Source organism: Zingiber officinale, chromosome 11A, assembly GCF_018446385.1.
Source record: "Zingiber officinale cultivar Zhangliang chromosome 11A, Zo_v1.1, whole genome shotgun sequence".
Classification (NCBI taxonomy): Eukaryota; Viridiplantae; Streptophyta; class Magnoliopsida; order Zingiberales; family Zingiberaceae; genus Zingiber; species Zingiber officinale.
Genome location: NC_056006.1, coordinates 86,706,208 through 86,761,485, shown reverse-complemented (window position 1 = coordinate 86,761,485; position 55,278 = coordinate 86,706,208). Strand labels below are relative to the sequence as shown.

Sequence of the window (55,278 nt, the reverse complement as noted above, 5' to 3'; positions counted from 1 at the left end):
CAAAGCTCAGCAGGAAGAAGAAACAGAAGCTTCAGGCAGGAGAGAACTTCCAGAAGGAAGAAGAAGAAGCTGCAGAAGCAGCCCTCGACCCCTTTATACCTGCGAAGAAGACAGCGAAGAAACTAGCCGTTGCGTCGCAACGGCTAGAACCCTGATCGGTCTGTGGACCGATCAGGCAACATCCTGATCGGTCTGCAGACCGATCAGGAAAGAAGCCTCGCTTCTGTTCCGTCCCTGATCGGTCCATGGACCGATCAAAAAACCTCCTGATCGGTCCACAGACCGATCAGGAAACCTTCTGATCGGTCCGTAGACCGATCAGGCTTCTTGCTAGTTGCCACCGATCTTCTTCTGATCGGTCTCCAGACCGATCAGATAACCATCAGTAGCATACTGATCGGTCACTGATCGGTCACCATCATTGGATCGGTCTGCAGCCCGATCCAAACTTCTCAGCCCTAAACCTAAGGCTTCCACACCAACATCCGGTCAACCTTGACCTGTTGGTACATCATCCCTAGCATCTGGTCACTCCCTTGACCTGCTAGCACTCCCCGCTAAGTGTCCGGTCAATCCTTTTGACCCACTTAGACTTTTCCCACCAGATGTCCGATCACCCTTGATCCATCTGGATTTTTGCCTTGCCCGGCTTCACTCACCAGGACTTTCCACACTGCCTAACATCCCAGTTAGGACTTTCCCACTGCCTGGCTTCACTCACCAGGACTTTCCAACTGCCTAACATCCCAGTTAGGACTTTCCCCTGCCTGGCTTTACTCACCAGGACTTTCCAACTGCCTAACATCCCAGTTAGGACTTTCCCTCGTGCCAAGCTCCCTGCTTGGACTTCTCTAGTGCCAAGTCTCCATACTTGGATTTTTCCAGTGCCAAGTCTCCATATTTGGACTTTTTCCCGAATCAGGTCAACCAAGTCAACCTTGACTTACGGTTGCACCAATAATCTCCCAAACATCTATTCTTGTCCCATATCAAGAATAGAACTCTCTCACGAGTGTCAAACATCAACATGCAACTCAACTAGGTCAACCTTGACCTGAGGTTGCACCGACAATCTTCCCAAGTCAAACATCAAAATACAACTCGAGTCAAGTCACCTCGAGTCGGGTCAACCAGGTCAACCTTGACCTAAGGTTGCACCAACAAGAGGGAGGTTATTGCCTGAAACGAAGGCCCTGCGCCGCTCGGCCGGTGGTAAATGGGTCAAGCCAAGCGCTCGATGAACGAAGGCCCCGCGCCGCTCGGCCGGTGGTAAATGGGTCGAGCCAAGCGCTCGATGAACGAAGGCCCCGTACCGTCCGGTCGGAGGTAAATTAGCCGAGCCAAAATGCCCGAAGCAGACCCTGAGCTGTTCGGCCCGAAGAAGTAGAAAGATGAAAGCACATTGAGTATTTTCTGCTGGAAGGAAGGCCAAGGTCGCTCGACCTGGTAAGGAGTTAGCCTTAAAGGCCGTCTAGCCCAGACGTTAAACCGTAGAGCCGCGCCGACCGGCTATAAATATCCGCGCCGACGAGCACCGTCGTTAAAGATCGAGAGCCGCGCCGACCGGCTATAAATATCCGCGCCGACGAGCACCGTCGTTAAAGATCGAGAGCCGCGCCGACCGGCTATAAATATCCGCGCCGACGAGCTCCGTCGTTAAAGATCGAGAGCCGCGCCGACCGGCTATAAATATCCGCACCGACGAGCTCCGTCGTTAAAGATCAAGAGACGAGCCGGCGTCTATAAACCCTCCGAGCGGAAGACCGACGAGCACCGTCGTTAAAGATCGAGAGCCGCGCCGACCGGCTATAAATATCCGCGCCGACGAGCTCCGTCGTTAAAGATCGAGAGCCGCGCCGACCGGCTATAAATATCCGCGCCGACGAGCTCCGTCGTTAAAGATCGAGAGCCGCGCCGACCGGCTATAAATATCCGCGCCGACGAGCTCCGTCGTTAAAGATCAAGAGACGAGCCGGCGTCTATAAACCCTCCGAGCGGAAGACCGACGAGCACCGTCGTTAAAGATCGAGAGCCGCGCCGACCGGCTATAAATATCCGCGCCGACGAGCACCGTCGTTAAAGATCGAGAGCCGCGCCGACCGGCTATAAATATCCGCACCGACGAGCTCCGTCGTTAAAGATCGAGAGCCGCGCCGACCGGCTATAAATATCCGCGCCGACGAGCTCCGTCGTTAAAGATCGAGAGCCGCGCCGACCGGCTATAAATATCCGCGCCGACGAGCTCCGTCGTTAAAGATCAAGAGACGAGCCGGCGTCTATAAACCCTCCGAGCGGAAGACCGACGAGCACCGTCGTTAAAGATCGAGAGCCGCGCCGACCGGCTATAAATATCCGCGCCGACGAGCACCGTCGTTAAAGATCGAGAGCCGCGCCGACCGGTTATAAATATCCGCGCCGACGAGCACCGTCGTTAAAAATCGAGAACCGCGCCGATCGGCTATAAACATCCCGAGCGGAATAACGAATGCCAGAGTAAGAAATCGTGGAAACTACAAATATTAAAACGTTCAGGCCCGATTCGGAGTTAGTCCTTCGATACTCGGCGTTTGTGGACTTCACAAAGGCAGGATACATGCAAAGAGAGTAGGCCACCTCGCTCGGGCTCTATGCAATATGCCAAGCCGATCGGACGCGTGAAAGAGAACTCTTACGAGCAGGACTGACTCTAAGTATCAACGATAAGTAAACCAAAGAACATCAGGGACGATTAGTAGGAAAACAAGCAAAGGAACAGTTTCATTAGGAGAATTATGCCGAACGGCAGGTACAAAAATTTTTACATCCGCCGAGCGGATGAAATACAGAAAGTACTTGAAATAACCCGCCTCATTCAGGGTCTTCAAAGTTGAAGAAGGCGTCCGGAATATCATCAATCATGGCCGCCAGGTCGGAGGCGGGAATATGCATTTCCTCGGGAAGGTGGCCCCCTTTCTTCAAGTATGTCATCGTGACTTTGACCGCTTCGGCGAAGGTGGAAGAGACGTTGTCACCGAATTTTACGCCGAACCTCTCCGAGTGGAGGTATTCTTGGCGCGCTGCAGCTAGACGACTCGGCTCTCCCTCTTTATATTTTCTGAGGGCCGCTCGGGAAGCGGTTAAGGTGTCTTGTACAGCCTTCAAGTCCACCTGGGCCTTGGTGCGCTCTGCCGAACGGATCTCCCGCTCGGCATTCAGCTCGGCCTCTAGTTTCTTAGATTGCTGATCTAGGGCCCGGACTTCGACTTTCATTTTATCTAGATCAGCAATCGCTCGCCTCTTCCGGCCACTGGCGCGCTTCACGTCCCCGTCCCGTTTCTTCACCAAGTCTTCGAGTCGGGCCACCTCCGCAGCCAGATCGGCAGCCTTCTGCTGTTCGGCCTCGAGGGTTTGTTTCCCCCGCTCGGCCGACGGACCCCCCGACAATTGTAGTTTTTCCAAAAGACCCTCCAGCTCGGCTAGCCGACGGCTAGTGGCGATTTGCTCAGCCCAGCGCTGTAAAGGAAATAACGAAATCAGGAATCAAATAGTGGCATGGAACAGGAAGAAAAATGAATACCTGAGTGGCCTGTTGCATGTTGTTGTCGCCGAGCTGCTTGGGCGTCATGAGGGCCGCTTGAATCTGCGCGTCCTCAAAAAGCTTGGCAAGCGGACCCGTCAAGGTTATTTCGTGAACGGGACTCGAGGGCCGATCGGCGGACAGTAAATATTCCTCCGATGGGAATCGGAGGGTGGTCTTGATGGTTGGGTGGTCGGTCGGCGCTTCTTCAGTTGCAGTCGCCTGGCCAGAGGACTCCCCTATGGTGGAAGTTTCGCCCAACCGATGTAAGCGGCGACGAGTCCGGGGAGGAGAGTCGGTGGGCTGCGCAGGAGGCGATGTCACGGGAGTCCCGATCTGCGACGGCGTGCGATCGGACGAAGTAACGCCGATCGGCTCATGTGGTTCCCCCTCTAGGGGTGGCGGAGGACCGGAGTCTCTTCGACGTTTTCGCCGAAGTTCTAGTGGTGGATCCCCGGACGGGGGAATTCCCAGCTCGGCGGGAGCCGAGGAAACAGGATCCGCCTCAACCTCCGTTGAAGCGGATGGGGCAGCATCTGTTTCAGCTCTCCCGCATCTGCCGGGCGGCGGGGGATGAGACCCCGCTCGGCAAGCTCCTTTTTGGTGGCCGCCTCGATCTCCACGGCCTTCAGTTTCAGATGAGCGGTAGCTTTGGAGCGCCACATGACTTCAACTGCAATAGGAGAAATTAAGATCAATTAGATAAAAAAGGTAAAGGGAGTAAAGAGTCTCTTACCCATACGGTAGGGAAGATTGGCCCGAACGGGAGATAACCCAAAAATATATAACACCCCCTTGAGCAGCAACTGGTCGATCTTGTATCGCTGACCAGACAACCAATTCGCTGCATGAAGATAGGCTGGATTGCTTCTGAACTTGCCGAGCTCCGGCTGAGTCGGCACAGCGGTCTGCCATTTGGTTCGAAATGCCGGCCGCTCGGGAAGTCGTATGTAGAAGAAAAATTCCTTCCAGTGCTTGTTGGAGGTCGGCATATTATCAAAAAATTTAAAGCCTATTCTACTCTGGAAAATGAAAGTGCCCAACTCGGATTGTTTGGGGTAGAAGAAGAAGTGGAATATTTTGGGGTCAAGTGGGATACTATGCAGCTTAAAAAGGACAACCACCCCGCTCAGCAACCTAAAGGAATTCGGTACAAGCTGGCCGAGCGGGATGCGGAAATAATTACAAACCTCCAAAATGAATGGATGGGTAGGAAATCTAAGGCCGTCCTGGAATTGGTCTAGAAAAAAGCAAATGGTGCCGATCGGCGGGTTATGGGGCCGATCGGACGGGCTGGCTATAATTATTTCGTGGTCATCAGGGATCCCATACGTCCGAACGAGGCGCCGGGCACCCTCCTCATCAAACCGACTCTCCATGGTCATATACCAGGGACCGTGAACGTGAGTGACGGGTTCAGAGGAACTTGCCATCTCGGAGAGGCAAGAGAATAGCAAGAAATCAAAGGCAGGGAAACGAAAGGGGCGAAATGAGCAGAGAAGACCTAGTAAGTGAAGGAAGAAGACTCACTGGGAAGGAAACGGGTGAAAAGAATCACCGATGAGGTGATCGCCGCCTAAAAACAGACGCTAGATCGCCGGAGGCCGCAGCAACAGAACGAAACAGAAGGCAACGCGCAAGCAAGCATGCGGCGAAGGGAGGAGAAGAAGATTTTATACTGCCGAGGCTGGTCGGCCTCCGCCGTTGGATGCAGGTCACGAAAGGCGAGGCCAACATCCGCCCGTCCATTTCAAAGCAATCGCGTCCCATCGTACTAAGCATCGCCGCCACGTGGGAAGAGCCACGTGGCGCCTTGCCACTAGGCGCAATTAATGCGCGTCATACCGCGCGTGTTGCCACTTAATGGGAAGGATTTGCGTAATTTTCGAGAAGATTTAGACAAGCAAGCATCCACATTGACCGACGAGGCATTCAAAACGAAGAGCCGAGCGGCTGAATCCGCCATGAGGGCCGAACGGCTCAAAGAATATTATAGGCGACGGTAAGGCGATGACCGCCCGCTCGGACACATATAGTCCAGTCAGTCTAACTCACGGCCTCCTTCGACTAGACTTGAAGGAAAGGCAAGTGATCCGGCAGTAAGAATGGGGAACCCACTTCCTGAAGGGTCTCAGCTTGAGAACCGATGAAGGGCTGGCTAAGCGGTTAATGGCCGAGCCGATCATCCGGGTGTGTCCGAGCGGAGTTAGATAACCCATCCATGGGTTTGGGTTTCCGACGCCAAGGCAGGAGGATCGAAGGGCCGACCGGGAGCCCGAACGTCAGGAGCCAAAGAGCCGAGCGGGCAACCCGCCCGGACAAAATAAGGGCGAGGGGAGAAGAAGGTGGCCGAGCGGCCTATGCGCTCGGCTCGGGATATGGAATATCGGCAGAAGCATGTCTGATGATTAGGCCGTACATAAGATCGCACGATGCGAGATCTTGCCGTCACATCATGGAAAGGTTGATACAGTAGCAGTATGACCTCATGGACGCCTTTTCTGACGGGTCCATATCTGGGCATGGCCCTTCTGACAGACCCATGCCTGGACATGGTCAAATGCAGGTGGCTGCTTTGATTGGCGCGCCCAGGCTTCTTCGAGGGGTCTATATAAGGCCTCCATTTCTTCACCGGAGGTAGGCACGTCTTCATCTTGAGGCTATCTTCTTGTCATTCCTCGCCTGACTTGAGCGTCGGAGGACCGTCGCCGGGACACCCCTCCCGGCTCGGTTTTGTTGCAGGTTCGCCGGAGTACTCGAGGATCCAGCAGAAAGCGCCACGTGCCCAGCGTCCGCTGACTCTTGGTTCGGACATGATCATATTTGATGAGTATTTTTAGTTACTCTATTTAAAATTTAAAGTAATTTTTTTAAAATAAGATAATTGATACTCTTTTGATGAGTTTTGTATCATAATTATCATAAAATTAATAATAAAAAAATCACTGAGATTTTTTAGCGTGGCCAAATGGTTTTTTCCTTAAAAAAAACATAAAAATTAAAAAAAAAAAAAAAGACTAAATACTTCGTAATATTTAAAGAAGATACTATTTTGATGATATTTATACAATATTTTAAAAATTATAATAACAAATCTTGATTTTCTTGCACCATTAAGTAACAATCGGTGGATTGCATAAAACAAACTGCAAAAATTGAAAAGACAAAAATTAAAAAAAAAAAATTGATAAGCAAAATGACCGCAAACCAACTCGAGCCTCCCCCTACAAGATCCACAAAAGCAACGCCGGCGTACCTTCAACCATCACATCGAAGTCCTTTTTTCGTTAACGGCGGCGGCGAAGAGCTCACACCATTCGGACCACATAGGTCGGCCCCATCGGCGCACCCATTCCGGCGACCATTCCCCCGCTCGCGGCCTGCCTCTCGTCGAGGAACAAATCGTCGGTTACCCTGAAGACCGCGTGGATGGCAACGAGCACCGTCCCCGCGGCGATCGACCTGAACACGCTCGATCCCAGATCTGTGGAGACGAGCGCGAAGAAGGTGGCCAGCGAGAGCAGGCCGAGGACGGTCCTGTCCTCGAATCGACGGCCGAAGAGGACGAGCGGTTCGTCGCGGCCGAGGTAGAGGTAGATCCAGGCGGCGGCGAGGGCGATGGAGGCGGCCAGGGAGGAAGGCTGCCAGATGATGCCGAGGGCGAGGGCGACGAGGAGGGAGATGGCGTAGTTGGAGCGGAAGTATCCGATGTTTCGGCGGATGCGGTAGAACGTCTCGCCGGAGGAGCCGGGGCGGACGAGGGCGGAGGGGTCGAGGAACTGCCCCCAGGGGCGCTGGGAGGCGACCAGGCTGCCGCCTTGCTCGCGAAGGCGGGAGAAGAGCGCGGCGGTGCGAGCGGCGGAGAGAATCCCCGGCGATGACTGAGGCGAAGGGGGAGGGGCGGAGGCGGGGATGGTGCCGTAGCCGGCGGCCGAGGCGGAGCGCATGGCGAAACGGGGAGATGGACGAGGGGAAACGCAAATGCGGAGGAGCGTAAGCGGTAAGCGGTAAGCGGATCGCCGCTCCGTTTCACGACTCCGCTCCGGTAGGCAAATGGTGGGGTAGAGGAGCTTTTATAACTAAAAGCGTCCTTAATAAGGGGCCCCGAGAAGAGACGGGTGATCGTCCTGAAAGCGAGATCGTCGGGTTAGTCGACGGTGATAGGTGGGTATGAATTTAGGTGCGTTTAAAATGAAGGGGGCAAACGCAGTTCGACGGCGAGAAAAAAGGTGGACCTTTGTTGGGTTAATTGCTAAAAATGCCACAGCCCGAATATCAAAATTACACAATTAAAAATCAACAAAAATATTAAATAATTTGTTTACAAACCCCAAATTGAAACCCCTCGCAATCCGAATCCAAACCCCAAATCGAAGAAGGATTCTCCTCCTCAATCCTTCTCTATGGCCACTCTTCAGCTGCACCCCTGCGCCCTCCTCGACTCGCTCCACGCCTCCTTCTCCCGCCTTCGATCTCCCCGCTTCCTCGTCGTCCGCCGCTTCTCTGCCGTCTCCCCTTCACTGCGCTCCCTTCGCGAGCGAAGCGATCGACCTAAGGCTCATCGTTTCCCCGAAAACGACCTCCAAAGGCCTCCCTGGATCAACGGATGGAGAGGACCCTCCTTCCGACCGTTCCCGAAGTGGCCTCCATCCGCTGTCGACTATCGGCATGGTCTTTCCAGCGACGACGAAGAGTTCGGCACTAGTAGGAGCACCGGAAGCAGCACCATGTCTAGGATTGTGGAGAAATTGAAGAAATTCGGGTATATTGATGATTCCGAGGAGGTAAAGGAGAGTCCTTTACCGGAGAAAGGATCGGTGGAGGACATTTTTTACGCTGAAGACGGGATTTTGCCTGATTCGAGGGGTGGGTTATCATTTGATTTGAATGAGGAAATAAGGTTTCCGTGGGAGAAGCCATCTGAAGCGGACAATGTGGCTCCAGCGAGGAAGAAGAGGACCAAAACTTCGTTGGCTGAACTGACTCTACCAGAAGGAGAGCTGCGGAGGTTACGGCACATGGCGATTAGGACAAAATCAAGAACGAAGATTAAAGGGGCTGGGGTCACGAAGGAGATTGTGGATTTGATTCATGAGAAGTGGAAGACGGAGGAGGTAGTGAGGCTTAAGTGCGAGGGTCCTCCCGCACTTAATATGAAGCGAATGCATGAGATCTTGGAGGTAAGTCAACTTCTGATTTTTTTTCTTTGTTTCCCCTCTTCGAAATACTGATTTTTCATACTTGTTGATCGAAACATTGTTTAGTCTTCTTTTTCTCTCCCAGACATATCATATGACAACAGTTTTCATTTGATTAGTTGTTTGAGTTTCTATAATAAACCTGAAACCTTTCTTCCCTGTTATCCTGGGACCGAAACCCTGGACTCGTAATTGAATGATCCTGGGTATACTTTGGCATCCTACTCATTTGGCCGTGTTCCAGTTAATTTAGATGTACTTAGGACCACTGCCCTAGTGATGTTACAGTTAACAAGAGCATGATAAAAATGTTCTCAATGTGTTCATTAACACACAGTAGTGCAGAATTCTCCAGTATGAGTGGTCAAAACAAGTTCTCAAATAACTGACCTACTGTTCAACCTGTAATAAAATTTGGGGCAACTGTGCCTGTTTCTTCCCATGATCTAGGAACTTGTTTTCACTAAGCATAAGTATTAAAGTCATGTTACACTTGAGCATGCTCAGCACTGAGATTATTGATAGATCTGTAGGTGTTTGATCAAACAATCCCTTTTAATCATGAACTTAATCTAGTTGCTTATGCGTGTTTGTGTGCTATTGCCTATTGTCTAATCATTTTTTATTTTTGCTGTTTCTGACATCTGCAATATCAATGCAGTCAATGCGTGCAATATTCAATTAGTGGCTTGTCACATGAATGTTTCAATATTTTAGTTGCATTTTTAAACTATGTTTTTGTAATTAATATTAGTGCATGTGGATTGTTCTTTCAAAAGGAATCAAATTGAAGGGATGCTCAATTTTCTTGCATTCACGAGCTGATTGTGGGTTCCATTAAAATTCTTGAAACCAACATAACTGTACCCCCTTGAATTTCCTAAATTCATATTTTCAGCATATAAAAGTAATCTTCCTAACTTTTTTTCTCCTTGCTTATTGCTCTGGTTTATGCGTGCTCGTACTACTATTTATATGAACCAACAGTTATAATTTTGACATGCCACCTTATCTTGCTTTTATTTTTAAATTCATTTTCCATTTACTCCAACTTTTGTGGATGGTTATGAAGCTATATGCTGATGATAACAATTGATTTATAAAAAATAGAGGAAAACAGGAGGGTTGGTGATATGGAGGTCAGGAACCTCTATTTCTTTATATAGGGGTGTGACCTATGAGATCCCTCAACCTGTGAAGATACGGTATCAAAGTCCTGAAAGAGCTGGTTTAAATTCCTTCAAACGAGATACATATAGTCTTGCTCAGGCATCTGAGTTTAGTAGAGGCAATCATATGGAAGATTTTCATGAATGTGTATCGGCTGAAGTGGATAAGAGAAAAGATCTTCAACTTCCTCCAGAATCTCACTATGACAAAGAGATTGACAAACTATTGGATGATCTAGGTCCTCGTTACACAGATTGGCCTGGAAATGGACCACCCCCTGTAGATGCTGATTTGCTTCCAGGTGTAGTTCCTGGCTACGAACCTCCTTTCAGGATTCTCCCTTATGGAGTGAAACGTACTCTTGGACTAAAGGAAGGTACAGCATTACGCAGACTTTCAAGGGTATTGCCTCCTCATTTTGCTCTTGGTAAGCATGACTTTGTTTCTATGTCTTGAATAAATAAGTCTGGAAGTCATTGCCTTTGCGTAAAATTTTTGTTTCAAAACGTCTCAGGGAGAAGCAGGCGACATCAGGGGTTAGCATTAGCCATAGTGAAGCTTTGGGAGAAAAGTTCCATAGCAAAGATTTCTTTGAAGCGTGGAGTGCAGCTCACCAGCAGTGAAAGGATGGCGGAAGAGATCAAGGTTATTTGAGTCTCCTCATCAACAATTAGCATGCAAAATTGTTTATAGATTAATTACTTTTTAGATGGAGGTTCTCATAATGAATTACCAGGCTAACCATTTATAAAATCTAAATTGCATAATCTTCATTTTGTTGACTGTATATGAACCATGACCTGTAAAAGCTGTGAACAATGTAAATTTGGGATAACAGAAGAGTATGCACCTTCCCACCTGAGTTTAATCACATGAAACTAGGGAATCATATTAGATGACTAAACCAGCTAATCTGGCTCATCAAGTAAACTATGATATTTGCTGATTTAAGATCCACAGCCATAGTCAATTGATCTATTTTCTCAAATCCTAACTATTACTCCTTGTTAATTGCAAAAGAGTCCTTTTAGATTTTTTCACACTTCTTCAGAAAAACAATTAATATGCTTACATTTGGGGGAAAAAAAAATAAAACTAATATCTAAATTGCCCTCATCCAAACCCAATTATTGTGTACTGGGAATAAGAAAGAATTTAAAAGTGACAGAGAAACAAAGAAGAATGCATTAGAAACAGAGTATGTAGTGAAGGTAGAATTGAAAGATAAAAGTTTCATTGTCTTGGTATATGAGAATGACAAATAATATGAAACAAATTTTCCTCTCTAAGAGGATTCTCTGTGGGAAACATAGGGAGCAATTGTGTAGAAATTTAACAAACAAAATATTTTCTAAAGATAGAAGCTTCCAAGATAATTCTTTTCTTTCTTGGCAAAACGTTATGCTTGGTATAAACAACTTAACATTGTCTGGTGAAAGCATCATGCTGTTCCACTTACAATTGGATATAGAAGCTATGTTGAGGATATTTTGTTTGCAATATCACTTGCAACTAACAGATGCTGGAGAAAAAATCTCAGTGATGTGTTTAAGTTTCTGTACGCTTAAAAGCAATTATTTTTGCTTTTGTGTGGTGGATTTATGAAAAGATACTAATGTTTGATTCTCACTGTGAATGTCATAGGTTGGTTGATAGGTATATTTTTATGTTACCTGAGGGATTAAAATCAAGTTGTTTGAATCATACTAAATGGACCTCTAAAGTGTCAAGTTTTTGTGAATTATCTGTTTTCTGTTTTCTTTTTCTTCTGCCAATAGTCTGAAATGTGATTCATCCAAAAACCTTAGTATTTGCTAATGCTTCCTGTGCTTGGTTTCAGAAGCTAACTGGGGGTGCAATCCTTTCTAGAAACAAGGATTACATTGTCATTTATAGAGGAAAGGATTTCTTGTCCCCAGAAATTACGGAGGCATTGCTTGAGCGAGAAAGATTAGCCAAGACCCTACAAGATGAAGAAGAACAAGCACGACTAAGAGCATCATCCTCGGTTGCGTTAAATGACATGTCAGTTATAGAACCTGGGATAGCTGGTACACTTGGTGAAACACTAGAAGCTCATGCTAGATGGGGAAATGATATTGATGATGATCATGCGAACAAAATGGTGAGAGCTGCAGAGATGACTAGACATGCCAACATTGTGAGGAAGCTAGAGAGGAATCTTCTCATTGTAAGTATCCTGACATAGGAAACCATCCTAACAATCAAAAGTATCCATTGAATAATTATCACATGTCTTGGTTGACATTTTATCTTACTGATTTATGCATCATTTCAAGTCCAAACTACTTGGGCCGGCTTGCATTGTTATCTAAATTTGAAAATCCTTCTTTAAAATAAGCAAGCGTCCTTTTTAGTTATTAAATTCAAGGCCATCCTTCCTTGTTTCCCTCTGTTAATTAACTCAAATGTTGTGTGCAGAATTTGTATGTTTTTCTGTTACTCTTCTTTTTCTTGGAGCCAAGTCTTAGGATTGCTAACAGGTAATAAAATTGTTAGGGTTATTGGTATGATGGGTTTAGTTCCACATTAGGAGTTTAATTTTAGGGTTCTGTTGTCTTATATTTGTTCATCTGATTAGTTTCTTTGAAAAACGGTCTATTTCCCTTTTCCCAAACTTGACATGATATTAAAGCACCAATTTTAAGGTTAGGGTGCCTTTCTACTGCAAACCCCCTTAGGAGGAGGCCATCACTAGAATTGGCATCCTCCCCTCATCATCTCTATGTTGTTTGATCTCTCCTTGCCCATAAGCCCTCATTACCATATCTCTATATTGTTGCTTCCATGATTAAATCAAAGGCCAACAAGCTAGTACTCAAATAGGCCAAATCCATCTCCAAGTTGGTAAAGTTGGTCTTTACCATGAATGTTTGTGATCGTACTCTTTTGCAGGAGGTAATACAGGCAGTGGAGAGAGCATGCTGCTTTAACGAGGTTGATGTCCAAATAGCTGTCTCCACCTTCAATTATTCATGTACTCATGCTACTTTTCCATTGTGAAACCTTTTAATTCTAGACTCCATCATCACCACAAACATCCACACATACTCAGTCTACAATTTCTTTGCTGCACTATTTGCTACTCCAGCAACCCTTTTGGGAATCTACCTTTGGTCGTTAGCAGCTTTCTCTAGTTCAAGCACTCATCTACTCTACCAGTGTAGCCTCTTCCACCTTGTGATAACTATGGCTTTGTCTTTAAACTGACATGACAAGAGGTAGAGGTGGAATTTGTTGCATGAGACTTCAAACATGGTTTGAAATTGTACTGTACCTTGTTGCATAGTCGAAATTACTCATTTTTTTAGTAAATTACCAAAACATGATAATAATAGACACGGGTAAGCTCTTTTGTGCCACCTGTGCCCATCTTGTTAATCTTCTAACATTTGAGATTTCCTAGACTAAGCTTCCTCTTTGCTGGATCAGATTTATTTTCCTTCATTCCCTGCTCCCTCATTTCGGCAAACTTGTTTCTTCAATTGAATTCTCTTCTCCCAGTACCTTCTCCTTTTCCATTTCGTGTGGTATGTTTCTCCTGTTATTCTTATTTCCTTTGGCATTTTCAAATCTTTTATTTCTTCCTCATAATGTTTCTTCTCCCTTGGTTTCTCACATCTACTCAACGACTCCTCGTCTTTCCCTTCTCAAGCTCCTTCATTTCAATCTTTCGATTATTCTCCAATCTAAATTCTTCGTTGAAGCAATCCTTGCTTCTTTTTCTTCTTTCCTCTCGTTCATTCTAAAAAAGAACTTTGTTCAATTTGCTTGCTGCATTTTAGGCACCTGAAGAACCAGGGAAGACATGAATTATATGTTTTCTTCTCTTCCGGGGAGAACATAGTTTCCTTAGTGTACTATGTCCAGCAGAAGATGGAGCTATGCAACTTATCCTTTCTCTAGCACCCTTGGTACTTTCCTTTTTCTTTTTTCTTCAATGTATTGCATGCTTCTGTATGCACCATTTCATGAAGAAGCTCACTTGAGAGCTTAGTTCTTGGAGGTCTTCTTCATGTTAATTGCACTTCATTCTTTCTCTCTTTATTGCATGTTCCATTGAATTTTTTTGGAGTTTGCTTAGTTGTGTTTTCATTTTCATGGTTATGATCTCAGTTGATTTCCTTTATATTTTCTAGTTTTAGTTTATATAACAAGTTGTCATAATAATTTCTATGCTTCAACTTGAGGTGGAGTGTTGAGTTATTGCTGTTGTGGGTTTGGTCTCTTATTAGGAGTTTTGGTTTACGGTTTTGCAATAAATCTTATATAACCATGGAATAGCTTTCTTTGAAAGACAATGTAATATTTCCCTTTTCCCCTAAGCATAACAAGAATTACTCAAATTTCTAGGTTCTATTTAATGGATTCACAGTCACTAAGCATTTATCAGAAGTTGCAAAATGTAATTCGCCATTCCCTGTTTAGTCCTTTTATGTTCCTAAACTTCTAAGCTCTCATTAATATTGAATAAGAAGGAAATTTTCTCTAGTATCACAAGGTTTTTCTTTTCCTTTTTATTTTGACGATGGAGTAACTGGTCTTAGTTTCTATGAGGCTGTGGGTATACAATTAATCTAGATTTGCCTTAGATTGATTCCTTCCATCCAACAGTGTGCCTTACCTGATTTATAATTACCAGGCAACCAGTAGCAATAAATTTACAGGAACTAATGCCATTGACCAATTTTTTTTTCCTGGCTGCAATTTTCTGTTGCTAAATTCAGTAGCATATTTCATGTCTGTCCTGCAAAATGAGCAATCATATTTTATATTTTTAGTACTCTAAACAATTTGTATGTCACAGGCTGAACAGAAGGTAGACAAGGCTGGTAGAGTTTTAGCAAAGGTGGAAGAATCATTGAAGCCGGCTGAACATGTTAAGGATCCTGAACCAATAACTGAGGAAGAAAGGTTCATGTTCCGGAAGCTAGGTTTGAGGATGAAGGCATTTTTGCTCCTTGGTAATTTTACATTGAATTCTCAATTTTATATTGGGCTCAATATTGTTTGAGCTGCATATTTCCTTGCAGTGCACTGGGATTTCACAGTTGGCCTTGACTTGTTTAAGGGCAATACTCATGAGTATTACATAACTGTTGTTTTTTGTGTATTGTTTGAGATGAATTCTTGCCGTTTTCATATCTTATGATTTAGACGTGCAGTTCCTTTCTCTCTTGCCCTTGAACAGTCCATTTTAATTATTTTTGCTTATTGTATGCATCTTCCTGAGTGTTAATGATGCTGGAAGTCCAAAACTGCAGGTAGGAGAGGAGTTTTTGATGGCACGATTGAGAACATGCACTTACACTGGAAGTATAGGGAATTGGTCAAGATTATTATCAAAGCAAAAACTTTTTCACAGGTTAAGAATGTTGCTTTGGCACTTGAAGCAGAAAGTGGGGGTGTCCTAGTGTGTGTGGACAAGGTCTCCAAGGGATTTGCCATTGTTGTGTATAGGGGGAGGGATTATCACCGGCCTCCTACATTGAGACCTAAGAACCTACTGACAAAAAGAAAGGCTTTAGCACGTTCCATAGAGCTCCAGAGGCGCGAGGTAATTAAAAAATTCTCATTGATGTAAATTTCTTCTTTGACTTTGGAACTCCTAAGCAAATAGTTTTTGTGTATTCTATTCTATTCTCTTTGGTCTTCTGATGGACACTGATCTTTGATTGTAGGCTCTAAACCGTCATATTTCGAATTTGCAAAAGAAAGTGGATCAACTTAGATCCGAACTGGTATCTTATTTCTGTTTCAAATAATTTAAGATCTCTTATTTTCTGGTTAAAAGCTGTGAGTCTCTTCAACTATATCTCTCTCAGGCACAAATGGACCTAGCTAAAGATCAAGGCGATGAGGAGTTGTATGCCAAGCTAGACTCTGCATATTGTTCTGAAGATGAAGAAGATACAGAGGTGAGTCTATTCTGAGAAAAACTCAAACTATTGCAATACTGCAACCTATGATTGTTTTTAATACAACTTGTATTTAGACATACTTTTGTTTTATCCATTGTTTGGGTGCCCGAAATTTGTCTTCCTTTTTGGCCTCGTAGGATGATGATGTTGAAGCCTATTTGAACACTTTAAATAGTGATGTTGCCGTCGATGAATCGATGCGCAATCACAATGTTCACGATGAAGAAGTGCATGAGGTTTGAGAAAATATGTTGCTGTCCCTTGATGTTACCTGGAGGTTACTAATAAATATCCTTTGTATTTTGCAGGATGATGAGGGTTATCCTGATACTTTTGCCCGTGCTGCTGAAATTTACAACGTTGATGAAGAAAATGGAGAAGATTGAAGTCGCGATTGCGACCTTGAGAAAGATAGTCAGGTCGATAACAGCGACAAGGATGATTCAGATGATTGTCTTGATCCCTCAGCTAGTCTGCTAACAGTTTGCAAAGGGGAAATACTTTGACGGCGACCATTTCTGTCATGGAATGAGGAAGGAATTTGTTGTTTTCAGCCTTGATAGCAAGTCAATGGACCCTCCAAGTGTTGAACAAAAGTTTCAAGATTCATGGAGCCTGTGTTAAAGAGGATTCTGAGCCTCAATAAACGTGTGTAAATTTCCAAAATTAGTACATGTTTCCCTCCTCCCCAATAAATTATTGCCAATGGATTCCTTCGTTTACTTAATCAAACGATCAGAATGTTCTAATATCTTAGTTTTTTGTCTTTTTTTTTTTCCAGTCTTCAGTCTCGCAAGTCCTTAGCCTGGAATAAACAATATTAACGGCAACGACAGGGAAGCTACTAGAATACACCACGTGCGATTTGTTCTCCAATCGCCCACGCGGTTATTTGGACGGCTACGATCTGTTGACCGGTAAGATCTGACGGAATCGAGGGCCGAGATGGAGCTCCGAGGCGTCGGGTCCGCGTCTCGCCCAATTCGTCAGGTGGGAAATTCCCCCTTTCTACGTCACGTGGGTTTTTCCAACGACGCGCGGCTCCCCCAATTTGACCACGTTTTTGGAATGCCGCCGCGCTTTTATACCCCCAAATCTCCGCGCCGTAAACGCACTGGCTTAATAAAGCTGACAAATTGGAGAGCAGCGGCCATGGAGATGGAGCCCTTCGTGTCCTTCCCCGACGAGTACTTCCACGGCGGCGACAGCAGCCTGTTCTGGCCCTTGTCGCCGGACCTGCTGCATTTCGATTGCCCCGCTGCCGCCGCCGCCGCCGCCTTGTCGGACCTCTTGCCCGAGTTTGATCCCCCGCCGCCGGAGGTTCATCGAAGTGCATTCCGGAGGTACGAAGGAGAGCAAATGTCGGAATGCTCGATCTCGGGGGCAGGCACCGGCGGCGGGAACATGCACCGGCGGGTGGTGGAGATGCTGAAGAGGATCTCGAAGGCGGAGGAGCAGGCGCCGAGCCCGGTGGCGAATAGCCGCGGATTCCGGCACATGATGAGGGAGCGGCAACGGCGGGAGAAGCTCAGCGAGAGCTATGCGGGTTTGTACTCCATGATCGCCTCCAAATCAAAGGTCCCCCTTTTTTCAAGCGAATCCCCTGTTTTTTAAAACCTTTTCATTTGAGCCAAATTTTTATTGGATCTTCCATCTGAAATCTCAGAGCGATAAGAACTCGATCGTTCAATCGGCGACTCAGTATTTGCGAGAGCTGAAGGAGGTGAAGCAGGCGCTTCAGAAGCGCAACGAGGAGCTGACGGCGCGGGTTCTTGGGAGCGATGAAGTGGCGACTATCAAAATTAGGGTAGAGAATCCTTCTTCTCCCATAGAATCCATGATCGGGGCTCTTCGATGCTTGCAGAACTTGAATGTGACGGCCAAAGCCATTCACTCCGATCTCTCCTGCTCGGAGTTCTCAGCCACCGTGAGCATCGATACCAAGGTGAGCGATCGCCACAGAAATATTTTTCACTTTGATTCCGGAATTTGCTGCCTTTTTTCATTTCATCCTTAATATTTAGCTTATTACACATCGCCATCGTAAAGATCACATTTTGTTTATGAATCTTATTCGTAAGCAAATTTCACTTTTGTCCTAATATTTGATAACATTTACGTTTGGAGAATTATCAAAAGTATCTTTCCTAAATGCTACTTAAAATTTTATTAAACTAAAATATTTGTTAAAAGTTTCATTCTAATATCAATGTATTCAATTTTTATGAAATTTCTAAATGATAGTTTTTAAATTTGCATTTGTATTGCACTGCCATCCCTAATAACTTACACTTTATTTTGTTAATGTCATTATACAGTTGCATTTCAAAATTTTCACTTTATTTTCTTAAATTCTATATCTTCTTTTATTTTTTTAATCATTTTATTATATAGAAAGGTAGTGTTGTTATCCTACTAACTTTGTTTGATGAATTAATAATGTTAGTGAGCAGGAGTGAAGTAACAAAACTTTTAAAATTATAAATGTATTTTTGACAATTTGAAAACTTAAGAAGTTTCTCTTTTTTTTTAATATTAATGTGATATTTTATGTGTGTAATAATTAGTGTTTTACTTTTGCAATAGATTGAGACGGCTGACGTGGAGAAGGCCGTGGGAGAAGCTCTGATGGAAGTAGAGAAGCAGCAGCTTCTTGGAATCAGCTCCTGGCCACAGAAATGTCACGTGGAAATATAATATCTTTTAACCACATTTTTCACATGTTTTCATGTTTGTTTTTTTGCATGCCTGGTCAGCGCCCCTACTAAGTGCCCGTTGTCTTATTTTGATCATTTTTATTAAAGAAATGCTGCAGGTTGACGGGGTCATGCACGTTTAACATGTTTGTATATAACAGTCAACCGTAAAGCAAATGGACGTTCTAGTTTATCCTTAAAAGATTGTCTTTTTTTTTTTTTTTTTCAGTCTACCATAAATTATTTGATTTTTTTTTTTTAAATTTCACCAGTAACTTATTTGACTGTTCCATAAATTAGTTAATATTTTAATTCATTAAGCAATCCGTTAACCAATCCGACTGATGAATAACCGAAGGGAATTTTGTCGTCCTTTATGCCACGTGCCGTTGTTGCTCTCACAGTCATTTAGTTTCTACATCATTTGTTGCACGTGCGAAAATGGGAATAAAAACCACGAGCCCATCGTATCGTTAAAAAAATGCATAGAAGATTTGAAAAGAAAAGGAATAATTAGCACACATCACGCTTAATTAATCAAGTTTAAGCATGTGAAAGACGAGCAATTATACCGCGTCTGTCAAGCACACCATAATTAAGCTTATAAATTACATGGTTATTGATTCAGCATCCAGAAGGAAGGAGATCCGAACCCGATAGTTTTAATGGTCGATATTGGACGCCCGTTATTTATGTAAGAGATCCTAACCCGATAACGAAGGTAATTTCTTTGCTTCGTCTTGAATTGGATCCAATCCTCTGCCCTGGTTGGTGTGCTGCTCCGCGATGTCGCCGTCGCCGCTTCTGCTGGGGACGTTTTTGTCCTCTAGGGTTTTATGCCGCTAGGTTGAAGCTTGGATCGGTCCAGACTCCAGCGGCTGGCCTCCTTCTGGAGTTTCCTTGCTTCGCTTGCTCGTCTACGCCTTCATGGGAGGGTAGCGCACGCGGGCGAACGTGGTTTTCAAGAACCGATTCACCTCGAAAGATTTCCCTCACCTCCGTCGGACATCCGACGATGGTAGGCTTCTACTTCTCGGATTTTCTTTGTGGGGTAGCTTTCCTAAAGGAATCAACCCGGGGTGTTCAGATAACAAACGTGTCGCGATGCCGGACTCCCACCATGGTTCAGTGACAGGCGGTCGTGCTCCTTGGTTCCAGCGCAGTAACACGGTACGCCTGACTAACAGTTATTCAATCATTGACTTTGTTCTGATCATGTCTTGAATATCATTTAGCATTGCGCAAGGGATTTAAGTTTTTTGTGGTAAAGACTAATATGTATTTCATTCCGGCTTCTGGAGTGCCATTATATTGAGAATTGAAGAAAAAAGATTGTTTTATTTTACTTTTAAAAATGTTGTGTCATCTCTATTTGGTTTAATTCTATAAAAACAATTTTATTTCTTCTTATTTGGAAACTGCGGTGTTGATTCAGTTACAAGTAGGTGTTTACAAAATATATTCATCTCAATTACCTTGGAAATAAACGCTAAGGATGAAAGAGTGTCTATAGTGGGTTAACTTTTATTCGGTTTATAAATTCCTAGGAAAAACACAACAAAGACTTTTGACAACTTTTAAAATTGAAGACACTTGACATTCAAAGCTTTGAAAGACTCTAAACTCTAAGTTATCTACTGCATTAATATATATGTACACACACACACAAATGGGATCGGCATTGACATGGATGACTGAGGTGTGGAAACAATGAAATTTTGTAAAAGCAACTGCTCATATGCTAGTTTAGTTACTTTTCCTTCCATCAATGGAATTTCATGGACTTTTTATATTTTCTCCTTTGCTGCATTAATAATATGAAATATTTAGACTAGTCTTTCCTCTTGTCTTAAGCTTTTGGGCTAAATGGTTGGCTAGTGATATTAGTTTGATATCCAAGTAAAGGTCCTATGCTTTAATTTTTTCATTGTTAATACTTCAAAACATCTATCTCAAGTTAATCCATGCAGTGAGGAGCATTCTAGTCCTCCCTTCTGTGAGGGGAATGATAACATTATAAATGCTTCTAATAGTCTATTAAGTGGTATTCAATCATTTTAAAACAGATTCTGTACCACTTCTCCCTAGTTTCTTATTAATTTCAAAAATTAGTGTAGTTTTGGTTTGTGTTTCGCTGAAAACAAATCCTCTTGCTATCACAAGTTGGTATTAACTGATTTTCAGCTTAGCAATCATATGTAATAGTGGAACATATGTATTTGTAATAAGTATTGCCTATTATATCATCTTGAACAATATAAGCAACATGTTTGCTTAGTATGTTTCTACTGATACTATTACAAAAGTATATGATAATCATGCACTGGTTTGGTTTCCTCGCCTATGATAACATTTCTTGTGTGAACCATCTGTATCTATGATTGTATCAATTCGGCTAGCATGTACCACATGATTGTCTGTTGCTATGGTTATAAGCAAAGTGGATCTGTGAATAAAATTGAATGAAAGAAATCCTACATCTGATATTGGACCATGAATACACCGCATAATCTAATTACTAATTCAGAAATATTGAACAACAAAATTATTTTATCTTTTAGCTATCATGCACAAGAAGATGGTTCGAGAATAGTAACTTGGATGTTTGCTGGAAATGACATACTGTTAATAGACTTGTTTCAATTCACCTTATTTTCTTGATGAACTACGAATAATCAATGATCTTCCTGGAAGCATGGATATCATCATAATTTTGAACCTTTTGAAAAATATCATTATATTTGTTGATTACTTTGATTTAGTCATAATTATATTGTACAGAAGGATAACTTCTGTTTGCTGATTTCTATCTCTAATAGATATAGCCAATAGAAGCACACCTCATGTTACCAAGTTATGGTATTTGTGTGATGAAGAGCAGATTACTGTCTTTTCCTTATCCAGTTGAAGGTTTAAGAACTTGATTGCTGATTCACTATGCTTTGCAGGCTAATTGGATTGTGACGGACCTAGATGATAGCTTGTACGATAGTGAAGAGGAAGATATTGTTATGGTATGGAATGAGGACGACCATGAGGCTCTTCAAGATTTTGATCACTCAGCTACTGATGATCAACTTATTTAAAATTTGATCATCAAATGGGGATATTAAGAGTCTGTGAGTTCTCTAGCAATTACTAATCTATATATAGCAGATTTCACTTCTATGCTGTTTAAGTATAGTAATTTATAATGAAACAGATATTAAAAAAAAGAGCAAGTCTATGCTGACAATCAAGATACTTATCATCTGCCCAATAACAAAAAGGTTCAAAAAGAATCTATCTTTACCTAATAATTATTAGTTGTTGTGAATCTCATCTTTATTTGCAGAACACAATCCTGTGGAGCTAGAGTTTTTGCAGTCTTCAATGCAACTGCATTGTCAAATCTTTCTTCTCGTGTAGCGATAAGCTTCTTTGCTTTCCAACAAACTACTGATACTTGAACAGACCCTTCTGTTTAGTGTACTGGACCATTATTTTTTTCCCCCCTGGTATAGTGAAAGTCCAATTATTTTTCTAGAAGATGATTCTGAAAAACTTAATTTCAGTTATTTCCAAATATTTTAATACTTAGCTAACTCAATTCTTATGATCTGATCAACTCTTTCCTTTTTCTAATAGAATTGAATGCTAAAGTGACCATTCTTTATCATTTTAGTTGTTTATTTATATCCTGATCTCTTTTAAATTATTTGTATTTTTGTTACCTGCAGTGCCCAAACCTTTAGCTCCTGAACATTCAAGTATCAGCTTACAACAATTTTGTTAAAACACAAAAGAATGTCCTTGCAAACATTTTAACTCAAGTAAAACATCTTGAAAGCTGTTTTTTTTTTATGAAAATAACCACTTTTTACTATTGTCTTCCACTTTCAAGAGGGTAGCATAGAAAAATTATTTGGTAGTTGGAATACCTGTGCACTTTTGCTAAAATCTCTTTCGTTTTAACTCTGGAATGACAATTATGGTCATTAGTCAACTTTGTTCCGGCGTCTAACAATTTTACTTTTGTAGATTATAAGCCACAACGAACCTTTTCCCTAATCTATTAGTTCTTTCACGCTGCTTGATGACTTTTGAATTAGAATGCTACAATGCAGAATGATTGAACAATCATCCTCCGTGTTTGAGAGCATGCTATTAACAATTAGGGTGTTTAGTTGAGGGTTATTATTGATAATTTTGATTATCTATCGAATGTTATGTTATTTAATTTTGTTTGGCTCAAGTAATGAGCGATTATAATGGAGCGTGTATGTTACGTTAGTAAATTGGGTATAATTTAGAATGTGATTACCTTTGTAAGTGTAAGGTTCAGGATTAACAAAAAAAATTATTCTATTTTCTAGTTTTTTCTTTCAAAATGAGTATTCTAGCTATTGAACCAAATTTTATTCCTTATAACGGTTATATGATTATTTGATAGTCACAGAATTAAGATTATAATTAAGATATGCATGGTAATTTAAATCAAATGCTGATGCCATTAAGAAGGGCAATGTGCAACTTTCAAATTTACTTTTCATTTGTAACATAGGATATATAATTTAAAATTATAAGAATTTGCAAAGAATTATATTCTTTAGATATTTAAATAAAAAATATAAAAAATAAAATCATAATTGAAATTTATTAAATAAATTTATTTATAATTTCTACTCAGTGGAGGTGATATCTTTTAAATTATAATTTCTATTTGTGAACCTTACTCGATGAACTTTCAAGATTTTATGAAACTAATAAAATGACAGGTAAATACGCCGGGTTCCGTTTAAATTCATGCAAGCCTCTTTCCCTTTCGTCCTCGTACGCCAAAAGCGCAGCCCGCCCACGTGCAGCGCAGCTTGCGGGTCCGGCGCTCGGATCCGAGTCGTCCCAACGCATGCGAAGCCCGGCGTGGCTCTTCGTCAGATGGACTGGCGCGCGATCGACGTGCTACTGGTGCTTTGACCTCCGCGATTCACGCAGATGACACTGAGCACACTGCTCCGCAGTGGAATCACCGCCGTACATTGAATGCGCCCGGCGCCCCACGCAAACGGTCACCGCACGCTGATTGATGGATGGTACAGTGTTGTGCTCGCTGCTTTTACTGCGCCGAGCAAAAGGTAAAAGGTCTCAACTTAAAAAAAATAGAGGGGCGTCTTAGCGAATTCTTGTCGGGCGGAAACGAGACCGTTTTATAAGTACGCCCGTTTCGGCCTTCCTCGATCCGCATCGACCTCGTCATCCTTTTCTCGATCTCGACTACGGGCGATGGCGGCGGCGGCGGCGGCGGCGGGGGGCGGAGCGGCGAGGGAGAATCGCTTCCGCGGCGTGCGGAAGCGGCCATGGGGGCGTTTCGCAGCCGAGATCCGGGACCCGTGGAAGAAGACGCGCAAGTGGCTGGGGACCTTCGACACGGCGGAGGAGGCGGCGCGGGCGTACGACGAGGCCGCCCGCAGCCTGCGCGGGCCCAAGGCGAAGACCAACTTCGGCCTCGACGGGGAGATCGGGGCGCCTCAGCAGATTAGGTCGTGGATGACGCCGCGGTGGCGATCGGGCGCCGCGTCGTCGCCGGCGGGGGGTGACGGGAGGGGCCTGCCGCTGGGGCCTCCGCATCAGCCTGCGGGCGGCGGATCGGGGCGACCCGAGTGGCGGTTGGAGGCCGTCGAGGCGGCAGCGTGGGCAGAGCCGGAGAAAAATAGCCCCGCCGCGGCGGCGGCGGCGAGGCAGACGCCGCCTTTTGCGTTTGATCTTAATCTGCCGGCAGATCCTTTGTTCTAATACAGAGATCCGACGGCCGGATGCCACTGTCACAGCTTTTAGTTCCTTTACCTCCTACTTTCTTTTCTTCGAAAGCCGATCTCGGCTCTGTACCCAGCGGCCGATGAGGAGAAGAGCTAGTTGTAGTTGTTTAATGCACACCACGCGCGTGCAGAACCGGCAGTGGCCGGCAACACAGTTCCCCATCAAATGAAGCGGACTTAAATGCCGATTACTGCGCCTAATTTAATTGAGCTTCACGTGTGGGGGCGACGCCCCGCTCTCGATCACTCACTCACTTCCATATTGTTAATTGATCATGATAAAGAAATAAAGAAATAAAAAGTCTTCAGACCGGACGCTGTCACATCGTGGCACGGGGGCGGCCGCCGCGAGGTTAGCTGGGGTCGCAGGTCATCATGCTGCGCCTACTCCCACCATCGCAGATCGCTATCGGGGGCGGGTAAATGGAGGGCAGATCCTCTGGACCGTAAAAAGTGGTCCAGGAGATGGTCCCTTGATTTAGATTGGCTCAAGGGATGGTCCCCATTCATAAATTAGGTGGGGACCATTCATCCCCACCAATCCAGATCAAGGGATCATCCCCTGGACCGCTTTTTGCGGTCCAGAGGATCTGGGCTGGGGGCAACAAGTATGGAAGGAAAATTATCTAGATTATAAATTAATAAATAGATGAATAAATATGTCTCTTAATCTTCTCCAATTCTAAGGATAACAATATCACAAAAGAAACTATTGAGTAGTTATTAAATAATTCACTAACATATAAAATCATTAATAGTTGTAGTCAGTGGTCAGGAGATGGTCCTCATTTTGGATTGGCTCAAGGGATGGTCCCCATTCATAAATTAGGTGGGGACCATTCATCCCCACCAATCCAGATCAAGGGATCATCCCCTGGACCGCTTTTTGCGGTCCAGAGGATCTGGGCTGGGGTAGAGGGCAGATCCTCTGGACCGTAAAAAGTGGTCCAGGAGATGGTCCCTTGATTTGGATTGGCTCAAGGGATGGTCCCCATTCATAAAATACCACAAAATTAAATAATAAATGTTATTGGACGGAAAATCTTATTGGATTTTTCAGGAATTTCTAGAAATTTTTCGGGATTTAAACGGAGTCTGTATGACCCATTTTAGGGGGATAGATTCTGGGTACAGAGGAGGTCTGTTTGGAATACCCAAAGGTGGGAATTGATTGAGGAGTGGACTTAGGCTTTGATTAAGCTAAATTAGGTTTGGGGATTAATGCTACAGTAACCTACCTTATAAGCGCCGAGGACCCCTCTTTTCCCCCGATTCTTCTTCCTCCCCTGTCCACTTCGTCCCGATCCTCACCGGCGATTCTCCTCCTCCTCCTTATCTCGGTGTCGCCGGCGTGGCTGATGGTGGAGTGCTTAGGAGGGAAGACAAGCTACGGGCGTTTCTCTCCTTCCTCCCATTCTCGATTCCCATCGCATCTCAGTCGTGATGCCGGCGATTCTTGATCGCGCCAGTGATGTCCAGCCCATCGCCACCGGACCTTCCTTCTCCATCCCGATTGCTGATGCCCCGTCTCCCTCCTCCCTCTCCCGTTCGTGATGCTGGAATCCATCGACCCACGGGATGCCGTAGCCGTTCTTGAAGCTGTGCCCTAGCTCAGATTCGTCGCCGACAACCACTCTTTCCCCCACCCGATGTGTTTCTCTCGCAACCTCTTCTGATCGTTGGTCGCACTACCACGGCCTCGCTGCCTCGCCGTGTACTGGAGTCTCGATCGAGTGCCACCACCAGGGAACGATTAGTCTAGGTAAGTTTCATCTGGATTTGTTTTAACTCCGAATCTTGCTCAATTGTCTCCATTTAGCTGTTCTTCCTGTTCTGGATTGGATGAAGGCATCAGATCGAAATATTGGAGGATTGCACTGTTGCCGATCACTGCCACTCCAACTCTTGAAGCTGTGGAGGTCACGGGTGTGAAGGTAAGGGGTTGTTGTGGTGAGAAAGATCTTGTTTGTTAGGGTTCCAGCAAATTCAGTGTTGTGTAATTGTTTCCTGGACTGACCTTGGAAAGAATTGATGTAGGAATTCTTGGTGGTTGTGTGCAGAGATTGGTAGAGGGCTGTTGAGCTACTGGGTTTGTTGCCATACCTCAAGGTGAGTGTTTTCTAGTGATGTACCTATGGTATTCTCATTAGTATGATGCTAAATTAGGTTTTCTAAGGAATCTAGGGTTTTATGCTTGCTTAGATTATAAGTGGTGAGTAGATGTATTGATTTAACTCATATTGATATTAGATTATGGATTTTTGGATTGGATGAGTTATGGGTTGGATAATTGAAGCATGTTAACAAGAAGAGTTAACTAATTGAATTGGATTAATTCATGAGGAGTTTTGATTGGATTAATTGATGGTTGTGGATTATGTTTGGTTTAGAAGGAGTTGGATTAAGGATTATTTGGAGGATTTATCAGAGATCAGGTTTGATTAGAGTGATCCTAGTGGGTTAGGAATTTTATTTAGCTATTTGAATCGTATGAAATTAGCTAAATAAAATATATATTGATCGCAGGACTTGGGTTCGGGACGAGCGTCTCGACACGGGATTACTTGGCACGATCTACACTTTAAGGCGGGTATTTCTTCCTTGCCTCTATGTAGATTTTATTGAGCTTAGTGCATGGTTTTCTGAGATGGTTTAGGATGCTTTATCTTATATCGTGTTCGTTTGTTGCTTTCCTGCTTGATACCGATGCTTGACCCTTGTGATGATCTATTTGATTCTTATACAGTCTACACTTTGGATTATCTATACTCTGTGGTATTTGTGTACATGTAGAGTATGTATGGTAGGGATTACTTCGTTGGTGGTATTCATATGAGGCTTGTCCATCCGTATGTCGTGTATACTTCTGTCCGGTGTGATGATTGGAGTTGTGTTGATTGTATGTATGTGGTTTATACCCGTGTTTGATGTGTTTTTACTGGAGGATACATGTTGATTGTACACGTGGGGTTGTGTAGGTGTGTCTGTTGAGGTTATTGGAGATTTTTGGTGGACTATGCATGTGTAGTTATATACGTATGTTTGGTGGGATATATGGAGGTATCATGATGATTATACTCATGTTGTGGGACACTTAGGTGGATTTAGAGTGGCATGGATGATGACGGTGTCCGTATCATGATTATATATATATATCATCATGTTCATCATTCATGTCATACTGACGACTATCGTCTCCCTTGTAGTTGAGAGGGTTGTCAGTCTTTTATAGCCGTCCATTCGGCCACTGATGGAGAGTGGTAGTTTGGAGTGGAGCTAGTCCTGTTGTTACTCTGTCAGCCTCGACCACTCTGGAGTAGTGGGTCTTGAGGGTACAGTAGGCAGAGGGTTTGAGTTATGAGTGGTCAGGGACCCTTAGCTATGTAGTTATATAACTACTTAGCTGACCGTCCACTTCGGCTGCCTATAGTGGTGCATGTACTGGAGGCTAGTACGGTTTGTCACGAACCTAAGCCTCTCGGCCATACAGGGGTCGTGGTGTCTAGAGAGGTGGCGGGGTTGACCATGGAGCATGCATGCACATTTGCATTTGATGCGCGGTGCATCTTTGGAGATATATTTGCATACATGCCTAGTAGATACTAGTTGCATGTGTTTGTGGTATGTTGCATTTGTTTGCGATATGATTGTTGCATATGGTTGTCATGCTGCATACATGTCATTTATTTTACATGTATTTGCAGTCGTATTTATATTGCACAGGTGTCACGGGTATGTCTGTTGCAGATCCAGTGAGGTTACTGATCTGGGTACCTTACGCTGATTTCAGATTGGGTATGTATTTACCATTATGTCCGTAGTGGTTTGTGCAGTTTGTATGTCAGTTATGATTATGTCGGGTTACCACGTCAGGTATGTTCAGATGCGTTGATTATGATAGTATGATCATGTTATTTGTTTCCCTACTGAGACTGTATACTTTTGATCTCCATGTTTTGTTTATGGACCATGCACTATCATTTCTATTACCCGCTGAGTTACCTATACTCACCACCGCATGTATACATTTATGTTTTCAGGTAGCTTGTAGATGGTTGGTGTCGCTCGGAGTATCCTGTCTGCCGGGTCCTACGTCACATCCGAAGACCGTGCTTATTTTCTTTTGTATATTCTTTTATTATTTTTGGCATTGTATTTGCGTATAGCCATGTGGCTATCCTATGGTTTTGGTGTTGTATTTGTGTTTAAGCCGTGCCGGCATGCATTGTATTTATTTGTGTTGTGTGGGCTTTCCTTCGTTTTTCCGCTGTGTTTTGGTACAGCCGTGTGGGCTGTTTTATATATAACTGCGTGGTTGTGTATATAAATATTCCAGCCGCATGTGGCTGATGTATTTTGCTTGTAGTGATGCTTCAGATTGTCACCGGTACTGGGGAGGTGCTGCCGGATTTTTGTCTGGCAGAGACTCCTTTGGGGGCGTGACAATTTAGTGGTATCAGAGCGAGGTTCGATGCCTGCTTTGTTTTGTTTTGGATTTTCGAGATTTATCTGATACCAATTTTTGGTATCAGAGTAGGTACGATGCCTATTATTCGTGTTTTGGATTTCGTGATTCGATTTTCTTGATGTGACTTTTCGAGTTTTGGGACCAGGCAGCAGCAGGACTTCTCCAAGCTATAGGAGGTATGTATGCATATGGTTATCATACATTTCTGTTGGTATATGTACTGTGGTCCATGATAGTTTCTTATGACATGTGTTAGTACTCTTCTGTTAGTACCTGCTTATTTGCTTGTACCATGCATTTCATGTGTTGGGTCAATCATTGATCACGGTTGACCTACTGGAGATCAACGTTTTAACGTTTTACAGTCTCAGGGGATTCGTCATATCATACTACTAGTTGTTTTAGTGTCTACTACGACTAGTTGGTTGAGAGTTAGGGTCACATACCAGTCCAGGTTATTATTAGCTGGATAGTGGTTGGTATTTATATACTCATATTGACCCTGTTGGTAGAGTATTGATTTACTCCTGTTGGTTAGGTTAGTAGATTACCCTCCTTGACTTGGGTAGGGGTGGATCGATTTTACCTTAGTTGCTTTTGACGAGGATTGATTTATCCTTATTAGATCAGTTAGTTGACGATCGATTTATTTAGCAGTTCGATCATTAGGGTATCGTCATACTCTATTTTTAGAGATTTTGATCTTTGGGGTTACTTGTGTTGGGTTAGATATTTGGGAGACTCACTTGAGTACGTGACTTGTACCGGTGTAGAAAGGACTGAATTGGCCGTATACCATTATCGGCTTAGTCGGTTTGTAGAGGATTGTCGTATCCGATTCCATGGGGACTTTGACTATGGACCGTCTGTACTGGTAGGATGACTTAGAAGGTACATTCAGATAGGATACCGCACAGTGTGGAAAAGTGTAAAGCTACGTGCTTAACACTTTGAGATACAACCGTTACAAGGGTATATTTTGGAGAGTACATTCGGATATGATGATCTTTGAGGGTAGAGCGTCGATTGACAGATATTTTGATCAGTTGTTTAGTTGTAGCGTTCCTCTATCTTTGTGTTCATTGTTTGATACTGGAGGTTGCTGAGCCTCAGGATGGAGAAATCGCAGTTTGATGGGGTACAAGACAATGGTTAGACGACTCAGCTAACATTGTCTCTATCAGGTGGCTCAAGACCGTGACCACGTGATCATTTTACCAGATCTTGTAGTCTATATCTCATATTAGAGGGTTTGACCTTTTATCGGTATTTGTTGAGGGACATATATAGGATGATGATGAGGGTGGTGGATATATCTCTTTGTTAGGTAGACACTTAGTCAGCGAGTTGTGTGACCCTATGACTTTGGATTGACATTCTTTTACTGTGGATATTTGATTATCAGAAAGGATGAGATGATGAGATTTGGCAGACTATATGGATACATTTAGTTTGTTGGCAATAGGTGTTGAGGGTTGGATGCTTTCGTTTTTCTCTATCTTTGTGTAGGAGACTATCCGGTATGATTGATTGATGTTGAGGATGATTTTGATTGATAGATATTAAGAGATCAGGTGTGATGATATGTTATTTGTTGATGATCTATTGGTGGATATTTAGTTTGATGGTCTACTATTTGGTGTTTGAGGTTGATAGAGACATGAGGAGTGATGTGTCTGTGATATTTAGGGATTTAGTGATTGTAGTTGGTCATTAGTTTACAGACTTGTTGTTGATGATCTTATGGTGGAGTAAGCCTGTGGTACGTACATTATGAGTCCTTGGGGTTACCGTTTAGGCATGCCATGCTTAGATGTTTACATGGACTCAGTGTACTTGGTATTCATAGGGTTTGGATCAGTTTTCATTGTCTTTATTGGCGATGTTGTGATCTATTCCCGATCCGAGGTGGATCATGTACACTAGCTTCACATAGTTCTAGAGATGTTTCGACGAGAACATTTATATGTGAATTTAGTAGTACGTATTGCGATTGTCTTTTACGAGTTTTTGGGACACGTTGTGTTTAGTAGAGGATATCGGTGGATCCACAGGAGATAGAGGCTGTTATCAGTTGGGAGTAGGCGTAGTTTATACTGGAGGTCCACTGTTCCTTTCGTGGTCTGGCTGGATATTATCAGAGATTAGCTGAGGGTTTCCTCCAGCATTTATGCCATTGATTGGATTGTTCGGAAGGGTATGGAATTTTCCTGGATAGATGTCTGTGAGATCAGTTTTGATAGCTGCACCTATCTTAGTAGTACTTTCTAGTGTAGACGGATTTGCACTCTACACAGAGGTATTGTACCTGGAATTTGGTGCAGTTTCGATATAGCATGAGCGAAACAGTCTTGCGTCAGTAGTTAGAATTCTCGTGTAATGAGAATGAGATTCATTGTTTTCTATGGGCGATTGTGTGTGTTTTCGAGTCACTTCTTATCCGGGAGGAGTTACTGCAGGAAACACCTTGATATGGGTTTGCGATACATTCGGGTGACATCTGATGTGTGGAGACATTGGAGCACTCTTATTAGTGGAACGATATAAAGAAAGACATCACGGACTTGGTAGCTTGATGTCTATTATGTCAGCCAGTGGAGGTTGAACATCAGAGATTAGTAGGATTATCTCCGTTGATTTGGATACTGGAGTGGAGTTGGGAGCATGTTTTGACGGATCTTGTTGTGGGATTATCCAGGACATGGAGAGGATATGATGGTATGGGTATTCATTACTGGGTGACGACTTTGCTCCCTAGCCATCAATTTGTGGGACAGATTCTTTTGGATTGAGTATTAGGATTATACTGTGGAGAGATTACCGGACCTTATGGTATATCTCTGAGGGTTATATTGGATGGAGATCAGCGATTTCACATCATGTTTTGACTGAGGTTATAGCAGACTTTGGGTTAGGAGCTTTACTTTAGTATAGATTTTCATCTTAGAGTGATGGATAGTTTGAGCGCTCTATCATGTGTTGGAGGATTTATTGATAGTGGATTTTGGATTTTAGAGGTGTTTGATTTATCCACAGTTGGCTAGATTGCAGAGTGGGAGTAACAGGAGCAGAGTGAGCTCATAGCTCACAAAGTCATCACTATTCACTTGGAGGTGGATTGTCATGCTTAGAGATATGTTTATGATACTAGGGTTGGAGATTTGTTTATGATACTTGGATGAGTGGCATATGAGTATGTTGATTGGTGGATACCTTGGAGGAGGGTCCCTGAGTTGACCAGTAAATTTGGGGACCAAATTTTTTATTAGTGGGGGAGAATGTAAAATACCACAAAATTAAATAATAAATGTTATTGGACGGAAAATCTTATTGGATTTTTCAGGAATTTCTAGAAATTTTTCGGGATTTAAACGGAGTCTGTATGACCCATTTTAGGGGGATAGATTCTGGGTACAGAGGAGGTCTGTTTGGAATACCCAAAGGTGGGAATTGATTGAGGAGTGGACTTAGGCTTTGATTAAGCTAAATTAGGTTTGGGGATTAATGCTACAGTAACCTACCTTATAAGCGCCGAGGACCCCTCTTTTCCCCCGATTCTTCTTCCTCCCCTGTCCACTTCGTCCCGATCCTCACCGGCGATTCTCCTCCTCCTCCTTATCTCGGTGTCGCCGGCGTGGCTGATGGTGGAGTGCTTAGGAGGGAAGACAAGCTACGGGCGTTTCTCTCCTTCCTCCCATTCTCGATTCCCATCGCATCTCAGTCGTGATGCCGGCGATTCTTGATCGCGCCAGTGATGTCCAGCCCATCGCCACCGGACCTTCCTTCTCCATCCCGATTGCTGATGCCCCGTCTCCCTCCTCCCTCTCCCGTTCGTGATGCTGGAATCCATCGACCCACGGGATGCCGTAGCCGTTCTTGAAGCTGTGCCCTAGCTCAGATTCGTCGCCGACAACCACTCTTTCCCCCACCCGATGTGTTTCTCTCGCAACCTCTTCTGATCGTTGGTCGCACTACCACGGCCTCGCTGCCTCGCCGTGTACTGGAGTCTCGATCGAGTGCCACCACCAGGGAACGATTAGTCTAGGTAAGTTTCATCTGGATTTGTTTTAACTCCGAATCTTGCTCAATTGTCTCCATTTAGCTGTTCTTCCTGTTCTGGATTGGATGAAGGCATCAGATCGAAATATTGGAGGATTGCACTGTTGCCGATCACTGCCACTCCAACTCTTGAAGCTGTGGAGGTCACGGGTGTGAAGGTAAGGGGTTGTTGTGGTGAGAAAGATCTTGTTTGTTAGGGTTCCAGCAAATTCAGTGTTGTGTAATTGTTTCCTGGACTGACCTTGGAAAGAATTGATGTAGGAATTCTTGGTGGTTGTGTGCAGAGATTGGTAGAGGGCTGTTGAGCTACTGGGTTTGTTGCCATACCTCAAGGTGAGTGTTTTCTAGTGATGTACCTATGGTATTCTCATTAGTATGATGCTAAATTAGGTTTTCTAAGGAATCTAGGGTTTTATGCTTGCTTAGATTATAAGTGGTGAGTAGATGTATTGATTTAACTCATATTGATATTAGATTATGGATTTTTGGATTGGATGAGTTATGGGTTGGATAATTGAAGCATGTTAACAAGAAGAGTTAACTAATTGAATTGGATTAATTCATGAGGAGTTTTGATTGGATTAATTGATGGTTGTGGATTATGTTTGGTTTAGAAGGAGTTGGATTAAGGATTATTTGGAGGATTTATCAGAGATCAGGTTTGATTAGAGTGATCCTAGTGGGTTAGGAATTTTATTTAGCTATTTGAATCGTATGAAATTAGCTAAATAAAATATATATTGATCGCAGGACTTGGGTTCGGGACGAGCGTCTCGACACGGGATTACTTGGCACGATCTACACTTTAAGGCGGGTATTTCTTCCTTGCCTCTATGTAGATTTTATTGAGCTTAGTGCATGGTTTTCTGAGATGGTTTAGGATGCTTTATCTTATATCGTGTTCGTTTGTTGCTTTCCTGCTTGATACCGATGCTTGACCCTTGTGATGATCTATTTGATTCTTATACAGTCTACACTTTGGATTATCTATACTCTGTGGTATTTGTGTACATGTAGAGTATGTATGGTAGGGATTACTTCGTTGGTGGTATTCATATGAGGCTTGTCCATCCGTATGTCGTGTATACTTCTGTCCGGTGTGATGATTGGAGTTGTGTTGATTGTATGTATGTGGTTTATACCCGTGTTTGATGTGTTTTTACTGGAGGATACATGTTGATTGTACACGTGGGGTTGTGTAGGTGTGTCTGTTGAGGTTATTGGAGATTTTTGGTGGACTATGCATGTGTAGTTATATACGTATGTTTGGTGGGATATATGGAGGTATCATGATGATTATACTCATGTTGTGGGACACTTAGGTGGATTTAGAGTGGCATGGATGATGACGGTGTCCGTATCATGATTATATATATATATCATCATGTTCATCATTCATGTCATACTGACGACTATCGTCTCCCTTGTAGTTGAGAGGGTTGTCGGTCTTTTTAGCCGTCCATTCGGCCACTATTGGAGAGTGGTAGTTTGGAGTGGAGCTAGTCCTGTCACGCTTACTCAGTTGCTCAGTATTCTGTACCCCTCGACCACTCTGGAGTAGTGAGTCTTGAGGGTTCAGTAGTCAGAGGGCTAGAGATGTGAGTGGTCAGGGACCCTTATGCTATGTAGTTATATAACTACTTGGCGGACCGTCCGCCTGCCGCCTATAGCGGTTATTTGCGGAGGCTAGTACGGTTTGTCACGGACCCAAGCCTCTCGGCCATACAGGGGTCGTGGTGTCTAGAGAGGTGGCGGGGTGACCATGGAGCATGCATGCACATTGGCATTTGATGCGTGGTGCATCTTTGGAGATATATTTGCATACATGCCTAGTAGATACTAGTTGCATGTGTTTGTGGTATGTTGCATTTGTTTGCGATATGATTGTTGCATATGGTTGTCATGCTGCATACATGTCATTTATTTTACATGTATTTGCGATGATTATGCTGTAGTCACTGTTGTATTTTTTATTCTAAGAAAAAATTGTTCTCGATATCAATTAGATTGTCACAGATGCAATCTTATAATCCTTATGTATGAATCTAAGTGGAAGAACTTGCTCTCAAGTAATGATAGTATGCATGATATTTTTTTTTTTACTGTATACTTTTGATCTCCATGTTTTGTTTATGGACCATGCACTATCATTTCTATTACCCATGAGTTACCTATACTCACCACCGCATGTATACATTTATGTTTTCGGTAGCTTGTAGATGGTTGGTGTCGCTCGGAGTATCCTGTCTGCCGGGTCCTACGTCACATCCGAAGACCGTGCTTATTTTCTTTTGTATATTCTTTTATTATTTTTGGCATTGTATTTGCGTATAGCCATGTGGCTATCCTATGGTTTTGGTGTTGTATTTGTGTTTAAGCCGTGCCGGCATGCATTGTATTTATTTGTGTTGTGTGGGCTTTCCTTCGTTTTTCCGCTGTGTTTTGGTACAGCTGTGTGGGCTGTTTTATATATAACTGCGTGGTTGTGATTGTTTCATTCCAGCCGTGTGGGCTGTTATTATAACTGCGTGGTTGTGTATATAAATATTCCAGCCGCATGTGGCTGATGTATTTTGCTTGTAGTGATGCTTCAGATTGTCACCGGTACTGGGGAGGTGCTGCCGGATTTTTGTCTGGCAGAGACTCCTTTGGGGGCGTGACAATTTAGTGGTATCAGAGGATCTGGGCTGGGGTAAATGGGACCTAGCGCAGGCAAAAGCGAAAGGCAAAGGCGAAGCCATAATCAACGAGGACGGAGGCCGTACTTGGGGACCTCTCTCTTTTATGTGAGTACTTGAGGTTTCGTCTCTAACTTTAGTGCCATTGAACTTTTGCCCTTAGGCAACTTGAGTTTTGATTTAGGGGGCTTCCAACTCAGACATTGAATCTCTCGAAGACATAAGAGGATCCTACATTTACAACTCTAGATTCATGTTGTCCAATGCCAAAGACTATAATTTCTTATTGTCTATACGTTAAAATTACTCTCTAATTAAATACATACAATAATCAAAATAAAAAAAAAATCTCATGTTTTCTACGTCATCCATGGAGTCCTAGCAAGTCGTGCAATATATTTATGGACATAATAGACTTTGATTATGAATATGACCCACCATGTGACCAAGCAATGCCGCAATGCCATCTTTATGGTCTAATTACTTAACACAAAAGACACGAAAAAGAAAATAAGTTTGGACCATAAGAAATCAGAAAATAAATAAATAAATAATCCACTTTCACATGTCTTTTAGATATAAAACGAAGTGCACGACTTGGACATAGTGCTCAACTAAGTAATGCCCGTCGAGGTCTTCTCGACTGATTGGTGCGTTTGCTCTGGCGCTACAATTTTGAGGGGAGGAATGATTTGGTGAGGTTTGGTAAGGCAGTCCAGATCGATTGGCAAATCATAACATTTTTGTAGAAGTGGCAGGGAATTACAGACTAAAGTAGGTTCGTTCGATGATAAAATTTTCAAAATAGGTGGCCATCAATGTATGTTTCACTGAAAAATGGTGATATGGTAGAAGATACGGAGCCTCCGAGTTGGATCAAAGCCAAGAAGGTCAGATGACATGGAGGTCAGAGTCAGGGAAGAGTTAGCGTTCAAGGCCAGCACGTTCAATTGTCCCGGCCAAGAGTTTGTCCAACCAGAACGATGAGTCAATCGAACGTCGAGACACTCAACATTGATGAATTACTCAAGATGAGTCAGCACTCTCCATACCCAAGACTTCTTAGTCACTCGAAGATGACATGACTAACTAGCTCGATCGAGTAGTCCAGCCGATCAAAATTATGGTCTGATCAAATAGACTAGACGTTCGATCCGATGGAGCTCTTTTGCTAAACAGACAAACCGAGTGAGGGGCGAGTCCCCGACAACACTTTGTAAATATGATTGGCCATCGTTGCAAGCAATGGTCAATCGAGTCATAGGACAGAGTTAGATAGGACAACCCCACTCATCTTTCGAATTGCTACTATTGGATCGTGAGCACATGTGAGGGGGGATAAATCACTTATTTTTGAAAATAGAGTTATTTTAAAATTTTAAAATAAAATCGCGGCAGAAAATTTAAACTAAAAAGAACACAAGGAAAATTCGATCGATTTTACTTGGTTCCGAGTTTTCGAAGACTCCTACTCCAAGACCCAAGTCTCGTTGACCTATCGACGAATAATCCACTAAATCTCTCTTTCAGAATTGTCGGAAGAGGTAATCAAATATAAAGATAGGGATAATGTAACAACATACACTTCCCTTTTAAAACCAGTAATAAAGAAAACAACACTTAATTAAATTTTACCAACTTTTTGGTTGTGTGTGTTTGTGTGTTGTTGTCAGTCTACCAAAGATGGTCGGATAACTCGGAGGAGCAACTCAGTGGCAGATGAACATTTCTGAAGGTTTGTAGCACTTAACTTGAGTTGATTATTGATGAGTGAGAAGGGTTACTCTAACCCTCCTTTTATTAGCTGCTGAGAGTGCCTCCAATAACCTCCTAAGTGCTTCTAATTGCAAGCTTCATCCCTTATACTTCGGAGTCGATAAACTCCGCTGTCTACGAATTCTTTCCCCTGGAAGGTACCTCCAATCATCTTCGAGGTGCCTCCAAGCGCCAAGCTTATCCCACTCTCTACGATCCTCATATTCTGCGCGAGGGCACCTCCAACACTTCTAAGGCGCCTCCAACCCTCAATCCAGGGCGCCTCCAACCGCCAGGAGGCCCTCAGCGCCTTTTGCTCTGAGACGCCTCCAACCGTCAAGAGGCGCCTCGAGCACTGTTCATCCAAGGCTTTTTGTATTTTTTTTCACCCTGTAAATATGTTAGTCTAGAAATAAGTTATACCCTACAAAATCGGGTTAGCATAAATATAAAATAAGAGTATTAATTAGTTTCTGTCTTACCAAGACAAAAAACTAGTCATGTGGCAAAAAAGGCGATTCGCTCGCCCCCAGCACCCCCGCCAACCCGTCCCTAGGCCAACACGGAGGAGGTAAATCACGGGTGGCTACTAGCCATTAGTGCAAATGACCAAGACATGGGGGAGGTTATGCTTGGTCACGCCGAGTTTCGACCCCAAGACCTCATGTGGCAACACCCCATGTCTTAACCATCGCACCGCCCCGAGGGGACGACAAAAAACTAGTCATGATATCAATTTAGATGTCCTAAATAGACCTAAACTGGACTATCACTTAAAGAACAAACTTAGACTCATCCTCACCGGAACTCTCTCCTCCATTGACTTATCTTCACTTATCAACTTGCAATCTATTGACTAGCCTCTCGACCCATCAGGTCTTCTCGTCAATTGTCAGGTCTGCATACCCAATTGGACTTCAGCTAGCTGTTAGGCCTCGTGGATCGAGCCAAACTTCCCGCTAGATATCAGGTTGGCCCTTTGACTTATTTGGACTTTGCACCAACTATCGGATCCTCAGACCTAGTTGGGTTTTAGTCCGGTGTTAGATCCCCTAGACCCGTCAATCCCTACATGCTCGGTAAATGCATTAGATCACAAAAATACATAACTTAACTCGCTTGTAATTCATCAAAATCTGAGTTAAATCGTTAGTGTAGATTGTAACAACAACTATAGTTGAATGATGAGCGGAGTTGTCTCCATTACAATGGGGTCGGGATCAATTCCCAATGGACACATGCCTTCAGAAAAAAACTCCTCTCACCCCTAATCGTTTGGTGGTCGGTTATAAGTAGATCCCGTAATTTACCTTCCTTCACGTAACCTGGGGATGAGCTGTGAGGGACTACTGGGGTGAGCATAATCACCATTTGCTACAACTAAAGAACAAGCAGATCCACACAAAGGGTTGTTGTACTAGGGTAAAATACCCACCATGATTTTGGGATCGACGATACTGGGTTGCTTGGGGTGAGTGATATCACCTTTTACTTCACTAAAGGATGAGTGGAGGTTATGAGGTTAATTCTCAGCATGTGCAAAATGCATCACGGGTCACTTAATCCCATGCAAAGGGCTACTGTGTTGGAGGAAACTAGCCTTGTGATTTACTTTAATTTTAGATCGTATATAGCCGTCCTGGAAGGACCCTTGGAGTGAGAAAAAAATGTGTTGAACAAAAGGATGAGAGCAATCCTAAAGGGCCACAGGGTGAGGATTATCACTTTTTGCTACAACTAAAGGATGAGTGATTGTCGGTGGAAATTTTCGTGGGACAACTTATCACTCCTAGAATTAGTCTGTGTAAGTTGGATATCTAGTGCCAACTTTAAAAAACTAAAGGATGAGTGGTTTCCCCCAAATCATAGCAAGTTGGCAAGAGGTAAGGTGGATACACTCGACGTTGAGAGTTTGATTCTCCAGCGTAATTTCAGACACCTGCGGTGCTAAAAACTTGGTGTGCCAGGTCGTCAAGCTACGGGGACTCGTTTCCTGGATTCACTTGGTGAGTGGGATGTAGGGGTCGGACCTGTTGAAGATCGATGGCCGACTAGAAAGGGGATTGAATAGACGGTGCCCCCAATTCGCGATTCTCTCTTCCTACACGTGTTAGTTGCATAGCAAAAATACAAATAAACAAAGCTAAACAATAAAGAAGAACATAAAATCTCTAACACAACGATTTACGTGGTTCAGAGATAAATCTCCTACTTCATGACTGTCCGTAAGGTGGACGATCCTGATCCGTCTATGGATGACTCCCCAGAAATCTCCGGCTAGCTCACGTAGCTCTTTGTGAGTGGAGAAATCTCATCACAACTCTCACAAGAATACTTGAGACGCTAGGGCACTTGTTGCCTACTAATTAGAGTTAATCAACACTAATTTCGTCAACTTTAACCAAACTCCCAAGCCTTGGTTATATAGATCAAGGGTTGGAAAACCCCGCCTACTAGTTGACTACTCTCTGTGGAAATTCGATCGTTACAATCAAACGGCTCGATATCAGTCGATTGGTGATTTTACTACTTGATTGCTCCACACTAGCAAAACAAACAGAGGCATTATGTTAGTTCCCAGTTGACTGCCTAATCGACTGCCCAGTCGACTACACCTGTTCACTAGTACAACCACTAATCGATTGATAAACCCTAAACCTAGGGTTTCCCGCCCCGAGTACAATCTCTCAACACTCGGATCTTCATGACTCACTTGACTCTTCTTCACAACCTTGACCTCTTGCCTTCAAGCCTTCTTCCTTTGGCTCTTGTCTCTCGGATACATTCAAGCCTGCGGCTTGCCCCAATGTCATCATTCGTGTATGTCTCGAAATGCGCTTCCCTCAGCTCTTGTCCTTGCTGTCTTGTCCACGGTCCCTCGGATGCTCCATCCTTCACCAGACCCGAAGTCATCAAGCTGAGTCAAATGTGTATCCTACAAACCTGCATAACTCAAATACACATATCAAATACAAAGGTAAATCTAACTTAAATTCTTTGCCCAAACATTAAAACACATGGTCACATGGACCCTCAAAATTGCATTCAATAGGACCGTCTACTCCAAGATTAATCGGCTAATAAGATCTGGATACTTGATAGCATGGTTTATAAAATCACAAAATGGATCGTAGGATCCTGAAGTAGGAAATTGATCCAGATTGATTGAGAATTGGGTTTCGAAGTGTAATCGAAATATAATTGTTGAAATTGTACAAGATTGGTGAATTCTGAAGGATTAAAAAGAATTTAGATATCTCCATAATGGTATGATATTGTCCACTTTGAGCCTAAGCCCTCATGGTTTTGCTCTTAGGATCTACCCAAAAGGCTTTATGCCAATGGAGATATCTTTTTTCTTATAAACCTATGATCTTTCTCATGTGTTTTCAATGTGGGACTATGTTTGCAACCTTGCAACCCAACAATCCCCCCTCAAACAATGGACCATAAGCTTCCCATGTCCGATTCTCAACCTACCAGGTCTTCCTACACTTCGGTCCACCCGACCTACTAGGACTTCCTTACCTAGCCGTAACTAGGACTTCCTGCCTGGCGTCTGATCCTCTTGATCCGAACATAGGAGCCCCCACTTTCTTTGTTCGAGGTCAATATTGTACTTGCATAACTTAATCAAAACATAGCTCTTGTGCATAATTGGCGGTTAAACCTTCTGACAGTCCGGGCTTTGATACCAATTGAAGGATCGAAAAGAATTTAGATATCTGATACCAGGTAAGAAAGCAAGCAAAGAAACAAAGTTACCTTCGGGTGAACAGTACCCAAAACATCGGTACTGTTCATAGAAGGCGCCTTCCATGGTTATGGAAGGCGCCTTCCACTGGATGAAATTTGGATGAAGTCAAGGATAGACACCAATCACTTCGGGATTGATTTTGCCTCATTAGAGGCGCCTTCCATGCTTATGCAAGGCACCTTCCAAGCCTTTTATAAGGCAGTTTCGAGGAGGCCTTGGATCATCAAGAACATTCTAGCTACTACGCGTACATTCGAGCTTCCGACTGCTTCTAGTTATTGCTGCTACTCTATAGTGAAGTTGCTGAGTCCGACGACCACTCCTAAGAGTTCTGATCGCGTCCGACAAACAGACATCAACACGAAGTGCTCTATTACAATTTATAAAAGTGTTGGTAATATTTATTTTCTATATTTATTTTTTACAAAAGGACAAGTGTAGTGTGTTGCACTTGACCTAGGTCTCTTGTACTTGATTCTCTCTTCCGGGGTACTGAAGAGGTTTTTAGTGGATTGACCATCAATAGATCTGCGAGACCTGGACTTTGGAGTAGGAGTTGCCGAAGACTCCGAACCAAGTAAAAACCACTTGTGTTTTTATGGTTTTTGAATTCTTACTTTCCGCTACGTACTTTGCTTTTAACTTTTAAAAGAAAACAAACATTACGATTCAACAAATTCAACAAGATCTTACTTTACAAATGATTCTAATCGGTGGCGGAACCATGGACAATATCTTCATTGGTGGAACCATAGACAACGTTAGTAGAGGAGGCAACACCGACGGCTTGCGGATGGGGACATACGAACTTAAGCTTCACTAGTTTCTTGTGGCTGGGATTGTCTATAAAGGTGGGCAAAGCTATTCTCTAATTACTCGTGATGGGAAGACATCGATTGGTGGCTAGCAAGGACGACGATAGGGATACACGATCATGGGTGAATAGTGAGTGTATGGGTGAGGGAGCAGCAAAAGCGTCAGTTTAAAAAACAACATCGACACAATGAAAGCATCGACACGGCGGTTAAAAACTTTAGAATTTTAATTAAAATATTAATTAATTAATTCAATTAATTCCTAATTTAAATAAAATAATTTAAATAGACTTTAATCCTAATTAAATTATTCTATATATATATATAAATTTTAAAAATTATAAATAAATTATATTTATTTATTATATTATTATTAATTTGATTTAATTTATTTTAAAGATAAATTTAATGAATTATCAAAGTGATTTAGTATTCATTATCCATTTAATCCTTCAATCAAATATTAAATTAAATTTTAAAGATATTTTTAGGATCATTCTACAATCCTAATCCCAAATTGATCATATTTAGAATCGTGGACCTACCTACTATGTCTTTTATATATATATATATATATACACGAAGTTGTCTTCCCAAATTGGTAACAACTGTTTTTTCTTTTTTTATTTTATTTTTTATCTATGAATTAAAAAGTAATTAAAATATTTTTTTAAGATTTTATTTATAGGGTTCAGGCTTTAAGTTATAGTGTTAAAACTATTTTCTTTTTTAGATTTTACCTCTAGGGTTCAGACTTCCCAATTAGATTATAGTGTTTGGTTTAAAAAAAATTAAAATAAAATTAATTTAAATAGTTATTGAGTATTGTAATATGTTGAGGGGATATATTCATGTATTAGAAATTTATATAAGGAAATGTTAATTTTTTTAATTGATTTTTTTAATTTAAAATATTAAAAAAATAAAAAAAATCGAGCGATCTCCTGCGCATGCACAGTCGCGGACTGTGTGAGCGCGCAGGAGATCACACCTCTATATATATATATATATATATAAAAGATGAGTGATTATCATTAAGTTTTGCCTTGGTTACAATGCAATAGTAAAATACTTCAATTCTTAATTGTGACATACTGTGAAATTCATTTCTTCTAGTAGAATGATAACCCTTAAGCGTTAACACAAAGTGATAAATCATTTGTAATTTTGAATTTATCATACTAGAAAAATCAAGGATGAACGGCCTCCCATACTACGGAGCAATCATAGAGTGCTTCTATAGTTAACTAGATATTCATGAGTCAATTCGTAGTTGTGATACATTGTGAAATTAATTTTTTCTAGTGGGAAGACAACCTTGGAATGTTGGTTGTGGAATGACGAGCTATTCATACTTCCATGTTTACCCTGATGGTTGGTGAAAAATTTTCATGGTGCCAAACTGGTCATCTCTATGATGAATCAGTTCGAAGAGTTGAATATTTAGATTATAAAAAAAAATTAACAGTGCTCTGGGGTTATCGTGCGATGGTAAAAGATGAGACGAACTCCCTAGATAATTAGAGTTCCAATCTCACCCAGGATAAATTACATTCGGAGAGTTTGAAAAATTTGTGACACTGAGCCGTCCGTTATAACCCATATGTGCTTGCTAAATTATTTTGATGGTTAGTAGAAAAGTTTCGTAAGATCGAACTAGTCACTCCTAGAATTAGTTGGACCATAGCACTACTAGATATATGAATTATAAAAACTAAAAACTAAAAATTGAGAAGGTAAATCATTCAACAAACTTCTAATATTTATAGTTTCAATATCAATTAAGGCATACTATATTTTCCTCATGATGAAAAATATTTCTAAATTACATCCAGGATGAAAAGAAAAATAATGGTACCATCATGTTAATGGTCCATCATTAAGGATGGGATTCTTTAGATCATCTTTCCTGATTTATTTCTAAGTAGAAAAACTTGAATTGATGGAAGACAATGACTCTATATATTAAATAAATGGGATCATTATCTCCCACCAATGCAAATATTGGATCAGGAGATAATAAAATTTCTTGCCAAATTTTGACCTGACAGGATGCCCCATGACAAACAATCAAACAATATCAGCCGTCAAATTTACTTAACGTTTCTCACGTCTATAATATGGTCGATGAATATTCAACGCGATTGAAACGGATCAGTTGGTCAGGTCCGACTCAGATTCAATCAGTGACTTCAGGTTAACCATCTAGACGGAGCCCAATTGGACCCTACCTACCAGCTCAAGCGCATCATTTAAAAAAAAATATTTTAAGTTTTTTAAAAATTATATTGAAATATTTTTTTTTCGAATATTTGCATATAATCTGCAATATGGAGCAGTTAAAAATAGAACAAGTATATTTCGAACATAAAAATCTATGGCTCGAGCATTTGTGTAAACCTAGTGAGTACTTAGTCAAATGCGTATATTTCGAATACCAAAAATAATTTACGGGATCCGCGATTCATTTCTGTGATGGGATAAACACGGAACGTGTCGACGCTTCCCATTTTCCTTCCAATTGCGGCGGCGGCAGCAAGGAGGCGACGAAAGACGAGGAGGAGGAGGAGGAGGAGAGAGGGAGAGAGCAAGGAATCGCCTTCTTTTCGCTCCTCGAATCCATCTCGTTGCCCTAAAGTTTTGCTTCCTCTGCGTTTATTTTGCTTTCCGAGTAGATCTGATCGCCCCTGCCAACTAACAAGTCCTCCCTGTCTTCTCAATTCGATGCTCGATGAGGCTCTCGGTCAAGAACCTCGTGTTCTTCTTCGCCGTGGTTGTCTTGGGGTTTCTCACCTCCGGCGTGCTGACGCCATCGGTGCTTGATTCGCCGGTGGAGGGCGAACCATGGCTGGCAGATGCAGCAGCAGCTGTTTCTTGTTCTCCCTCCTCTTCTTATCCGCATCGGTTTTCTCTTTCAGCTTCGCCTGCTGTCCAGGTCTCTGATGCAGAGAACGAGAGTGGACACCGCCCGTTGTCCAATGATCTAGTACCCTTCCCGACGGCTATAACAAGTCCCGGAAAGAGAGCGATCTTGAGTTTGGATGAAAAGTAAGTATGGAGATTTTGGGTTCATGTGAATAGGCGAACATTTCTGCATTTATGCGTGTTTTTGTATGTTTGATTGTTCTTTTGATTTTTTTAAATTAAGCAAAGATCTGACTTATTATTGTTCTAGTGTGTTCTGACTTTAGCATCAGTTTTGAGGTAATGGAGACCAAGCTTCTTTAACACTGACGAAAATGTGGGTCTTAAGCTTTTGCGTTTAATCATATTAACTTGTCTAAGCATCTAAACTTGCCGCGCCTCAATAATTGGGCATTTGCTAATACATTTGCAAATATGATGCAGTAAACATGATAAATTCCTCCTCGCGTTGCCAAATGGTACTATCTATTTCATGAATAGATCCAAGAAACCTCAGTGGAAGCTTTTGACTGGTCAGCCGCTTTCATATTCGTGGCATTCTCCTTCAATTGTTGATCCTGAATATATTGTGTCATCTGATGGCGATGGGGAACTCTATGAATACAGCAAGGATTCTGGGAAAAGGGTACGCTCTTAGTGTCCTTTTGATATATATATTTTACAATCGCAATTTCAAGCTTCAAATCATTCCCATTAAGATTGGTAGCTCAGTGTAGAATACACTCTGTGAAGCCTAAAATTTAAACGTTCCTAGTTTTTATTTTTTCCTATGTGATTGGCAAATTCAACTGAATTATTTTATGCTTTCTTTCTTTTCATATAGAAGCATAGCTGGTCCATTGAGGAATGTGTCCAGCGAGCACCTATTGTTGAAGGATCAATCATCACTACTGGAACAAAGACATCAACTTTTTATGTGGTTGATGCAGAAAGTGGGGAGTTAATTTATAATGACATGGACCCTTTAAATTTGGCAACTGTTGGAGTGCGTTCTGCTAGAGAGCAGTCCATTGCATCCACATTAGAATCTGGCAATGCAACTTACATAACCATTATAAGAACAGATTATTTTCTCGACAGTTATGAGATAAACAATCATTTGTGGAGCGTTATGATTTCTCGTATAAGTGCTTATAATGTTGGGACTGGATTTCCACCCGCTGTGGATGATGGGACGGAACTACCCGCCATGACTGAAAGGAATATTCCTGTCTACATTCAGGTTGAAGCTGATCAATCACCTGAGCCAAAGCTTATGCTACCTGCCCCATCTAAACCAACTGCTGGAATGTTGTCTGGGAAGCATGTTGTGCAATCGTCTGAATGTGAAGCAATTGATAATTGTTCATTGGGAATTCTTACTGCTTCCAAGTCAGTCCCTGTCCAGTTATCTGGAAAACCAGATGTTTTGTTTGCCTCTTTGGATGTAACACAAGGCTTACCTGTACCTGTTTCTCCAAAAGCATGCCCGTTGGGAAACTGCATTGCTGCTAGACCAAGTTTACCTGCTGAACATTTTAGACCGAGTTCTGGAAAAGATATTCCCAATGCATCACAGAAGTTGTTAGATGACCCAAAGGAAAATTCAACAAGTGAATATTCTGATGCCCCTATGAATTTGTGGTTGCCATTGCAATTTATTAACGGTCAAGGTTACATTTGGCTTTGGATTCTATTTTGCGCTGCTCTATTGATGTTTTCCGGTTTTTGGTTGAGAAAATGGTTGAATTATAATAAAGAATATGATGATTCAATACAAAAACAATCTGTGCTTTCCAAGAGAAAAAAACTCCTGAAAGCTGGAAATTTTAAAAGTTATACCAGCAGTGATATTGATGATCAAAATATTGTATTAAATGGAGAAAATACTGAAACTGTTGGACACAGTCAAATTCAAGACAATAGGAGTTACTCATTCATAAACCTCACAAAGCCAGATGATAGTAGTGATGGGCGTTGGGTTGGGAGACTCTTTGTTACAAATACTGAAATTGGCCGAGGGAGCAATGGTACAGTTGTCTTTGAAGGACTTTATGATGGCCGACCAGTCGCAGTGAAACGGCTCCTTCGTGTGCATGATGATGTGGCTCTTAAAGAGATTCAGAATCTTATTGCATCTGATCGGCATCCAAATATTGTTCGGTGGTACGGGGTGGAACAAGATCTGGATTTTGTCTATATCTCATTGGAGCGCTGTACTTGCAGCCTAAGTGATCTAATACAATTGTGCTCAGAGTCTTCTTCAGATTCTAAATATGCGGGAAATGGAACTTCAAACACTCTCATTGAGCGCAAACTTCAGTTAGGCTTGGTGAAAAATGTTGGAAAGGAATTTTCTTTGTGGAGTGCTAATGGGCTTCCTTCCTCTCAGCTCTTAAAACTTATGAGGTTGGAGTTTGTTGCTGTCCCCCATTTCCTTTCTTGTTCTTAAACATGCTTTCACTTTAACTGTGCATCCTGATTTATTGCAACAAAAATATATCAAGTATTTTTTTTCCTTATTCGATCATAGATAGCTAGAGAACTTTGAAGAGTTGTGAATTAGCACTTACTAGGACATTCTGGACATGCACAAAAGTTCAAACATAACTTAACATGCAGCTGAGTTTTGCCTCATTTGATTGAATCAGGCACTTTAGTTGTTTATAGTGAAGAATCTTTTAGCAACTTTATATCTTCTATTATGAAAGAAATATTGAGCCTTACTACAAATTTTATTACTTGGCCAGCTTAATATTGAACCTGGTTCAAGTCTATGTCACACCAACCTTCCAACACAGTATTTGAATTTATCAGTCCAACGCTTTAGATCCTCATTGTCAAAGTACACTTGAACAACTTTGTCAAATGATTTTGATGTATTCTATACATTGTGGGAAGCCTTTTTCACATGCATAACTTTAGGATGGTTATTGTTATTTACATAGGTTCCCTCGGCTCTTTTTATTCAAATTTTGATAATATAGATTTCAAAATTTTTAAGCCATTTATTTATTTATTTATTTATTGTCATTTTGTAATCTGTCTGTGCTCCATTTTGTAATACAGAGATGTAATTTCTGGTCTTGCACATCTTCATGAACTTGGAATCATACATCGGGATCTAAAACCTCAAAATGTCTTAATAAGCAATGATAGATATTTTAATGCCAAACTGTCTGATATGGGCATTAGCAAACGCCTGCTTGAAGACATGACTTGTTTGAGTCGTAATGCCACTGGTGAGTGCAGAATGTAATTCAATATAGATTCTCTTTAATTTGTATAATGTTTCAAGTGGACTAAGAATAAGTTTGTATTGACGTAACCAGGGTCTGGTAGTTCAGGCTGGCAAGCTCCAGAGCAACTCCTTCATGGACGTCAGACACGAGCTGTGGATTTGTTCAGTTTGGGTTGTATTCTGTTCTTTTGCATCACCAAAGGCAAACATCCATTTGGCAATCACTTTGAAAGGGATTCAAATATTGTGAAGAATCACATGGACCTCTTTTTGGTCGATCATATACCAGAGGCTGAACATCTACTTTGTCAATTGTTACATCCTGACCCGCAGATGAGGTAGGCTGAAATTTTTTGACTCTTTAATTTTCATTATAATTATTTTCTCCCATTTTCATTGCTTTCTTAATTGCATCTATTTAATATTAATTTGCACTGCGGTCATTTCTCTCCATGTTCATTGCTTTGTATAATAGCATCATTTGATATGAACAGGCCAAATGCAGTGGAAGTATTGCATCATCCTCTTTTCTGGAGTTCTGAGACACGACTCTCATTTCTACGAGATTTGAGTGATAGAATTGAATTGGAGGACAGAGAGAATGAATCAGATTTTCTCAAAGCACTAAAAAATAGTGCAGCAGCTGCATTTGGTGGGAAATGGAAAGAAAAATTGGACGTTGCATTAATAACAGATATGGGTCGTTATCGAAAATATCGATTTGATTGCATGCGAGATCTTCTTCGAGTAATAAGAAACAAGTTGAACCATTATAGGGAGCTACCCAAACCTCTCCAGGTTTGTTACTTCCAACTCCTTCCAACTTTGAAATCGATTTGTCACATGCCATGACTTTTGTTTCAGTTAAGTATTTATGCGATTCTTTTTGAAATTGCATTACTCTTTAACATAATTATCATGAAAACGTTGTTTGTCAGAGTACGAATTTTCAGAAAACTTGTCATGCCTTTCTCTTTTAATGGGTCATTCTAGGTTGAAGTCTTTTTGATTTGTCTCTTTTTGGTTAAAAAATAGTCAGTGATTGAACCAACAATATAATATTATATTTGTACAATTTGTTTAAGAATGACGTCTTTAATCCATTCACATCATAAAGATTTGTATATTTGCTCTTATCATATTAAAATTTTATATTTATTAACACAAAATAACAAAGACCATTTGCTTATCCTATATATATTTATATATATATATATATATATATATATAGAGAGAGAGAGAGAGAGAGAGAGAGAGAGAGATTTGTTATATTGGACAACACACGTGGGCACCTCTCACATGGGGAGGTGCCTCCGCGTGTGTCACCCAACATAACAAATTTGTGTGTGTGTGTGTATATATATATATATAATAATAATAAAAAACAACTTATATTGCCATTGTTTTTAAATATAGACTTAATTAGCAAAATCATGGTTCATACTATTCATATATATTTTTGTTAGCCTCAACTATGCTACACATAATAAAAAGAAGAAAACTATATAAACATAACGTGTGCTTATAATCAAAAGAAAATAAACTTCCATGAAAAATTAATGAAATATTTTGCATAAAAGAAATTAAAAATATCTAACAATTTTTTTTTCTTTTCAAATTGATAAGATCAATGAAAATTCTGACAAAGCAACAAATAAGTGTTTCTTTTGACTTGCCACGCAACGTCAATCTATCTATTGGCGGCTCTCAGTTTCGGCAATACTTTTGATTTACAATATATTAGTTTGGATTATCTATTGATTTCCAGTAAATTCTTTTTCTTCAACCATTCTATATTGCTTAATGCATCCATTCATTGCAGATATATCTACATCTTTGTGCTTTTCCACCCAAGTAATGTCCATATTATTACCTTTCTGTTGTCAGGAAGATAATTCTATTTAGTTTCTCCTCTCTTGATCTTTAAGCCTTGATTGTTGGTATACGGTCATTGATTCAATGGCAAACCTAAGCATTATGCTTAACAGAACTTTGTTGATCTGCACAATTTTATTCTTCTTTTGGCAGGGTGGTTCTCAAATACATAATGTTTGTTGTCATTTTTACTCGCACAAATGTAGTTAACATTGGCTGTGTGTTTCGTTAAACTTTAGAAAACAGTATTGAATGTGATACCTGTTTAAAATTACATTTTTTTATAGCTCAAATGAATCCTTTAAATAATTCCCATTCCTTCCAGGAAATTCTCGGACCTGTTCCTGAAGGATTTGATTCATACTTTGCAAGTCGATTCCCCAAACTTCTTATAGAAGTCTACAAGGTGGCTTTCCAGTACTGCAAGGAAGAGGACTTCTTCAAAAAGATTTATAGAACTAGTATTTTATAGCTTTATACGGAGCTACCTTACCTATATCTTAGTCCTTTGAGAAACCTGATTATCACTGTACAATATTAATGTAAATGTTTAACATATGCTTTAAAACTAATGTAATTAGGCCCTTTATTGTACTTGCGTTCGAGAGAAAGACCAACCCTTGTAAATTATCAACGCAAGTATACTATTCATCATATTCCAGAGGGCAATGGTACTTAATTCTATACGACTTCATTTTCGTTTGGGTACTTCAACAATGAGTAGTAATTGATAGGTGATTTCTTTTATTTATTTATTTTTTAGGTTGCATTTTGATGTTACGACAAAGCGAGTAGAGTAAAAGATTTTCACGGAGAACCTTTGTCATTAAGAGTAAATATCGTGAAGAGAATTTGCTATACAGCCATTAAAACTCTATTCTGGTACTTGAATCTATAATTTTCCCCATCACCAATCTACCATTCGCGAGTTTTTTTTTCTTTCTAATCTTAATTTGCAATGAGTTTATTTAGAAGTCAATTCAATCGGTTGAATTCATCAACAGCTGCCTTTTCGCAGAACCATCAACCTCGACCTTCTCGTGATTCCGGTCAAATGAAGCAATCCTTCCTCATGCGATCGCTCCTCGTTTTCAGACTAGTCGCATCACTTGAGTTAAAATCATGACTTATACTCGAACTCGATCGAATTAAGAATGAAAACGTCGTAGGTTTCAAGTTGAAACAACCGCGTTTTGAACGAGTCTTTTAATTTGCCTGTTGAACGAGCAATATGTTGTGCGTGGACTTCAAATTCAAAACCCATGCACAAGTTCGTTCAATATATATATATATATATACACACACTGGTAGATCAGTTAATTATACCATCATTAATTGATCAATTCTTCTCTCCATTTCTCCTTCTCTCCGTTGAGTTGAGCTAGACAAGTAGTGAATGGCCGGTGTAATGGTTTCAAAGAAGCAGCTGGTGTTGGTGCTGCTGGTAGCGAGCATATGTCTGATGGTGGCGGCGAGGCCGCTGGGGATGCATGGAGAGTACTACAACGTCGTCGATGGCGAGCTGCTGTTGCAGTCTCTCCCGCAAGGAAAGGTGACGCCATCAGGGAAATCAGGCTGCACCCACAGCCTTAACCGCGGCGGTCATTGTCGGCGGCGTTGAGGAAAAACTCAATTCAAGTTAACATTCCTTGAACTATATATAGCTAGTGATTAAGAAGTGGAGGAGACGATCCCCCCGTGAAGATGGTGGATCTTAATTATGAGTTTGTTTGTTTTTTTTCCCCACATAATGGATTTGATTGTTCACTCATGATTATTATTTTCTTTATTTAAAATAAAAAAATTATGGTTGCTCTATATATGTATATGCATTGGAGTAGAAGATGATATAGTCCCTCCTAAATAGTTCACTATTACTTGTCCCATGAAAAGATACAAATAGAAGTCATACAAATAGATCCTAAATAGTTCACTATTACTTGTGAGTTGTGCCATGACAAGATACAAATAGAAGTCATACAAATAGACAGATTAAAGGAGAAAGCAAAAGATGATCTATATGTATTGTTAGTTAGTGATATGGATATTCAGGAAGTCAGAGAATTAAAAATCCTATTTAGAAAAAAAATATGATTGACTAAATATAGAAAAGAGATATATATTTTTTACTATTTCCAATAATATTTATGTGTAAATTAAGTACCTATTTTACCACTTCTACCTACCTCTGTTGTGCAGGTTAAAATATTATAATTTTCATATGATTATAAAAAGACTTTTATGCATACAAAATGATATTTCTATCCTACTGTCTATAAAGATTTGGTTTGAGAATTATTTCTCAATAAAAGATTATAAAGATTTGGTTTAAGAATTATTTCTCAATAAAATATTTAAATGAAGTAGTTTATATTTTAGTATCAAGATAAGATAGATCTAATAGATTTCTTAGTCTAAGTCAAAATATATATATTGATAAAATACTTAATCGTTTTGCTATGTAAAATTCTAAAAGAGATTTCTTACCAATGTCAGATGGTGTGAGCCTTTTGAAGGCTCAATGTCTCTCTACTAAGGAGGAGAGGGATAGCATGGAGAAGATTCCTTATGCATCTGTTATTGGATCTATCATATATATATATGTAATGTTATGTACTCGTCTTATGTCTTGTATGCATTAGCATGTCGAGTAGATACCAATCAGATCCAGGTGAGAGTCATTGGACCGTGGTCAAGAATATTCTTAAATACTTGAGAAAAAATAAAGATAATTTCTTGATATATGGAGGTGATGAGAGGCTCATTGTAAATGGTTACAATGATGCAAGTGTTGGTGCAGCGGGGCTGGCAAGAGGGGAGGGGTGAATTGCCTACAATAAGAAAATACCCTCTTCGATCTTTCAACTCTAAAATAGCAATAATAAAATAATAACAAATAAAATAAAAGAAACAAAAAATAAGAGACCCAACAATTTGACTTGGTACAACCTACATGGTTGTTAATTCAAGGCGGTTGAACATCGCACTAAGAATCTTCTTCTCTGAAGGTGGAGAAGCCTTTTACACACTTAGAGAGCTCAAGAGTTGTTAGAAAATTGAATACTGAGTTGAATGATTATTTCCTAACTCCAGGGGTCTTTTTATAGCTCATGGAAATCCTATCTCGAGTCTTGAGGGTGCCTCCAAAGGGGTTGAGGGTGCCTCCAATGGGATAAGAGGATAAAGTTTTATCCGCATGCCAACGGTCACAAAGATTGGGTTGAGGGCACCCTCAACGCCATGAGGTCGCCCTCAATGCTGCAGGGTATAAATAGCTCCAACTTCTCTTTTTCTCCTTTTCAGCTTCCGAAGTCTCGATTGCTTGGGTGATTGCGGTCAACCGAAATAGGGCTCACCCGAACCACCCAATTTTCGGCCTTCTCCTCGAGCAGGCTTCCACCCCGGCTTCTCGTCCCTCTAATGCCACGCACGTTCTTCTCGTCCACCGGTGTATTCTTCCGCAGCTCTCTCGTCCTTCGAATGCACCGTGCCCGTCAGCTTCCTTCCCGTGCCATCCTTCTCGCTAGCTGCATCTTCCGCTCGACTTCCTGCGCTCCTAAGCTCTTACACACTTAGACACCGTGATCAAAATCAAACAGAATCTAACCTAACATGGTTGATCACATCAAAACAACCATGGGGACCAACAATCTCCCTCTTTTTGATGTGCATCAACTCAAGTTTAAGTTAGGGAAAAAACAGAGAAGAAGTAATTTAAAGAAATTACTAAACTAATATTTTAAGCATAAAGATTGTAATAATAGAATTTGTAATTTTCTAAGTAAAAAAAAATATTAACTTGTTCCTATCCAATTTTTTTTTTTTAAGTACCAATTTTTTAAAAATATTTACTCCCCTAAACTTGTTCCTAACTCTCCCCCTTTGATCACAACAAAAGCGGGGTAGGATTTTTTCAAAATAAATTTAAGTTAACAAAGAACTCTAACCTTTAGGCAATTTAAACAAAATATTTTTGAGAAATTTCCAAAAAATGTTTAAAAAAACTTGTTAAAGCATTATCTAATTTCTATTTTCATGATTTATCAGTAAGTTAATTAAACATCTTATTTCAATATTTTGGCTTCCAAGCAGTGGCGAGGCACTAGGCCTTCTTGGTTATTAGAGCAACAACCACTTTCTTAGACAAAGTCTCATAAAGAAAATTAACTATTTAATTTTTCTTGTTGAAGGCGCTAACTTACAAAAATTTAATTTAGAAAAGATTTTGAAACACAGTATAGGTTCCTTCCTACAGGATTAATCAAAAACTTAGGGGCTACATAATTTCTGGGAATTTTTCTAAGTTGCCTCTGATATTTTCTAATGTACCAGTTCAATTTTCCATACAACTTAAGTTTTGATTTTTGAAATTTATTTAAGCATGCATGATCATTTTTCAATTTTTTAATTTCAATTTTCAATTTTTCATTCTCTAATTTTAGATTATCGTACATTTTTAGAGGACATGTCTTTGCTAAGTTTAATTTTAACTCATCATTTTTCTTTTCTAATTTAACTAAATCTTCAGTAAGCACTTTAATGAACTGAATGGACTGCTTAGAAGTTAGAGTACGTATCTTACTTATCTCAATTTCTGATGCTCCCCATTCATCGCAACATTCTTCTTCTGATGATCCTCCCCCTTCATCTATGCTCATCTCTGAGTCGGTTTCTACTTCAATTTGATGGTTAGCCATCAGTGCTAATCCCGAGAAGACTTCGACTTCATATTCGGAGGATGATGATGTTGGTGCAACCTTAGGTCAAGGTTGACCTGGTTGACCCGACTCGAGGTGACTTGACTCGAGTTGTATTTTGATGTTTGACTTGGGAAGATTGTCGGTGCAACCTTAGGTCAAGGTTGACCTAGTTGAGTTGCATGTTGATGTTTGACACTCGTGAGAGAGTTCTATTCTTGATATGAGACAAGAATAGATGTTTGGGAGATTATTGGTGTAATCGTAAGTCAAGGTTGACTTGGTTGACTTGATTCGGGAAAAGTCCAAGCAGGGAGCTTGGCATGCGAAAAGTCCAAGTATGGAGACTTAGCACTGGAAAAGTCCAAGTACGGAGACTTGGCACGGGGGAAAAGTCCAAGCAGGAGCTTGGCACGCGGAAAGTCCAAGTATGGAGGCTTGGCACGGGGAAAGTCCAAACAGGGAGTTTGGCACGAGGAAAAATCCTGGTGAGTGAAGCCAGGCAGTCGGGAAATCCTGGTGAGTGAATCCAGGTGAAAATCCTAGTGAGTGAAGCTAGGTGAAGGTGAAAGTCCTGGTGAGTGAAGCCAGGCATTCGGGAAAATCCTGGTGAGTGAAGCCAGGTGAAAATCCTAGTGAGTGAAGCTAGGTGAATGAGAAAGTCCTAACTGG

At 41.5% G+C, this 55,278-nt stretch overlaps 5 protein-coding genes across 7 annotated transcripts; 4 read left to right on the top strand and 1 right to left on the bottom strand.

The window, feature by feature from the left end:
• Window positions 1-6,640: 6,640 nt before the first annotated feature.
• Window positions 6,641-7,623, bottom strand: LOC122031839 (PRA1 family protein F2-like). Its single transcript, XM_042591017.1, has one exon. It carries the CDS (start codon window positions 7,501-7,503, stop codon window positions 6,865-6,867), a length of 639 nt encoding a protein of 212 aa, XP_042446951.1. The 5' UTR covers window positions 7,504-7,623; the 3' UTR covers window positions 6,641-6,864.
• A 90-nt stretch (window positions 7,624-7,713) lies between these two features.
• Window positions 7,714-16,775, top strand: LOC122031837 (CRM-domain containing factor CFM3, chloroplastic/mitochondrial-like). Of its 2 annotated transcripts, XR_006125875.1 has the most exons (11): window positions 7,714-8,736; window positions 9,865-10,351; window positions 10,439-10,569; window positions 11,765-12,115; window positions 14,753-14,909; window positions 15,210-15,502; window positions 15,627-15,686; window positions 15,771-15,863; window positions 16,004-16,102; window positions 16,175-16,514; window positions 16,648-16,775. XR_006125875.1 is itself a non-coding variant. In XM_042591014.1 (10 exons), the coding sequence occupies exons 1-10, from the start codon at window positions 7,960-7,962 to the stop codon at window positions 16,250-16,252; spliced, it is 2,526 nt and encodes an 841-aa protein (XP_042446948.1). In that variant the 5' UTR covers window positions 7,714-7,959; the 3' UTR covers window positions 16,253-16,622. The 2 variants fall into 2 exon arrangements, 1 of the variants encoding a protein (XP_042446948.1); XM_042591014.1 differs by lacking the exon at window positions 16,648-16,775 and having other exon boundaries at window positions 16,175-16,622.
• A 21-nt stretch (window positions 16,776-16,796) lies between these two features.
• LOC122031838 (transcription factor BHLH148-like) lies at window positions 16,797-18,777 on the top strand. The gene is made up of 3 exons (XM_042591015.1): window positions 16,797-17,444; window positions 17,533-17,811; window positions 18,453-18,777. Exons 1-3 carry the CDS (start codon window positions 16,812-16,814, stop codon window positions 18,561-18,563), a joined length of 1,023 nt encoding a protein of 340 aa, XP_042446949.1. The 5' UTR covers window positions 16,797-16,811; the 3' UTR covers window positions 18,564-18,777.
• A 5,047-nt stretch (window positions 18,778-23,824) lies between these two features.
• On the top strand, window positions 23,825-24,334 carry LOC122031535 (ethylene-responsive transcription factor 8-like). Its single transcript, XM_042590637.1, has one exon. It carries the CDS (start codon window positions 23,825-23,827, stop codon window positions 24,332-24,334), a length of 510 nt encoding a protein of 169 aa, XP_042446571.1.
• Window positions 24,335-44,338: 20,004 nt separating this feature from the next.
• LOC122032061 (serine/threonine-protein kinase/endoribonuclease IRE1-like) lies at window positions 44,339-50,595 on the top strand. 2 transcript variants are annotated; one of them, XM_042591315.1, is made up of 8 exons: window positions 44,796-44,937; window positions 45,065-45,130; window positions 45,238-45,439; window positions 45,638-47,202; window positions 47,863-48,035; window positions 48,126-48,372; window positions 48,529-48,832; window positions 50,235-50,595. In XM_042591315.1, exons 3-8 carry the CDS (start codon window positions 45,287-45,289, stop codon window positions 50,379-50,381), a joined length of 2,589 nt encoding a protein of 862 aa, XP_042447249.1. In that variant the 5' UTR covers window positions 44,796-44,937; window positions 45,065-45,130; window positions 45,238-45,286; the 3' UTR covers window positions 50,382-50,595. The 2 variants fall into 2 exon arrangements, with proteins under 2 accessions (XP_042447247.1, XP_042447249.1); XM_042591313.1 differs by lacking the exon at window positions 45,065-45,130 and having other exon boundaries at window positions 44,339-44,937.
• Window positions 50,596-55,278: the final 4,683 nt, after the last annotated feature.

Excerpts from the sequence above, each read along its gene's own strand:
- LOC122031839 (XM_042591017.1), bottom strand. The coding sequence starts at position 7,503 with ATGCGCTCCGCCTCGGCCGCCGGCTACGGCACCATCCCCGCCTCCGCC.
- LOC122031837 (XM_042591014.1), top strand. The coding sequence starts at position 7,960 with ATGGCCACTCTTCAGCTGCACCCCTGCGCCCTCCTCGACTCGCTCCAC. Across the intron at positions 15,503-15,626 it reads TAGAGCTCCAGAGGCGCGAG|GCTCTAAACCGTCATATTTC; the intron begins GTAATTAAAAAA and ends CTTTGATTGTAG. Across the intron at positions 15,864-16,003 it reads AAGATGAAGAAGATACAGAG|GATGATGATGTTGAAGCCTA; the intron begins GTGAGTCTATTC and ends TTGGCCTCGTAG.
- LOC122031838 (XM_042591015.1), top strand. The coding sequence starts at position 16,812 with ATGGAGCTCCGAGGCGTCGGGTCCGCGTCTCGCCCAATTCGTCAGGTG. Across the intron at positions 17,445-17,532 it reads TGATCGCCTCCAAATCAAAG|AGCGATAAGAACTCGATCGT; the intron begins GTCCCCCTTTTT and ends CTGAAATCTCAG. Across the intron at positions 17,812-18,452 it reads CCGTGAGCATCGATACCAAG|ATTGAGACGGCTGACGTGGA; the intron begins GTGAGCGATCGC and ends CTTTTGCAATAG.
- LOC122031535 (XM_042590637.1), top strand. The coding sequence starts at position 23,825 with ATGGCGGCGGCGGCGGCGGCGGCGGGGGGCGGAGCGGCGAGGGAGAAT.
- LOC122032061 (XM_042591313.1), top strand. The coding sequence starts at position 44,621 with ATGAGGCTCTCGGTCAAGAACCTCGTGTTCTTCTTCGCCGTGGTTGTC. Across the intron at positions 45,440-45,637 it reads GCAAGGATTCTGGGAAAAGG|AAGCATAGCTGGTCCATTGA; the intron begins GTACGCTCTTAG and ends CTTTTCATATAG. Across the intron at positions 47,203-47,862 it reads CAGCTCTTAAAACTTATGAG|AGATGTAATTTCTGGTCTTG; the intron begins GTTGGAGTTTGT and ends TTTGTAATACAG.